At 40.9% G+C, this 72,089-nt stretch overlaps 1 protein-coding gene across 1 annotated transcript; it reads right to left on the bottom strand.

The window, feature by feature from the left end:
• Window positions 1–4,203: 4,203 nt before the first annotated feature.
• LOC143039739 (uncharacterized) lies at window positions 4,204–45,463 on the bottom strand. Its single transcript, XM_076209980.1, has 3 exons — window positions 45,366–45,463; window positions 13,373–13,635; window positions 4,204–4,291 (listed from the first exon to the last, which is right to left on the bottom strand). Exons 1-3 carry the CDS (start codon window positions 45,369–45,371, stop codon window positions 4,204–4,206), a joined length of 357 nt encoding a protein of 118 aa, XP_076066095.1. The 5' UTR covers window positions 45,372–45,463.
• Window positions 45,464–72,089: the final 26,626 nt, after the last annotated feature.

Raw genomic sequence — 72,089 nt, forward strand, 5'->3', positions numbered from 1 at the left:
GGCCGGACGTCGTCTTCGGCTACCTGCTCAGACCCCACGGTCCAGCCGTGGGTCCCCTCAAGCATCCGCAGCCCTGGGGCAAGCTCATCGGCTTCTCTTAGCACAGTCGGAAGCCATCACAGCCCTGCAACGCCAGGTAGCGGCACAGCCCAGACACCACTCATCGGCTCCTCGGTCCTCAGCACCCGAGAAATGTGACGTAGGTATGTCCACGGCAGCTTTCCGATCCTGGAGGCGCTCCATGGAGTACTGGCTGACCCTCAGCGACTTTGCACCTGCTGAGGCGGTCCTTCATATCCGTCTCCTCTGCACGCCGACCCTACAACGCTCTTTGGACTCTAGATTCACCACGCAGCAATGGGAGGCTCTCTCCATCCAAGGAGCACTGGACGCTATTGGGTGCATGGCCGTGCAGGCGTCCAACCAGGCGGCGGAGTGGCTCAAGTTCTTCTCGGCGGTGCAAGAACCCAGTGAGTCCATAAGTGATTACTTTACTCGTTCCACACAGTGTGCGGCGGATTGCGAGTTTTCGTGTCCCCAGTGTCAGTGTAGCCTTTCTGAGTACATGCTCCTCCGTAAGCTAGTGTGTGGGTTACATAGTGTGGGGTTGAAAGAGGAAGTATTTCGTCAGTGTGAATCCTTCAATGATGTGGATTCGTTACGCAGGTTCTGTGTTGCCTTCGAGGCGGCACAAAAGGACGCCCGCCATAACACATTGGGCGGGAGTTTCGGGCGGGAAAATCTGGCCGCGGTTGCTGGGGTGACGCCGCTGCCAGACGCACAAGCAGATTCCTACCCTCAGGTAGCTGGAGCCCGCCACCAACAACCCACTCGCATGCCGCAGGCAGCCCGCCAACAGCAGCAGGTTTTGAAACGCTGTGGCAACTGTGGTTTAAAACACAAGCAAGGCAGAGGGCTGTGTTACGCGGAGACACTAGCCTGCCACAGCTGCGGTAGAGTTGGGCACGTGCAGAAAATGTGCAGGAGTAAAGTGAAACCAGCAGCAGCAGCGGCAGCTGAAGATCTGGAAGCGTCTGGCATCGTGATTGCAGCTGCAGACGCAGCTCGAAGTCAACCACGCGTCTGGGTGACGGTCAGTCATGCGAAAGGGAAGAACAAATCCGCAAAAATCCAGGCAGTACCTGACACGGGAGCTCAGGTGTGTGTGGCTGGGTTGGAGTTACTGACTTCATTGGGCGTCAAGGTAGCATCGCTGACACATCGGGGAGGACTGCGAGATGTGGCGAACGTCAAGCTGCAACCTCTGGGCTCTTTTCCCTGTCGACTGCAGTATGGTGACAAGTCGACACTGCAGGAGATTTTTGTGGTGAAGACAGCCACACAGTGCTACATATCGCTACAGGCGTGCAGGGAGTTGGGACTGGTGCATGAGACCTTCCCTCATCACACTGTCGTCGCAGGAGCGGCTATTGGCGGCGTTGGCGACGCTGCCACGCAGTCAGCTGACACCATGCACCCACGCCCATCCTCCCCTCCGTTTCCCCCCCTTGAAGAAAACGTGTCCAGATTGGAGGAATGGCTCCTCTGTCATTTTTCGGGATCTACATTTAACACAGACAGAAGTCCCCTTCCAACAATGGCGGGTGAACCGCACACCATCCACCTGCTTCCAGACGCCAAGCCCTACGCATGTCACACACCGGCCTCGGTACCTAGACACTGGGAGGCAGAGGTGAAGAGGCAACTCGACGACGACGTCAGGATGGGAATTATAGAGCCAGTGCCTGTGGGGGAGGCCACGGAGTGGTGCGCGAGAATGGTAGTTGTGGCTAAGAAGTCAGGTCAACCTAGGCGCACCATTGATTACCAAAAGCTCAACGCTGCATGCAGAAGGGAGACCCATCACACCCCTACACCATTTGACATGGTATCCGGCATCCCGCGCCACACATACAAGACCATCGCGGACGCACATTGGGGCTTTCACCAGGTCGAGCTTCAGGAAGCCAGTAAGAAACTCACAACCTTCATCACACCCTGGGGCCGTTACAGATACTGCAGGACCCCCATGGGTCACTGTGCCGCCCCCGACGCTTACACTCGAAGGTTTGACGAGGCCATTGCAGGGATTCAGAGAAAAGTGAAGTGTGTTGACGACACCCTACTGTTTGACGCTAGCGTTGAGGACGCATTCTGGCATACGTATAACTTCCTTGAAACCTGCGCCACGAAAGGAGTGACCCTCAAACCCGAGAAGTTCAAGTTCGGAAGGAGAGAGGTGGACTTCGTCGGGTTACAAGCCGACAGACGAAAGACTGGCTGCCATCAGGAACTTCAGTATGCCTGCGGAGCCATCACTGACGGACGTTCGCTCCTGGCATGGGTTCGTCAATCAAATGGCACCTTTCCTCGCTACTGCACCAATTATGGAGCCGTTTCGTGAGCTGCTACGGAAACCTCAAGGCAGGAAGGTGTACTGGGATGGAAATCTGCAAGAGAAATTCCAGCAGGCAAAGGAGGTTATCTGTAGCCTTGCTAAGGAGGGCCTAACCTATTACGATAAGAACAAGCCCACAGCGGTGATTACCGATTGGAGTAAGGTGGGCATCGGGTTTGTGGTGCTGCAGCAGCATTGTCAGTGCCCGATGAGAGAGAGTCCATTCTGCTGCAAGAGTGGGTGGCGCCTCGCACTTTGTGGCAGCCGCCACCTCACACCTGCGGAGGCGGGTTACGCTCCGGTAGAGGGGGAGGCGTTGGCGGTCGCTTGGTGTCTCCGTAAGGCCCGCCTGTTCCTGCTCGGATGCCCCAACCTCCTGATCGTCACTGATCATCGCCCGCTAGTCAAGCTTCTTGGGGACAGGGCGCTGAAAGACATAGTGAACCCAAGGTTATTCTCCTTGAAGGAAAAAACCCTTCCTTACCGATTTCAGATCAAGTACCTGCCCGGGAAGCGGAACTGTGCAGCAGACTTTTTGTCCCGCTATCCTGCGCTCTGTGCACCACCAGAGGCTGGGGACGAAGAGGATTCAAATGACATGGAGGCCGCTGTGGCAGCAGCAGCAGTTGCCGCGCTCGATGTCGCTGACTCTATCGTACTCGATAATGCAGCGGTGGTGCGGGCAGCTGCAGATGATCCAGACTACCAGCTACTAGTGGCTAAGGTGACAGCAGGCGATTGGCATCCTCACCGAGCACAAGAGTTGACCAGCCTTCGGCAGTACTATGCCGTCAGGGAGAGGTTGGCAGTGTCACACGGGTTGGTGACGTACACATACGACCAAGGCGCCGTGCGATTAGTGATCCCGGAAGTTCTACGACGACGCATTGCTAGTTTTGTTATATACCATATGGTACATTTAATTGTCTTGGGAGGGGGATGTAGGATAAGTTGGGCTCCAGGCAGGCACCACTACCGTGCCTACCCACTGTACCCACGCTAGTCGCCAGTAGGCGTCACTCATCAATAGAGTACACTATTCACTCGCCTATCACTCTTCACTCGCCTATCATATAGGAAGCGTTCTGCAGATCTACAGCAATTCTTCACTTTGGAAAACAACTTGACTTATTGTAATGATATTAGAGGCCTATTCAATGCCCTTGAGCTGACCTATGAACTAAATGAGTGGAGGCTATTCATAGATGGATCCTTTACAGCACAAAAGTGGTTCTGTTGCACATTGGGAACATGTGACATATGAAATTTTTGTTATCAAATTCAAGTTTAGCATACTGAATTTAATAAACCTATGTTTTTTTCTTGAACTTGAAATTTGTTGTACAGTGTAATTGACAATCACTAGGAATTGGCACAGCATTTTGACAGATGATGGCTGGGGGAAGTTGATGATGGTGTCCACTTTTTGAGGAAGAGGAGAGAGACTCTGTTGATATACAGTGTCCGAGGAAGTCGAGTAATGGCACTCCTAGAAGGCACTTTGATGGGTGTATCCTGAGGCCATAATCCTGCAATTGGAGGAACAAGAGGCAAAGATGGTGGCAGTGCTGGTCATAATTATCAGAGGCCACCAGTATATCATCGATGTAGAGGGTGACGTAGTTGAAGTATCTGAGGGCGTGATCCATAAACTGCTGGAATGTTTGGGCGGCATTGCGGAGGCCAAATGACATCATTCTCCACTCGAAAAGGCTGAAGGGAGCGATAACGGCTGTTTTCTGAACATTCTATGGTTCTACAAGAATCTGGTGGAATGCCCTTATGAGGTCGATCTTAGAGAACACCTACTTCCCGTGGAGCTTGAAGTGGAAATTTTGGAAATGTGGAAAGGGGTACTGGTCAGCCTTGGTGATGCAATTGAGTTGGCGATACCTAGGGTAAGAATGAACCAATAGATGGAGTAGTTGGGAAGTGTGGAGTTCCAGAAAAAATCCTAATGGAGAGTTGATGGTGAAGATGTGTCTAGAGAGTTGATGATAGCAAATACAGTGTTTAGGAAGAAAGTCAAGCATAAGTACACATAGGAGAGGGTGGTGGATGGATAGGTGGTAGAGCATTAACTATATAGTGGTAACTAGGAGTATAGTAGGAAGAGTTAAGGATGTACATTTTCTAAAGGGAGAGAGTGGGGGAATATCAGATAATTTTTTGGTGGAAGGTAAGTTAAGAGTGGACGATAGATGGAGAAAGAGGAAAATGACAGAAGGTAGGGAGGTGCTTAGAGCGAACTACTAAAATGAGAAAGAAAAGGAGTACAAGAAGAAGCTGAGAGAGGAATGGGAGGGAGAGAAGGATAGAATAGAACTAGGAGTGAGGGAGGAATGGTGATGGTTCAAGTAGTCGCAAGGTCTGCAAAGATGGTGTGTGGAACAAGGAGGACAGGAGGAAATAGAAGGAAGGGTAGTGAGTAGTTGGATGAAGAAACAAAGAAGGTTGTAAAAGAGGAGCAAGCTTTCACAGATTGGTTACAAAATAGGACAAGAGAATCATATGAGAGGTACAAAGAAAAAGAGAAGAGAAGTAAAGCATAAGATAAAGGAGGCAAAGAGAAGAGATGTGAAATGGGGTAAGGATATGACAAAAATTTTAAATAAAAAATTATTTTGATAGAAATTATGACAGGAACAGGAGGCAAATCAAGTAGAGAAAAAAAGGTAAAAGGTGCAGAGAGATGATAATTGAGGAGATGGCAGTAAAAGAAAGATGGGCAGAGCATTTTAGGGAGGTGCTAAATGTGAAGGACAGGGAGGGATAAGTAGTTGCAGTGGGAAGTGCTAAGAAAATCACCACATTGAGTGAGGAAAATGGAGGAGAAATGAGGAAAGATGAGGTAAAGGCAATTGTTAAGATGAGGGCAAGTAAGGCACCCAAGTTGTTGTTGTTGTCATTCCCTAGACTGTTTGTCCGAGCAGTCCCGTCTCCCCAAGGAATGTCACAGCCGAAACTGGGTTTTCCCACAAATCCTTTATAGAGTGTATGTTGTGTTGTTTGCATGCATGATTGTGTATAATGCAGTCTTCCATTATGTGTTGTATGGTATGGGGTGAAGCGTTACATCCTGGGCAGCTGTTCACAATGTGGTCATCCAGCCTCTTCTGGTACGTCGTGGGACCACCCCCAACCCCAAGAGTTGGGGGCCAAACGGTGGCAACCAGTCCTGGCCACCAGCTCTATGCAGGTGGCACCAATCCCCAAGAGGCACCCAAGTTGGATGGGTGTCATGTAGAATGTCTAAAAAAAAAAAAAAAAAAAGGAGGTACAGTGATGATGGACTGGCTGATGAGGTTGTTTAATGTTTGTTTAAGAGAGGGGAGAGTGCTGGAGGACTGCCTGTATAGTTCCACTTTACAAGGGAAAAGGGGACAAGTGCAAGTGTAGTAGTTTCAGAAGGATCAGTTTGTTAAGGGACTGTAGGGCGCGAAAACACGAAAAATTCTGGAAAATTAACGAATTTTAGGTAAACATTTCAAAATATTCTCTATGATGGTGGTAACACTTTGGCCAAATATTACAGCTCAATTCCGTTTCTTTTCTTATATATAAAATAAAATAGATAAATTTTTGGCAACCTCTGGCAACCCCATTGCATGAATAAACATTCTGTATATTGAAATAAAGTCAAAATTTTGATACCCAGTTCTGTTTTGTTTACTATAATTAATATGTATGGAGATGCCCAACACTAATCGTCAATCACCACAAGGATCTCAGTATCTCTTCAAAGCTAAAGGAAAAAGGATGTCGCCCTGTCGCGTATCTGTTAGCCTACCAGTCATGCATGCGATCGTATTATCTTTTTTTCTACCAACAGGTATTCAAAAGATTCTCTATGATGGCTGTAACACTTCGACCAAATATTACAGCTCAATTCCGTTTCTGCTCTTATATATAAAATGAAATAGATAAATTATTGGCGACATCTGGTAACCCCATTGCATGAAAAAACATTCTGTATATTGAAATAAAGTCAAATTTTCGATAGCCAGTTCAGTTTTGTTTAAAGTTTTAAACGGAAACGTAAAAAAAATAGACAATGTCACGAGTGAGTACGCGGCCGGAGGATTTTAAATGCCGGTGCGCTCCTTTAAACTTTAAATGCCTCTCCTGAAAAGTTTATGTTTTTATATTTAAATAGCGTTTAAATCTCTGTTTCTTTTTGTCCGATTTCATTCATTCTTTCGAATTTGTAAAGAGAAAGAGTAATTCTTTAATTTGATTAGAAAAAAACAAAGGAAACAGTAACTTAATTTTTTTGTTTAATTTATCATAGCAGATTTTCACTGAAGTTTCTACTATTCAAAATAAAAAAAAATCATAAAAAAATAAAAGAGAGTAGGAAAAAATCTAACTTAATAAAGTTGTTCCCAAGACTCTAATCTTTCATTTCCTACATAGTAGGCTGATTACCTATGCCTATGGATACTTCAATGATTACAGATACTATCATAAAAAGAAAGAAAAAATTAACTACACATAATATATACATGTTACTAAAACAATTTAGTATGCAATAATACTCTTTCCGATAGAGTAAGTATACATAAGTTCACCAAAGAAATTGAACAACTTTTATGACACGTTCACCTATAAGCACTTCCCACAGTCCCTTAAGTGTAGTTGGGAAGGCTTATGGGAGGGTATTGATTGAGAGGATTAGGAGAGGAACAGAGGGAGTAATTGGTGAGGAACAGTGTGGGTTTAGGACAGGTAGGGGTTGCATGGATAAGATTTTTGTAGTAAGACAGATATGTGAGAAAGCTATAGGAAAAGGTAAGGATACTTTTTGGGCTTTTATAGATCTGGAAAAGGCTTATGACAGGAAGGCACTGTGGGAGGTACTGCAGATATATGGGATTGGAAGCTTTTAAGAGCAGTCAAGAGTTTTTATGAGAGTAGTAGAGCTTGTCCCACCTTGATGTGGTTTGAGGTCAAGGTGGGACTTTGTCAGGGATGTGTTATGTTGCCTTGACTGTTCAATTTATTTATGGATGGGGTGGTGCAAAAGGCAAATGCAAGAGTAATGGGTTGGAGATTGAAGATGGTTAAAGAAAATGGAGAAAAGTGGGAGATAAGCCAGTTGTTGTTTGTTGACAACACTGCACTTGTAGCAGGATCAGAGGAGGGATTGAGGAATTTAGTGTCAGAGTTTGGGAAGGAGTGCAAAAGAAGGAAGTTGAAGATACATGTGTGTGGTAAATTGAGATTGTCTTATTATTATTTTTATATACATGAAAATGGGGTTAAAGAATTGTATACTGGTGCTGTAGATTCCTTACATATGTGATTCTCATATGTTTTATACTTTGTAATAGGTTTAGATCCTATACAGCACTTTTAGTCATGTGTATCTAATTGAATCCTATGTAGACATCTTTTGTTTTTGTTAAGTTACTGTTACGAAGACGTTCTAGACGTCACTTGTTTGTTTACATCCGCTTGCAATAAAACTCAAGAAGCAAGACCCCGTTTTTCAACTTTCCTCACCGACACACTGCTACAGTGGCGACGAAGATTTGTGGATTTAGTGAGCCAAAGGACTGATTTCAGTTTTAGAAGACAGAAATAGCTGCCTTTCCCTCTGATGGTGGAGAAATCGAAGGATGAAGATATACTCACCCATTCACCCCATTGGAACCGTCCTGGCCACTCTGGATTCGTAAATAGCCTTTGTGTAGCAGGCTACGAATCAATTGTTTCAATAGGAAACTGGATTTAATACAAGTAGAATTACAATGGCAAATAACTCAGGTAAGATTGACTGTTTTGATCCCAATAAGATTAAGTGGGAGATATGGCTTAGTATGCTGCAAGCTCATTTTGCATACAATGGAGTCACTGATGATAACAAGAAGAAAAATTCTTTATTAGTATCATTAGGAAGTGAAACATACAGCACGCTAGCTTCGCTCACCACCTAATTTGCCACATGAGAAAGACTATAATGATTTAGTGAAGCTTTTAGAAGCACATTACAAGGTTAAACCGAGCTATCATCAGAGTTTGATTAAATTTCAAAACAGAAAGAAAAAATCTGTTGAAAGTTTAAGAGACTTGTATGCAGACTTGAAAAGTCTAGCCAAAGATTGCAACTTTGGGACCTTATACGACGCCCGAGTGAGAGACCAACTGTTTATGGCTATTGAAACTGAAGTGTATTTCCCGAACTTAGTTGCAGAGAATTTGGATTTAAAACTATGTCTTCAACGGACACCTTAGAGAAAATTTTAAATTTGGAAAAAGCTTTCGTTGGAGAAAAGCTCCCGACTACTGAAGTGAGGAAAGTGGGGGTTAGTTCTGAATATGTTAATAGTCAGAAAAAAGAAAGTTGTAAGCATTGCGGGTATCCACATAAAAGTGAGAACTGTAGGTTTAAGCACCTAACTTGTTCAGTTTGTAACACGAGAGGACACCTAAAACGAGTGTGCTGTTTTGATAAGACTGTGTCTGGTAAGCCACACAGTGCCCAGAAAGGATCTTTTGAAAAATTTACCAACAAGAAGACGTTTGGAAAAAAGAAAACTAATATGGTTTTCGAGGGAATTTCTCAGGAAGAGAGAGATACTGGTAGTGATGATAACCAATTGTTACATTTAGTGGATCGACCTAGCCTTCCAGAAGTGGTTAGTGTTGATATTTCTCATGAACCTATACACAGTGTTGTAGGTAAGGTTTTGCCAGTAAGAAACAAGGTTGATATAAATATTGAAGGTCATAATGTGCCGTATGAAATTGACTGTGGTGCCAGTGTGTCGACTCTAACCTTACATTGGGTTAAGAAATTAAATTTATCTCTAGAGCCTAGTGATAAAATTTTGAAGGCTTATGGTAATAATGATTTGCATGTTTTGGGTAAGGTTTATGCAAATATATTTTATAATGGTCACAATGTAATTCAAAGTTTGTATGTAGTTGAATCTAATAACTCTAACTTATGTGGAAGAGATTTAATGCCTAAAATTGGTATTGCACTCACAGGTATAGAGGAAGGAGTTAATGTTTTGGATTCCAAGGTACAATTAGATAATTTTTCAGCTGATTCTAGATTGCCAATTTCATGTGTTGTAGCAAAGGTACACCTAAAGAGCGGTGCTGTACCTAGTTGGAAAAAAGCAAGGCCTGTGCCCTACCACTACAGAAAATTGGTAGAAGATGCTTTAGAAGAGTTAGTTGATAACAATATCATTGAACCAGTACATTCTAGTACTTGGGCAGCTCCAATTGTACCAGCGTTAAAAGCTGACAAAAAGTCAATGCGTATCTGTGTAGATTTCAAGGAGTTAAACAAAAGTATTTCATGTGACCAGTACCCTTGGCCTAAAGTTGATGAAATCCTTGCTGTTGTTGGGAAAAGCAAGATATTCTCAAAGATTGATTTAAAAGATGCTTACTTACAGGTGCCAGTAGATGATGAGAGTCAAGAATTGCTAGTAATTAATACTCATAAAGGTCTTTTTAAATATAAAAGATTACCCTTTGGACTTGCATCATCTCCTGCCATCTTCCAAAGATTGATATCCCAATTATTGATGAATATAGATGGAGTAGTTGCCTTCTTAGATGACATATTAGTCGGAGGAGAGACTAAAGAGGAACATGATATGAGATTAGATAAAGTGTTGAAGGTATTTCAGAAACATAATGTTGCTATTAACAAAAAGAAAACTGTTCTGAATACCAATTCCTTAGAATACTTAGGATATGTCATTTCAGGTGATGGCATAAAACCTTCACCAAGGAAACTTGATGCTATTTTAGATGCACCTATACCAAAGTCTGTAGGTGAAGTTCAATCATTTTTGGGTCTAGTAACTTATTATTGTAGGTTTGTAAGAAATTTTTCAAGTGTGTTAGCACCTCTGTATGATTTACTGAAGAAAAATGCAAAATTTAAGTGGTCTTCTGTTGAAGCAAAAGCATTTATGACTGTTAAGGAAGAGTTAGTCAACTCTGATTTACTAGCCAATTTTGATGGTGAACATGATGTTATTGTTGAAGTAGATGCTTCACCAGTAGGAGTAGGATGTGTGTTAATTCAAGAAATGAATGGTAGTCCAAGACCAGTTTACTTTGCAAGTAAAAAGCTGTCTGCTGCTGAGCTAAATTATTCTCAGTTGGACAAAGAAGCTCTAGCGTTAGTGTACGCTGTAACTAAGTTTAAATATTTTTTGCTTGGACGTAAGTTTGTGCTCCGTACAGATCACAAACCTCTACTTGGTTTATTTGGTAGTGAGAAACAGATTCCTGTCAATGCAAACGCAAGAGTACAGCGTTGGGCATTATTGTTATCCCAGTATGATTACCAATTGTGTTTTAAATCAGGCAAACAAAACATTGTAGCAGATACCCTGAGCCGTTTGCCTGTATCAGATTCTGTTTTAGACTCACATACACCTGCTGAATATGTGAATTTAGTTGAAAATTTGGAAGAGCAAAATATTTCCTATGAAAGGGTTAAGGTTATGACAAAGAGTGATCCTGTTTTGAGGAAGGTTTTCCAATGTGTTAAATTTGGGTGGATTGATAATCCTGTTATTTCTGAATATGCAGCAGTTAAAGCAGATTTAAGTATATATGAAGATGTGTTGCTATTTAGGAATAGAGTAGTTATACCAGCTGAATTAAGAAGTAGTGTACTTTCACAGCTGCATGTAGGTCATAATGGTATCAGTGCTATGAAGGCTGAAACCAGGAATTGGATATGGTGGCCTAAGTTAGATCAAGATATATCTGAGGTTACTAAAGCTTGTTCAATTTGTTTTAAAAAATTTCAAGATTCTCAGGAAGTTACCTTATCATGGCCTGAGACGGGTAAGTCTTGGTGTAGACTCCATATGGACTATGCAGGTCCAATCAATGAAAGTTATTTCTTAGTGATTATGGATTCACACTCAAAATTTATGGATGTTCATGTAACAAAGTCAACAACATCTACAGTAACAATTTCTATGCTGAGAAAAACTTTTTGTAATTTTGGGTTACCTGACATTGTAGTTTCAGATAATGCCTCATCATTTGTATCTGAGGAAATGGAGACTTTCTTTGAAAAGAATGGAATAAAACATATGACACCAGCCCCATATAACCCATCATCTAATGGTTTAGCTGAGAGAGCTGTAAAAACTTTTAAGGAAGGATTAAGTAAATTTAAGGAAGGTGATATCAGAACCAGAATTTGTAGATTTTTGTATAACTACAGACGTTCAATTCATTGTTCCACAGGTAAAGCTCCAGCTGAGCTAATGTTTAACAGAAACTTCAGAGGTATAATTGAGAAAATTAAACCACAAAATAAGAAGGAAAATGTTATGGAAAAAGAGTGTAAGTTTGAGAAGTCTGAATATAAGATTGATGATGCTGTTTTTGTAAAGAATTATGGCAAAGGTCATTCATGGTTGGAAGGGAAAGTAATTGAAGTTCTAGGTGTGAGAAACTACAAAGTGATGTTAAAAGATTTTGGAAACATTGTTTGGAAAAGACATTCTGATCAACTTATGCCTAGATATACACCAACTGTTCCCAGTAATGACACTGTACGTAAAGACAACTCGGGTAGCAGTAAACCTTTTGTGACTATGTATTCTTCAGGTCAAGGACACTGTCCTACTAGTTCAGAAGTAATCGATAAGGCTGATGAAAATTCCTCTGTACATGTTGATAATGATGATAATGCTGTGAAAGTACCAAGTCCACAACCAGTTAGAAGATCTAGCAGAGTTGTGAAACCACCTGATAGATTGAATCTATAATTGTGGTGTTATAAAGATAAATGTTTCAGTTATGTTCATATGGATACTCCTTTTTCAATAAGGGAAAAGGGATGTGGTAAATTGAGATTAATTGTCTTATTATTATTTTTATATACATGAAAATGGTGTTAAAGAATTGTATACTGGTGCTGTAGATTCCTTATATATGTGATTCTCATATGTTTTATACTTTGTAATAGGTTTAGATCCTATACAGCACTTTTAGTCATGTGTATCTAATTGAATCCTATGTAGACATCTTTTGTTTTTGTTAAGTTACTGTTACGAAGACGTTCTAGACGTCGCTTGTTTGTTTACATCCGCTTGCAATAAAACTCAAGAAGCAAGACCCCGTTTTTCAACTTTCCTCACCGACACACTGCTACAATGTGGGTAAAAGATGATGAGATGTACAAGGGGAGAAAGTGGCAGCAGACTGGAAGTCAGTATTAAGGGAGAGAGACTGGAGGAAGTGGATAGTTTTAGATACTTAGCTGTAAATGTGGGATAGGGAGAAGTGGAGGTAGAATGTTGATTGAGAAGTGAGTAAATGCCTTGGTGGATTAAAAAATGTAATGAGAAATAGACATTTGGGAATGGATGCTAAGAGGAGATTGTTTGGAGTGATTGTGCCGACAGCACTGTATGGGGCAGAAACATGGAACATAAGAGAGGAAGAGGGGTTTGAATGTGTTTGAGATAAGGTGCCTGAGAAGTATGATAGGGGTTACTAGGCTGGATAATGAGAAACAAGGCGGTGAGGAGGAGAATGGGGGTAGAATGGAAGTTTGGAGATAGGGTTGATGAAAGAGTATTGGGGTGGTTTGGACACATGGAAAGAATGAGTGAAGAAAGATTAGTAAAAGAGGTGTGGAAGGCAGAGGTGGAAGGAGTGAACATGAGGGGGTGACTAAGGATTACATGGATGGATGGGGTAAAAGGGGCATTGGGAATGGGAAACAGGGGAATGTCTGTTGAGGAAGGAAAGGAGAGGACAGAAGATAGGGGTGAATAGAGAACGGTTGTGGATAGATAATGCTGTGATGCATGAGGTGGAATGGGTGAGGGAGTATGTGTGAAAAATAAATTGAAGCACTCCGAAGGGATTTCTCCCAGTCTTTTCCATTTTTGCATGAGGGGAGGAAGAGGGGGGGGTCGCTGATTTAATGAAGTGGCTTTGATGTGGATATGCTGTGTCTTGTAGCACTGCTTCTGACCCAGGGCAGAAGGCAAGATGCAGGGATGACCAGTGCTGTCGGCACAATCTCCAGTGTTATAGGGTAATGCAGTTGCTGAAACTCCACATTGAGAGACCTCTTGAGACAAAAATGATAATGAACTGGTGCCTATCCCTGCTTCTGTATTCAAAATACTTGCAAAGGGAAATATATCACTTTGATTTCCTCCTACATGGTTGTCCTGTTTGGGTCTCCAACATACCACACGACTGTTCAGGCTGGTCACATGGTGCTGAAAAATTTGTAAGAAGCCAAATTAAATGTCATCAATGTATCATGAAAAATAAAATATGAGGTTATACCAAGAATTGGATCAATTACAGAATCTCCCCCTCACACACATGTGATGATAGGAGGAGGTCTGGGGTGCTCTGCTGTTGCTCTGCACTGACACTTAGGCAGGCGCCAACACTCAGGTCATAGTAAAAAAAAAATTATTAACTAAACTAAGCTAACCTAACCATTAATGCTCCCAAACTGTTAGGGTTAGGTTATGATACATACATACCAATGGCTTTTCTCCTTTACAGGGGAGGTAGCCAAAAACATACATACCTATATCAAAGGCTTTTTTTTCCCCTTACAAGGGGGGTAGCCAAAAAACAAAGGCATAAAACCACTCCCACCCATTCCATCCCCTACATACTAAATCCAATACAAGACACCAATTGGAAAGAGTGACCATATACTCACAGAGACTGAACTAAAAGAAGAAATATACATGGAGAGAAATGAAAAGCATAGGAAAGGGAGATTAATCTACAACAAACTTTGCAAAACTAAAGAAAATCTTCCAGAATGCAAACTGGGAAAATTTTTACATGGAAGAGACATGGGATATTTTGATGGATAATTACAATGAAAGGGTGAATAGGCGGTTGTAGGTCAAATTGCCGATGGACATAATGTTGACGGGCATAATGTCGATGGACAAAGTGCCGACATTTGTTCAAGTAGGACAAAATGTCGACAACGACTTTTAATAGTTATTTATTTAGTAAGATGATTCCAGTTGTTAATGCAGGCACTGAGCCATTTTTGCCACCAATTTTATACCTCTCTCCCTATATGTTTCCTGTCATTCATTCATAATAATACAGGTTAAAATGGTAGTTCCAAAATAAACAAACTTGACAGTCTATTGATTTTAATGAATCACAAGATGGCTCAGTTGTAGAGCTACAAATTTATTAACAACTATATAATCAATTAAAAAGTGTTACAAAAGATATAATGAATGCACAATTTACCTATTAAAACAACATCATTCTAAAAAGCTTTCCAAGTTATAAGCAACTGCTTTTAAAATCTGTATCCCTTGATTAGGATCAAAGTTTGTGACCGGGTTCTTCAATCTTTCAGTGTTTCTAACATATTTTAGGTTGTGCCTTCCGATTCCTCTCCCATTGGTTAGTTGCACTGTCAACATTTCTGTATTTGCCTGTTCTTTTTTCAGTTTGTTAACCAATTTTTCTACAGATGAATGCTTAATCACCTTTCTCCCGTTAAAAGTATTATGCCACCCTTCAAGTGCATTATTCGTGTGTGGCAAGTCATCTGCGACACAACTATGAACTGACCATAGCTTCATTTCATAGCAGGGTTTACGTCGTCGTCCACGTTGGACTCCACCTATCCATGTAACTTCAAAATACACCAGAAATTCATCGAGAACACATTCTATTTCTTCAGCTAGGGAACCAAGAAGCTCTTCAAAAAAAGTATATACGTAATCAGGAGGAACAAATGCCAGTGCTTGAAATTGCTTTATGATGAATGCATTACTGGATTTTGTGCCACAGACATTGAAAAAAAAAAAAAAATCCATAAACAATAGTATCTGGAAATATATCCCTTATACTATTAATAGAGGATCTTTCGAAATCAACACTGATTGAGGTTGGATTCAAATTGCGGTCTTGCAAAAAATAAAAAATGAACGCGTAAGTTTGCTCATCCTTTTTGCTTGTAAGGCAATAAACCATTGGTAGTGTTTTGTTATTTGTAACAAGGGCATGAATAGTATACAATTGATTCCCAACAGGAGGAGAATCGAACGTCCCATCACAAAGCCATGTTGAATAGGTTTCTAACATTCTTAGATTATTAGACGTTGAGTAAATGCTTGTCCTCACTATCGTGTAACAAAAAAGGTTCTCCTCTTGTAGTTGTCATCAAATCTTCATCTTCATTTACATTGCGTTGTCGTCTAATTGTGCGCACAATTGACTCCTTTGACATTTGTCCTACTTGAACAAATATCGGCACTTTGTCCATCAACATTTTGTCCATCGACATTATGTCCGTCGACATTTTGTCCTACTTGAACAAATGCCAGCACTTTGTCCATCAACATTTTGTCCATCGACATTATGTCCGTCGACATTTTGTCCTACTTGAACAAATGTCGGCACTTTGTCCATCGACATTTTGTCCATTGACATTATGTCCATCGGCATTTTGTCTGCATACCGAATAGGCATGTACAGTACCAAGACAGAAGCTAGAGAGAGTGTACATTTAATGCTGGTTGAACAAAAGATGCAGTAAGGCAAAAGATAGAAGAGACAGAGCTTGGAAAAGATGGAGAAAAGATCAAAAACCTGGAAAATGGCAAATTTATATTAACTATAGAAATGAGTACAACCACTCCTCGTTTAACGACGACAATTGGGACAAGCGCGCCGTCGTTAACCAAATTGGTCGTTAAGCGAAAGTGTATACATATACGTACATGTACTGTATGTACAATGTCCAGCAATACATGTATCTTTATTTTCGTGTATTTTCCCTCTTTTATACAGTACATTAAAGCTTTATTTACTGTTTATTTACGGTGGTTAGGTTCCTGAAATGACCGTATATGACCAAATCCGCGTATGCTGACATTCCATATTGAATACCGGGGTATTTTTTTTAGTTTCGACCATGGGCGCAATATAGCAATAGAAAATTAATTATTAATTTTGTAAATTAAAATGTATCAACGAAATAAGCAATTTTGTGGGCGGAAATGAAAGTAAAAAATACCATGCTACAAGAAAATATGCTAATGAACGAAGTCGGTAGCATAGGATTGGGACGCCATCTTGTCGTCTGCCAACGTCTCTCACGACGACAACGAGGACGAGCCGGATGACATTTAATTTGCAGGTAATGATTTATCAAACACAGGTCAGGTTAGTTTAGTTTAGGTTAGACGAATTTATCATCCTTTTATTTCTTCGACATCGGCATCTACCATAACAAACATGGTGTACCATTCGTCCGACATGACTTCATTACTTACGAAATTTGTTTTAGCACTTTTTTTTTCCGCTCACAAAATTGCATATTACAGTACTTTGATACATTATAACTTACAAAATTAATAATTAATTTTCTATTGCTATATTGCACCCATGGTCGAAACTAAAAATTTACCACTACCGGTATATACTGTACCCCAGGTAGTTTTTTCAGCTTGCAGGATGGTAATGTAGACCTAAGCTTCAGAACACTTTACCTCACAGCTAATATCCACCGTACAAGTTCAATCATAACATCATACAAATTTGGTCTGTCATAAAGCCCGTCGTAACTCCGCGTCGTCGCTAACCGAGTAGGTCGTTAAACGAGGAGTGGTTGTATGTTAATTTGAAAAGAGAGGAAAAAAGGAACCATGAAAAGGATATTATAGATAAATGCAAAGAGCAACCCAAACTCTTCTATCGATAAGTGAATGGTAAACTTAAAAACAAACAGGAAATGGTGAAACTTTGCCAAGGGAATATAGAATACACAGAAGAATTAGAAATGGCCGAAGTCATGAATAATCACTTCAAATCTGTCTTCACTAGAAAGCACAATATTGGGATGAAGGTAATGAAAGGCGATCTCCCCCATGACCGAGATAACAATAACACAAAAAAGAAATATTGGAACATCTATAAAACCTTGACGTCAGGAAATCACATGACCCGGATGGAATTGCAAATTGGATTCTAAAAGAATGCAAAGAAGAACTAATAGACAAAATACATAACATAATAAGTTGCTCACTTAAAGAAGGAAAAATACCAAAAGACTGGAAAAATGCCAACATTGTACTAATATATAAAGGAGGAAACAAGGAAGAATCAACTAACTATAGGCTAATCTCACTAACAAGCATTATAGCCAAAATTTGTGAGAAAATCATCAAGAATAGATGGCTAAAACACCTGGAAGACAACAATATAATAAACCCAAGACAATTTGGGTTCAGACAAGGAAGATCATGCACCACAAACTTAATATGTTTTGACTCTAGATTAATAGACATAGGGCAAGAAAGGAATGGATGGGCTGATTGTGCCTTCCTGGACTTAAAAAAAGCTTTTGACAAAGTACCACACAAAAAATTATTTAAAAAACTGGAACATATAGGAGGGATACAAGGGAACCTACTAACAGACAATGCTGCAGAAATAATCCAGCCATACCTTGATACACTCAACACATGGTTCATCACAAACAGACTCAAAATAGCTCCAACCAACTGTACAGCAACACTTCTCACCAACTGGACAAAAGAACACAAATACATACCTCATCTCTACATCAACACTCTAATACCACACACAAACACACCGAAAATTCTTGGTGTAACATAGGATACATCCATATCTTTCAAACAACACATTACAAACATAAAAAACAAATGCACACCTAGACTTAACGTACTTAAGTCAATCGCTGGAACAACATTTGGACAAAACAAAGAAACTAGTACAACAATATACAAACAATGCATACGCTCAGTGATGAATTATGCGAGTCCTGCATGGGCTCCTAATCTTAGTGAGACACACCACAACACCCTTCAAATCATACAAAACAAAGCCTTAAAAACAATTACAGGCTGCACAAATACAACACCTACAGACCATTTACACCATGAAACAAAAATCCTCAAAGTCAAGGACCTCCTCGACATGAGAGGCACACAAACACTTGCCGCAGCCACCACAAACACATCACACCCGCTACACTACATAGCAGAACACCCACACACACCAAGAAACATTAAAACTACACCCAAAGACCTGTATCACACACAGATACTCTCTTCTCTTCCTCCACAACCACCAAATACCAGCCTCCGGAAACATATTCATAATCATATCACTCACTGCTCCATTAACACACTGAAAGACAACACACTGCTGCATGCCAGACCCCCTGATATCCACCCTTCTGAATCCTCTCTCCCACAAAAGAACAGCTGCCCAGGATGTAACACTTCACCCCATACCATACAACACATAATGGAAGACTGCATTATACACAATCATGCACGCAAACAACACAACATACACTCTATAAAGGATTTGTGGGAAAACCCAGTTTCGGCTGTGGCATTCCTTGGGGAGACGGGACTGCTCGGACAGTCTAGGGAATGACAACAACAACAACAACCTGTAACACTACCCCAGAGCTCACCAATGCACAGGGGAGGCAATGCAAGTAATCCAGAGATATGTGGTCCTCCTCTATGACTGCACCAACACACACATCAAAGTGAACAAAGCAAGAAAGATCTTTGCGAGGAAGACTTTCCACCCATCAATGATGCCCTGGAAAAACATGTCAAAGGGGCAGTCTTGGAGGGTGGTCAAGTCTGGGGTCACTTGTTGGCTGTACAGCCACAGCTACCTCCACTAACAAGCTGGGGTTGGACCAGGGATGAAGATGGCTCCTATGAGCCAATCTGGACCACACTCCCTGAAGTTGCAGAAACATGCAAGGAGCTGGTGTCATGTGGCTATAAGAATGGCTGCAGGCACAGATGCAAGTGTAAGGCAGCAGATTTGGACTGCACTGCTCTCTGCTTCTGTATTTACCTACCTAGTTGTATCTTACGGGAAGGGGAGTTACACTTGTGATGTCCCACCTTTGTATCTCGTAGTGTCTAGTTTGCTCTTAAATTTGTGTATGGTTTTTGCACACACTATTGTTTCATCCACTTTGTTCCAAGTATCCACCATTCTGTATGGAAAACAGTTTTTCATCAGATCTCTTCTATAATTATCCTTTTTGAGTTTCTTTCCATATCCTCTTGTCCCAATTTAACAAGTCCTCTCTATCAAGTATTTCTGTGCCTTTCATGATTCTATGGATGGTTAGTAAGTTGCCTCTCTCTTCTTTATTCCAAAGTTGGTAATTTCAACTTAGCCAGTCTCTCTTCATATGACAAGTTTGAAAGTGCTGGGGCCATTTTCGTGGTTGCTCTCTGGATTCTTTCAATTTTCTTTATATTCATTTTGGTACTGGCATTTGACACAGTAAATCATGAAATCCTAATTCGAAAGGCCGAATACTATGGGCTAAGAGGTAAAGTTAATGACTGGTTAAAAAGTTATCTAAAAAACAGGAAACAATATGTGGCCATTGAGGAAGAAAGATCACACATTCTACCAGTTACATGCGGAGTACCTCAAGGTTCAGTTCTAGGACCCAAACTATTCTTACTATACATTAATGACATTACAAATGTATCCAACCTTATGAAATTTATACTGTTCGCCGACGATACCACCATTCTATGCTCCGATACAAATTCCGACAAACTGATCAAGACAATTAATGAAGGATTATGTCAACTATCCAACTGGTTTTCAGCCAATAAGCTATCCTTAAACGTATCAAAAACTAACTACCTGCTTTTCTACAAAAATAATGAAAGTACTAAGCCGATCAAAATAAACAACGAAATTATTGAAAAAGCGTCCGTCAGTAAATTCCTAGGCGTGTATTTAGACGATCAACTTAATTGGAAACATCATATAAATCACGTGATAAATAAGATATCCAAAACTTTATGAATTATGCATAAAATGATAAATATCCTCAATGAAAATACCCTACGTACCATTTATTGTAGTCTACTACTACCATACTTAAACTATTGTTCAGAAATTTGGGGTAATACTTATCAAACTAATCTTCAACGCATAATTACCTCTCAAAAAAGGGCACTGCGTATAATCTGCAATGTAGGTCGTTTGGAACATACAAGTAATTTATTTAAAAAACTAAATCTACTCAAATTCAATGACTTAATAAAGTACAAAACTGCCATTGTTATGCACCAAATCTACAATAAACACATGAATCAAAACATATTGAAATTTTACTCAACTTACGAAACTCGCTATGCGACTAGGCAAACAAACGACTTCTTTAAAACTCAATACAGAACAACCAAAAAAAGCCAATGCTTATCTATTATAGGTGTTAACACATGGAATAAACTGGAAAAGGATATACATAAGACAAAATGTTTATCATCATTCAAACGATACTTTAAAAAGTATTTAATCTATAAGTATTAGTATATTGAACACTTCAGGTCCATTTCATGGTTGTATTCATGGAGAAACTGTCATGCACTGCCCAAGTCTGCCGCTCTTTTTTTTTTCTATTCTAGCAGGTCACGGTGACCCAGATCTGCACATTAAGCAATTATCGTCCCGTCAACAATCGACCTGACCTCTCACCTCTCACCTGACCCCCACAAGTTGCGATGCTCGCTCGTGCCCCCGATTTCTACGTGAGGTCGGAGTTAGCGGACGTCGTGACGCATGTCATTGTGTGTGTGTATATATGTATTTACCTACCTAGTTGTATTTACCTAGTTGTATTTTGCGGGAAGGGGAGCTATGCTCGTGTTGTCCCGCCTTTGTATCTTGCAGTGTCTAGTTTGTTTTTAAACTCATGAATGGTTTTTGCGCATACTATTTCATTGTCCAGTTTGTTCCAAGTGTCCAAAACTCTATGAGGAAAACTGTTTTTCTTCGTATGCATGTATGTGTGTATATATGTGTGTAGATGTGTATGTACCATACTAACATGTAACAAAAATAAATAAATAAAAATAATTTTTTTCCTTAAGGGAGAGCAACTCCCCATAAGCTTTGCTTCTCGCTCTCCCTTTTCAACTACCAATTTTGTAAAAAAAAAAAAAAAAAAAAAAATGTATATATGTATGTCTAATTGTATTTAATATTGTTGAATAAACCTATAATAATAAATAATAATAAAAAAAAAACATAATGTCACAGCATACTCCAATATAGGCCTTACTAATGTGACTAATATTTTTTTTAATAATTTCTTCATCGAAATATGTAAAGACCATACAACTAGGTAAGTACAAAACAAATGACTTGTCCCCTGATAAACAAATAAACAAAATTGTTGGAGAATCTTAAGTTGCTAAGATCAATAAAAGTGTCTTTTACCTATTTAGACAAAGAAATGGTTAAAAAAAATAGTCACACTAATAAGGCCTAGACTAGTGTATGCTGTGACACTATGGTCACCCAGTACCAAAAAGAATATAAAGATAATTGAAAGAATCCTGAGAACAGCCACAAAAAATGGTCCAAGCACTTTCAAACCTGTCATATGAGGAGAGACTAGCTAAATTGAAACTACCAACTTTGGAACAAAGAAGAGAGGCAACCTACTGACCATCTACAGAATCATGAAAGGCACGGGAGTCATGATAGAGAGGATTTACTAAACTGGGACAAGAGAAACACAAGAGGACATGAAAAAAAAACTAAAAAAGGATAGTTACAGAAGAGACCTGGAAAAAAAAAAGTTTTCCACACATAGTGATAGACATCTGGAACAAACTAAACAAACCACTAGTATGTGCAAAAACCATATATATAGATGGGACACCAGAAGCATTGCTTCTCTTCCCATAAGATACAAGTAAGTAAATATACACACGATATCAGCACTTTTGCAAGACACCTGAAGACTGGAAAAATGCTGATATCATACAAATTTATAAAGGAAGAAATAAGGAAGACCCAACAAATTACAGACCAGTTTTCCTCACAACCACAGTAGCTAAAATTTGTAAGAAAGTTATAAAAAAAATACATGAATAAAACATTTGGAATGGAACAAGATCCTAAATCTAAAATCCACGACAATTCATATTTAGACAAGGAAGATCATGTACCACAAATTTGATCTGCTTTTACTCAAGATTACTAGACATAATACAAGAAAGGAATGGATGGACTGATTGTGCATTCCTAGATCTACATAAAGCTTTTGATAAAGTCTCTCACAAAAAACTATTAAGAAAATTGTAAACCATCGGAGATACACAAGGTACACTTCTGAAAAGGATGGAGGACTTTTTACAAGGAAGAAAACTGAGAGTAGTGCTTAGAGATAAGAATTCTACTTGGGAAGAGGTAATTAGTGGAGTTCCACAAGGATCAGTACTGGTTTCAATAATGTTTGCTATGTGAATGACATGGGCTAAGGTGTGGAATGTTATTTAAGTCTCTTTGCAGGTGATGAAAAATTGTTAAAGTACTAAAACAAAATGTGAGTCACTAATGAGAGATATGAACAAGGTCTGGGAATGGAGTCAGAAGTGGGAAGTGGACTTCAACAATAATAAAAAGTAGCATAATGGAATTTGGAAAAAGTAAAAAACAAGACTATCGGGACACGAGTCCAATATGTGATACAAAGACCAAGGTGAAGGTGAATATAATGTTAGTGAAAAAGAAGTAATGAAAGTGGGATTGGAGAAAGACCTGGGGGTTAGCTCCACTGCCACTAACACTTTCAGTAATTCCTCAGTCATGTTATTCATCTATAGGCCCCATGCCACTTCCTTCTCTTGAGTATGTTTCCACCATATTTTCTGTAACTAGTTCGTAATGTTTCTGGATGGGGTAATCAAACTGGACTTAAATCTTCTTGGTTTTCTTCTTCACTAATTCTCTACATCATTATTATATTAGGTACACCAGAGGACTCCCCCTGGGATCCTTGTACACCCATAAAGCCAAGTCTGCTTTGATGTCAATCTTTAATTCATCCAATAACTTTGAACGTTACAAATAAGTGCCACCCCCCACGGGCGTGACTTTACCTCCATCCACCAACAATTTCTCTCCTCCTCCACCCTTTCCTCCAGAGAGGTTGTTATACTGTCTCAAGCAATACTGTTTACGCAAGCACTTCTCTCACAAACGGAAAGTGGCTTAGTGTTTACATTTTGTCACATCAGCACCTCTATCGATACCTTGCTTATGTTTACAAATATTGGATGGTAAGCGAGAATGTGCAACTCTGCAACTTCCTCTCGACCATTGTTTCAAAACATCCAGGTAATAAAATTGAATTCCTTTCCACCTACCCCTCTATCTACTTAAATGTCTACCTCAATCTACCGGCCTCTTACACTGGGAGTGATCATCACAAAATATATGTCTCCTGACAAATATATAAACAAAATTGTTGGTGAAACCTATACTTGCTAAGATCAATAAAAGTGGCTTTTACTTACTTGGATGAAGAAATAGTAAAGAAAATACTAGTCTCACTGATTAGGCCTAAATTGGAGTATACAGCAACACTATGGTCACCCAGTACTAGAAAGAATAAAGAAAATTGAAAGTATCCACAGAGCAATTACGAAGATGGCCCCAACATTATCAAAAATGTCACATGAAGAAAGATTGTCAAAAATTGAACTATCAACTCTGGAACAAAGAAGAGAAAGAGGTGACTTGTTGACCATCTACAGAATTATGAGAGGTGTAGAAGTCCTTGATAGAGATCACTAACTAAATTAAGATAAGAGAAACACAAGACATTGAAACTCAAAAAGGACAGTTATAGAAGAGACAAAAAAAAAAAAAAAAAAAAAAAAAATAGAGTGGTGGATGTATGGAACACACTAGACAAAACAATAGTGTGTGCAAAAACAATAGAAGAATTTAAGAGTAAATCAGTTATGGCGAGATACAGGAATAGGTCACCACATGTGTAGCTCACCTTCCTGTAAAATATTAGGTAAATACACACACACTCCAGTCAATACAAAATTGGAACAAAGGAAGTTACAAAAGTAAACTTAGAAAGGGACCTAGGAGTAATTATCTCAAACGACATGTCACCAGACAAACATATAAACAAAATAGTTGGAGAAACCTACAAGTTAACAAGATCAATGAAAGTGGCCTTTGACTACATGGACAAGGAAATGGTAAAGAGAATAATTGTTACAATGATAAGACCAAAATTAGAATATGCAGCATCACTATGGACACTATGTACCTCCTCTCCTGATATCACCTTTTGCCCCCCCTGCCTAACCCCAACAACATCATGGAGAGTGGTCGGAGCCCTTGGCTCTGACCACCTTCCAATCATCATCACCACCAAAACAAGATGCACCCCAGCTGGCCACAGACACACTTACACCAATTACAAGAGAGCTAACTGGGAAGCTTTTACTGAAGAGACAGAACAACATTTTGAAACACTTAACAGTACACCAATCACAAACATAAACAATGCTGTGCACGCTTTTAATACAATCATACAAAACGCAGACAAGAGATACATCCCTAGAGGCAACAGAAAATCACACAACCCCAACTTCACACCAGAAATCCAAGGCCTCATCAGACAACGTGACACACTTAAACACGATACCCCCACACCTATCCCTCAAAACATAGCAGACCAAATACAAACACTAAACACTGTGATTGCCAATAAAATACATGAACAAAAAACACAAAATTGGCAAAACTTTATCAATACACTTGATCACAAAACAAACACCAGCAAATTGTACAAAACACTCAACAGCATTACACTATCCAACACTAACACTACACGCTCTCACGCAGCAATAATCACAACAACAGATAATCTACCCTCAAACAGACAACAAGCAAACGCACTCATACGTCATTTTGCACAGACGAGCCATCTTACTTCTCACCCTGACGACCGACGCACCATTCGACGTAAGAAAGACTTCCCCATAGACTCAGACTATACACCCTTCATAGACAGTCAGACAAAACTCATAATGCATAATCTCAAGCACTCATCTGCCTGTGGCCCTGATAACATAAGCAACATCCACCTAAAACACATTGGACCACAATGTATACACGCACTCACAAACATTGCAAACTACAGCTATTCACACAACACTATACCCGACATCTGGAAGCATGGTAAAATAATCACCATTCCAAAACCGAACAAAGACCCAACAATCCCAACATCGCACCGCCCAATCACACTTCTCTGCACCCCCTCTAAAGTCATTGAACGCCTAATACTTAAACTTGTCACACCATATATTCCCCTTGCTGACTCACAACACGGTTTTAGGCCACTACACTCCACAAACACTCTTCTGACAAACCTCACACAAAGAATTTTAGATGGCATCAATTCAGATAGGCCCCACCACAGAACACTTCTTATAACATTGGACATTAGTAAAGCTTTTGATGCTATCCCCCGCCACAACCTAACAAATAAAATATATAACACAGACATGCACAATAACACCAAAAGATGGCTGGCCAATTATCTGGCAGGCAGGAATGCTCATGTGTCATATAATGGCCAATCATCGCACATCAGAAACATTAAGAACGGAGTACCACAGGGCTCAGTTCTATCCCCCACACTATTTAATCTATACATGCATGACTTACCCACACCAGACACCTCAGAAATACAAATCTCTTCCTACGCAGACGACATAACAATCACATGCACACATCGTAACACAGACAAAGCTGCAGAAATAATCCAGCCATACCTTGACACACTCAACACATGGTTCATCACAAACAGACTCAAAATAGCTCCAACCAAATCTACAGCAACACTTCTCACCAACTGGACAAAAGAACACAAATACATACCTCATCTCTACATCAACAACACTCTAATACCACCCACAAACACACCGAAAATTCTTGGTGTAACATACGATACATCCATGTCTTTCAAACAACACCTCACAAACATAAAAAACAAATGCACACCTAGACTTAACGCACTTAAGTCAATCACTGGAACAACATTTGGACAAAACAAAGAAACTAATATAACAATATACAAACAATGCATACGCTCAGTGATGAATTATGCAAGTCCTGCATGGGCTCCTAATCTCAGTGAGACACACCACAACACCCTTCAAATCATACAAAACAAAGCCCTAAAAACAATTACAGGCTGCACAAATACAACACCTACAGACCATTTACACCATGAAACAAAAATCCTCAAAGTCAAGGACCACCTCGACATGAGAGGCACACAAACACTTGCCGCAGCCACCACAAACACATCACACCCGCTACACTACATAGCAGAACACCCACACACACCAAGAAACATTAAAACTACACCCAAAGACCTTTATTACGCACAGATACTCTCTTCTCTTCCTCCACAACCACCAAATACCAGCCTCCGGAAACATATTCATAATCATATCACTCACCGCTCCATTAACACACTGAAAGACAACACACTGCTGCATGCCAGACCCCCTGATATCCACCCTTCTGAATCCTCTCTCCCACGAAAGGACAGAGTCCACTTGGCCAGACTGCGATGCGGTCACCACCCAGCACTTCTAAGCTACCAGAAGAGGCTGGACGACCGTGTTGTGAACAGATGCCCAGGATGTAACACTTCACCCCATACCATACAACACATAATGGAAGACTGCATTATACACAATCATGCACGCAAACAACACAACATACACTCTATAAAGGATTTGTGGGAAAACCCAGTTTCGGCTGTGGCCTTCCTTGGGGAGACGGGACTGCTCGGACAGTCTAGGGAACGTCAACAACAACAACAACCAATACAATAGAAAAGCATAAAGAAACTATTGGCTGCATGTTATTGTGGCAAAGTAGCATGCAGTTGATACTTTAGGGTCTATATGGGGTGCCCCTACCGACCAGAGCCACACATCATTTTGTCTATGATAGAGGAAAATTCTGTTCATAGAGAAATGATGATACTTTTATACTATGACTGTCCCTCCATTATGCTGTCCCCTAACCCCTTGTTGCTGTCCTGCACCATTTCTCTGAGTATTCATTTTCTGTTTTCGCCGTACCTGTGGTGGGGGAAGAGAATGGTACCACCAAGTCTTTCCACTTGAGTCGTAAAAGGCGACAAAAAACGGGACGGGGATGGGATTAGGAGTCATACTACCTGTAGCCCCGAAAGGTGACATTCCTAAAAAGAAAAGAAAAGGCATAAGAGGGTCTGGGAGTTTTCCAACCAGTACCCTAAGATTTGGGTCTTTTAATGTGTGTGGATGTGGTACAGATGAGAGTAAAAGGGAAGAGATAGGCAGTATGTTTGTGAGAAGAAAGATGGATGTGCTGGCTTTGAGTGAAACTAAAATGAAAGGAAAGGGCAACTATGAATTTGGGAGTGTAGCTGGGAGGTACTCAGGAGTGAAGAGGGGATGAGGGAGAGGAGGGGTGGCTATACTAGTAAGTGAAGAGATAAGTAAGCGGGTAGTGGAGTGGAAGGAGATTTCATCAAGGTTAATGTGGATGAAGGTGAAGCTGGGAAGAGAGATGTGGGTTTTTGTAAGTGCGTATGGACCTGGTAGTGAGAAGTGTAGAGGAAAGGGAGGCTTTTTGGGTAGATATAAATGAGTGCATAGAGGGATTAGGGAGAAATGTCAATGTAGTTGTATTGGGAGACCTTAATGCTAGGGTAGGAAATTAACCAACAGACGGAGTGATTGGGAAGTTTGGAGTTCCAGGTAAAAATCGTAGTGGAGAAATGATGGTGGAGATGTGTCTTGAAAGAGAGTTGATGATAGGAAATACAGTGTTTAGGAAGAAAGTCAAGCATAAGTACACATGGGAGAGGGTGGTGGATGGAAGGGTGGCAGATAGAGCGTTAATGGACTATATAATGGTGACCAGTAGTATGGTAGGAAGAGTTAAGGATGTACATGTTCTAAGGGGAGAGAGTGGGGGGAATATCAGATCATTTTCTGGTGGAAGGTCAAATGAGAGTGGAAAATAGGTGGAGAACGAGGAAAAGGGCAGAGGGTAGGGAGGTGCTTAAATGAGGAAAAAAAGGAGAGTGAGTTTAAGAAGAAACTGAATGAAAGATATGTACGATATGTTGGGCCGACATATCGGCAACGCGCAAGCCGTCGTCGGCGCTGCCGCGCACTGCCGGGGCAGTACACTGTAGACCATGCCACAATAAAGTATATTGTACATGGCGCAGTGAGAGATCAAACCTACGCTACCCACCATGGCTGGACGTGCACGAGAAAGACCCACCTATACCCCCAGATCCACCCACAGGAGAGTGTTGGGTGGATCACAGACGCCACAGACGCCGACAGCACTCGAGCAGGCTCACCGGCTGCTCCTGGCGCAAACCGACGCCATCGTCTCCCTACAGCAGCAGCTAGCAGCGCGCCCTGCTCAGACCACATCAGCCTCACGGTCGTCAGCCCCTGAGAAGTGCGACATGGACATGTCCACAGCAGCGTTCCGGTCGTGGAGACGTTCGATGCAGTGTTGGCTGGACCTGAATGGATGGGCACCGACGGAGGCCGTCCTGTACATCCGCCTCCATTGCACGCCTCCTCTGCAACGCTCCTTGGATGCCAGGTTCACCGCAGCCGAGTGGCAGGCACTGACCGTCAAGGAAGCCTTGGACTCTATCAGTGGCATCGCCCTCCAGGCGACCAACCAGGCAGCCGACTGGTGCAGGTTCTTCACCGCTCGCCAGGAACGCAACGAGCCCATAAGTGAGTACTTTACTCGGTCTGCTCAGTGTGCAGCGGATTGCGAATTTAAGTGCCCCCATTGTGACAGTAGCTTGTCTGAGTACATGCTGCTCCGTAAGCTAGTGAGTGGTTTGGAGAGTGTTGGTTTAAAAGAGGAGGTATTTCGCAAATGTGATTCGTTCAAGGATACAGATTCCTTGCGTAAGTTTTGTGTGGCGTTCGAGGCGGCTCACAAGGACGCCGCTCCCCCAGGTCTGGACGGTAATCTTGGGCGTGAGACGCTAACGCCAACGGCGGCGGTGACTCCGCAGCCATGCGCACCGCAAGAGGATCTCCAGCCACAGGTCGCTGGGAACCGCCCACCACCCCACAAGCCCCACTGTGGCAACTGTGGGGACAAACGCAAGCCAAGGAAAGGCATGTGTCCTGCGGAGACGCTGACATGCTACGGGTGCGGCAAGACCGGTCATCTACGTCGCCTGTGCAGGAAGAGTAAAAAAGCAGCTGCGATGGAGGGGGAAACCTCCGGTATAGTAATTGCAGCCGCAGGGAAAGCCCAGAGCCAGCCGTGTATTTGGGTGACCGTCAGCGACACACGGAAGGAGACATCGGCCAGGATCCGAGTGGTACCGGACACAGGAGCCCAGGTGTGCGTTGCGGGACCAGGCCTGCTAGCCGCCCTGGGCGTTGATACGAAATCGCTAGTGAGCCGGGGCAGCCTGCGTGACGTAGCGAATGTGAGCCTGAAACCCATGGGCGCAGTTACCTGTCGCATGCAACATGGCAGCAGGTTCACGACGCAAGAGGTCTTCGTCGTGAAGACCGCCTCCCGTTGCTACATTTCCTTACAGGCCTATAAGGATCTGGGTTTGGTACACCCTAACTTCCCGCACCAGCCCGCAGTTGCAGCATCGGCTGCCACCGAGTCAACTGACGGCGCACTGCCGCTGCCGCGGCCTACCTCAGTCCCGTTCACCTCACTAGAAGAAAATGTGCCACAGCTAGAGAACTGGCTTCTCCGCCATTTTTCCGGGTCAACGTTCAACACTGACAGGAGCCCTCTGCCAGTAATGGAAGGTGAGCCACATGTCATCCACCTGCTCCCGGACGCCAAGCCCTACGCCTGCCATACACCGGCTACGGTGCCGAAACACTGGGAGGCGGTGGTGAAGAAGCAGCTGGACGAGGACGTGAGGAAGGGAATCTTGGAGCCGGTACCAGTTGGAGAGGCAACAGAATGGTGCGCAAGGATGGTGGTGGTCGCGAAGAAGTCGGGCCAACCGAGACGCACCATCGACTACCAGAAACTCAATGCCGCCTGCAGGAGAGAGACCCACGACACTCCTACACCGTTTGACATGGTATCTAGCATCCCACGCCACACCTACGAGACAACAGCAGATGCTCACTGGGGCTTCCATCAGGTAGAGCTACAGGAAGCCAGCAGAAGGCTTACTACCTTCATCACACCTTGGGGCAGGTATAGGTACTGTAGAACCCCCATGGGCCACTGTGCTGCTCCGGATGCCTATACCAGAAGGTACGACGACGCCATCGCTGGGATCCCAAGAAAATTCAAGTGTGTGGACGATACCCTACTGTACGACGCCAGCGTGGAAGACGCCTTCTGGCACACGTATGATTTTCTGGAGACATGTGCCATGAAAGGTGTGACCCTGAAACCAGAAAAATTCAGGTTCTGTAGAAGGCAGGTGGACTTTGTGGCCTTTCATGTAGGCTGGGACGCCTACAAGCCCACGGAAGAAAGACTGGCCGCCATCAGGAACTTTGACATGCCTGTCGAACCATCTGTAACATACATACGCTCCTGGCATGGGTTCGTCAACCAGCTGGCACCTTTCCTAGCCACCGCTCCAGTCATGGAGCCATTCCGGGAGTTACTACGGAGACCACAGGGGAGGAAAGTCTACTGGGACGAAAACCTACAGGAAAAGTTTCGGCAAGCCAAAGAAGTAGTCTGCAAGCTCGCCAAAGAAGGCCTAACATATTACAAGGAAAGACCTACGGTGGTAGTGACGGACTGGAGCAAGGTGGGCATTGGCTTTGTTATTCTACAGCAATACTGCCCCTGCCCCCTGAGAGAGGCTCCCTTCTGCTGCAAGAGCGGGTGGCGCTTGGCACTGTGTGGCAGCCGTCACCTAACACCCGCGGAGGCAGGTTACGCACCGGTGGAGGGCGAAGCTCTGGCTGTCGCATGGTGCCTCCGTAAAGCTCGCCTTTTCCTGCTTGGATGCCCCAATCTCCTCATAATCACCGACCACCGTCCGCTAGTGAAGCTCCTGGGGGACAGAGAGCTGAAGGACGTAGTGAACCCGAGACTGTTTGCCCTGAAGGAGAAAACGCTGCAATATAGGTTGCAGATCAAGTACCTCCCAGGTAAGCGCAACTCTGCAGCTGATTTCTTGTCCCGTTACCCAGCGCTCTGTGCACCACCGGACGTCATAGATGAAGAGCTGGCCAACGACATGGAAGCTGCTGTAGCGGCCGCAACAGTGGCGGTGCTCGCCAGCGATGACCAAATAGCCCTGGAGAACTCGGCAGTGGTGCAGGCCGCCGCCGATGACCCAGACTATCAGCTACTCATCGCTAAAGTGACAGCAGGAGATTGGCACCCACAACGGGCTCAAGAGCTGACCTGCCTGCGACAGTTCTATGGAGTCAGGGACAGACTGGCGGTGTCGCAAGGGCTGGTGACATACACCTACGAACAAGGAGCGGTCCGTTTAGTGGTACCTGCAGCACTGAGACACCGTGTGGCAGCAAACCTCCACGCAAGCCATCAAGGTTTAGACGGGATGCTACGAAGGGCGAGACAGGCTGTGTACTGGCCTGGCATGGAAGGTGACCTACAGCACCACAGAGACACCTGTGCCAGCTGTAACACGCACTCACCCTCGCAAGCCGCCGAACCCCTCACCCTGACACCCCCACCCCAGTACCCATTCCAACACACCGTGGCAGACCTGTTCCAGCTCGACGGACGAGTATACTTAGCGTACGCAGACAGGCTCACGGGATGGCTGGAAATAGCGCACTTGACCAGCGGAGCTACATCAAGCAAGCTCTCGTCAACACTTCGACAGTACTTCCATCGGTGGGGCGCACCAGAGTCAATCTCGACAGACGGTGGAACCAACCTAACCAGCGAGGAGATGCGCAACTTCTTTGGGAAATGGGGAGTGAAGGGAAGAATCACCTCTGCTCACTTCCCACAGTCGAACGGGCGTGCAGAGGCGGCAGTCAAGTCTGCCAAGAGGCTACTTCGCGACAACACAGGCGTCGGAGGGAGCCTTGACACCGACAGAGCAGCTATGGCGTTACTGCAGTACTTAAACACGCCTCTACGCGGGGTGAACAAGTCACCAGCGCAGCTGGCTATGGGCAGGCAGCTGCGGGACGGTGTCCCCGTCCACAGGCAACACTACAAAGTGGACATCCACTGGCGACACGCCCTCCGGACAAGGGAGCGTGAGGCAGTACGGCAACAGGAAGCATGGGTTGGGAAACAAGGCACACCCAGATCGCTGCCCCCATTAACGCTTGGTACCCGTGTGTTTGTGCAAGACCAGTCCACGAAGCTGTGGGACAGACGAGGCGTGGTCAGTGAAATCCTGCCGCATCGTCAATATACAGTCAAACTCGAGGGAAGTGGACGACTGACGCTACGCAACCGCAGGCATCTGCGAGCCGTAAGAGGCTCATCTCAACTCACAACACGGACAAACCCAAGCTCTCCTCCTCCACCAACTCCTCGACTCCACACACAGCAAGAGACGGTGGATCGCCCACGGCGTCGTGTCAAACAACCGGCATGGATGGCAGATTTTATTACCACACCCTCACATTAGATATATGCGTGTATTGTATACATCTCATATACATGACGAGTAATATAACCCCAGTCATATAACCCACTTCCTCACTCACTGTCCACCACAAGCATCAAACGTCAATTCAGCATCACGAGGCCCAGTGGGATGCACAAGTCCCTGACACATCAACCCTTTGGCTTCGCGACAACACTGTCGACCACCAAACGACACACACACACACAGACGAACACACGCGATCAAGCTAGTAGCCACCCAGTACTGACATACGATATTACGTATACTGACGGTCCTCCCCTGGATATATAATTAACATGTATGATAGTAGACATCAATACGTAATTAATGCAGTTGCCCCACCCATGTGGGACAACAGACTAACAAGACAATATTATTAAGATCACGATTGAGGGCAACTCTAGAATTTGTCTACTCATCACTTCCGGGCATGAAAACTGGCTTACACACCCGAAGAGCGGTCGGTTCTAGTGACGTGCCCTAGTGATAAGACTGTGTAATAGTGTTTAAACTAAGTTGGTTAAGATGTGACAAATAAAGAACAAAAACTTAAAGGTGTTTGTGCAAGTGAACCCTTTCTGCTGATGATGTGACGACCCCGTTACATTTTGTGTCTACAAGTAACGTTGGATGGAGATGATGTAACGATACCGTTACACCCGTCCCGTTACAGTATATCTGTTTGTATTTACGTGTGCATTTTTGTACAACTACAGTTTTTTTTTTTTTCTTGGTTCATCTTATACCTTGTAAGATACTCTGATTAAATTTACATTCCTTTATGTTTATATTCGTGAATGTTACTGCAGTCAGATACTACACTGTCCATACATTGTGAATGCCATGTACATGTATTATCTTGGGGGGAGATGTAAGATATGTACGATATGTTGGGCCGACATATCAACGCGCAAGCCGTCGTCGGCGCTGCCGCGCACTGCCGGGGCAGTACACTGTAGACCATGCCACAATAAAGTATATTGTACACTGAAAGAGGAGTGGGAGGGAGTAAAGGATAGAGTAGAACTAGGAGTGGAGGAGGAATGAGGATGGTTCAAGGAGGGAGTCATAAGGTGTGCAAAGATGGTGTGTGGAACAAGGAGGGCGGGAGAAAAAAGAAGGAAGGGTAGTGAGTAATGGGATGAGGAAACAAAGAAATGTGTAGAAGAGAAGAAGCAGGCATTCATAGATTGGCTGCAAAGTAGGACGAGGGAATCGTATGAGAGGTACAATGTAAAGAGAAGGGAAGTTAAGCATAAGATAAAGGAAGCAAAGAGGAGAGCATATGTGAAATGGGGTAAGAATATGACAGAGAATTTTGAAAGCAATAAAAAGATGTTTTGGAGGGAAATTATAAGAGAAAAAGGAGGCAAATCAAGTAGAGAAGAAAAGGTAAAAGGTGCAGATGGAGAGATGATAATGGAAGAGAAGGCAGTGAGAAGGTGGGCAGAGTATTTTAGGGAGTTGCTAAATGTGAAGGAGGATAGGGAGAGAAAGGTAGTTGCAGTGGGAAGCGCTAAGAAAATGAGAGTGATGAGGGAAGAAAATGGAGGAGAAATAGGGAAGGATGAAGTGAAAGCAGCTGTTAAGATGATGAGAGCAGGTAAGGCACCTGGTCTGGATGGATGCCATGCAGAATGTTTGAAGAAAGGAGGTACAGTGATGGTGGACTGGCTGGTGAGGTTGTTTAATGTTTGTTTGAGAGAGGGTAGAGTGCCAGAGGACTGGAGGAGTGCCTGTATAGTTCCGCTTTAAAAGGGAAAGGGGGACAAGTGTGAGTGTAGTAGTTTCAGAGGGATCAGCTTGTTGAGTGTAGTTGGGAAGGCTTATGGGAAGGTCTTGATTAAGAGGATTAGGAGAGGAACAGAGGGAGTAATTGGTGAGGAACAGTGTGGGTTTAGGACAGGTAGGGGTTGTGCAGATCAGATCTTTGTGGTAAGACATATATATGAGAAAGCTATAGGAAAAGGTAAGGATGTTTTTTGGGCTTTTATGGATTTGGAAAAGGCTTATGACAGGGTAGACAGGAAGGCACTGTGGGAGGTACTGCAGATATATGGGATAGGAGGAAAGCTATTAAGAGCAGTCAAGAGTTTTTACGAGAGTAGTAGAGCTTTTGTTAGGATTAGAAATGGAGAGAGTGAATGGTTTGAGGTAAAGGTGGGACTTCGTCAGGAATGTGTTATGTCGCCCAGGCTGTTCAATCTTTACATGGATGGGGTGGTGCAAGAAGTGAATGCAAGGGTAGTGGGTCAGGGGTTGGAGATGATTAAGGAAAATGGAGAAAAGAGGTGAGCCAGTTGTTGTTTGCTGATGACACTGCGCTTGTAGCAGGATCAGAGGAGGGATTGAGGAAGTTAGTGACAGAGTTTGAGAAGGTGTGTGAAAGAAGGAAGCTGAAGATAAATGTGAGTAAAAGTAAGGTGATGAGATGTACAAGGGGAGAGAGTGACAGCAGGCTGGGGGTGAGCATTAAGGGTGAAAGACTGGAGGAAGTGGATAGTTTTAGATACTTCGGTGCAAATGTGGCAAGAAAGGGAGGACTGGAGGTGGAGGTAGAATGTAGATTGAGAGAAGCGAGTAAATGCCTTGGTGGATTAAAAAGTGTAATGAGAAATAGACATCTAGGAATGGATGCTAAGAGGAGGTTATATGAAGGAGTGATTGTGCCAATAGCATTGTACGGGGCAGAAAGATGGAACATAAGAGAGGAAGAGAGGAGTTTAAATGTGTTTGAGATGAAATGTCTGAGAAGTATGATAGGGGTTACTAGGATAGATAGAATGAGGAGGTGAGGAGGAGAACAGGGGTGGAAAGGGAACTGGGAGATAGGGTTGATGAAAGGGTATTAGGATAGTTTGGACACATGGAAAGAATGAGTAAAGAAAGATTAGTAAAAGAAGTGTGGAAGGCAGAGGTGGAAGGAGTGAATATTAGGGGGCATCCTAGGATGAGATGGATGGATGGGGTGAAAGGGGCATTACAAAAGAGAGGAATGTCTGTGGAGGAAGGACGGGAGAGGACAGATGGGGGTGAATGGAGAGGGGTTGTGTATAGATGATGCTGTGATGTGTGAGAGGGAGTGGGTGGGGGATGGGGGGTGAGGAAGTATGTATGAGAAAAAAAAATTGACGCAGCCCAAAGGGATTTCCCCCCATCTTCTCCTTTTCTGTGTGAGGGGACGGAGAGGAGGGGTCGCCGAATTTATGAATCGGCCTTGCTGTGGATGTGCTGTGTCTTGCAACACTGCTTCTGACCCAGGGCAGTGGACAGGATGCAGGGATGACCCATCATCCAGAAGGTGCCAAGATAAGAGGGAGGGAGGAGGGTGGAGGGGAGTGGAATATATAGGAAATGGAATGGGTGGGAGTGGTTTCTATGCCTTTTTCTTTTTGGCTACCCCCCCCATGTAGGGGGAAAGAGCCTTTGGTATATGTATATAGAAAGAATTCAAAGAGCATTGAAAAAGATGGCACCAACACTTAGCAAGTTGACATACGAACAAAGATTGGACAATCTAAACTTACTAACTCTGGAGCAAAGAAGAGAAAGTGGCGATTTGATAACCATCTACAAAATTATGATAGGGATGGAAATCCTTGATAGGGATGATCTACTTAAATGGGACAGAAGAAACATAAGAGGACACGAGAAGAAAATTAAGAAGGGCATTTACAGAAGAGATTTGAAAAAGAACAGCTTTACACATAGAGTAATACTTGTAGATACATGGAATAAATTGAAAGAGAAAACACTGAGTGCTAAAACTATACATGATTTTAAGAAAGAACTGGATGCGGAAAGATACAACTGCGGGTCACTATGAGCATAGCTCTTCTTCCGCAAAATACAACTGGGTAAATACAGATGCTCCTCTACTTACGTTCATTCGTTTTACGTTTTTTCGATTTTACGTTTCAACTGACTGTAAAAAAAAAAAAAAAAAAAAAAAAAAAAAAAAAAAAAAAAAAAAAAAAAAAAAAAAAAAAAAAAAAATTGAGTAAATTTTTTAGTTTAGCGCGCTCTCCGTAGTTCAAACGATACTTACGCATGACGCTGCGTCCATTGTTTACATGGCACAAACGACAGACTGAACGTGCCTTGCCTCCTCCTCCTCCTCCACCATCTCAATTTATGTTGCTTGAATTTAATATATTTGAAATTAATGTTATTATTTTACAATGTTGTATGTATAATTAATGATTTAGCGGTGTTTTATAAGATACGGTAATAGAATTTATGGATGTATAGTTGAGTAACAACTTACGTTCATTTTCAACTTACGTTCGGCTGATCGGAACGTAACTAAAACGTAAGTTGAGGAGCGTCTGTACACACAAGAAAGGAAAAAAAAATAAAGTTAGCCTATACCAATATAGATGGAATGATTTCAGGACTGAATGAATTAAATGACTATCTGACATTAGAAAAAACACCCATAATGGGAATAGTAGAAACTAAATTAAAAAGTACTCTACCACCAAATAATGTGGGACAAGGTCCATATGACTTTTGGATGAAGAATCATACATACATATACCAAGGCTTTTTCCCCTTTACAAGGGAGGCAACAAAAAAGAAAAAGGCATAAAAACCATTCCCATCCATTCCATCCCTAAATACACTCCACTCCCCTCCACCCTCCCTCTTATCTTGGCACCTCCTGGATGACGGGTCATCCCTGCACCTCGTCCACTGCCCTGGGTCAGAGGCAGTGTCACAAGACATAGCACATCCACAGCAAGACCACTTCATTAAGTCGGCGACCCCCCCTCTCTGTCCCCCCATTCAGAAAAGAAGATGGGGAGAAATCCCTTTGGACTGCATCAAATTTTCCTCACACATACTAACTCACCCCACATCCCCCCACCCATTCCACCTCATGCATCACAACATTTTCCATATACAACCATTCTCCATTTACCCATCTTCTCTCCTCTCCTGTCCTTCCTCAACAGACATTCCCCTCTTCACCCCATCCATCCACCTCATCCTAGGATACCCCCTCATGTTCACTCCCTCCACATCTGCCTTCCATACCTCTTTTACCAGTCTTTCTTCACTCATTCTTTCCATGTGTCCAAACCATCCCACTACTCTTTCATCAACCCTATCTCCCAACTCCCTTTCCACCCATGTTCTCCTCATTTCTCACTCTATCTAGCCTAGTAACCCCCATCATACTTTTCAGACACCTCATCTCAAACACATTCATACTCCTTCTCTCTTCCTCTCTTATATTCCATGTTTCTGCCCCATACAGTGCTGTTGGCACAATCACTCCTTCATACAGTCTCCTCTTAGCCTCCATTCCCAAATGTCTATTCCTTATTACACTTTTTAATCCACCAAAGCATTTACTCATTTCTCTCAATCCACATTCTACCTCCACCTTCACTCTACCTTTTCCTGCCACATTTGCACCCAAGTATCTAAAACTATCCACTTCCTCCAGTCGCTCTCCCTTTATGCTCACTTCCAGTCTGCTGCCACTTTCACCCTTGTATATCTCATCACCTTACTTTCACCCACATTTATCTTCAACTTTCTTCTTTCACACACTCTCCCAAACTCTGTCACCAACTTCCTCAATCCCTCCTCCAATCCTGCTACAAGTGCAGTGTCATCCGCAAACAACAGCTGGCTCACCTCCAACTTTTCTCCATTTTCTTTAACCATCTCCAATCCCTGACCCATCACCCCATCCATGTGTAAGTTGAACAGCCAGGGCGACATAGCACATCCCTGACAAAGTCCCACCTTTACCTCAAACCACTCACTCTCACCATTTGTAATCCTGACACATGCTCTACTACTCTCATAAAAACTCATGACAGCTCCTAGAAGCTCTCCTCCTATCTCATATATCTGCAAAAAACAAAAACAAAAAAAACAGTGCCTTCCTGTCTACCCTGTCATAAGCCTTTTCCAGATCCATAAAAGCCCAAAAAACATCTTTAACTTTTCCTATAGCTTTCTCACATGTCTTACCACAACAATCTGATCTACACAACTTCTACCTGTCCTAAATCCACACTGTTCCTTGCCAATTATTCCCTCTATTCCTCTCCTAATCCTCTCAATCAAGATTCTCCCATAAACCTTCTCAACTACACTTAACAAGCTAATCCCTCTGAAACTACACTCACACTTGTCCCTTTTCCCTTGTAAAGTGAAACTATACAGGCACTCCTCCAGTCCTCCGGCACTCTACCCTCTCTCCAGCAAACATTAAATAACCTCACCAGCCAGTACACCATCACTGTATCTCCTTTTTTTTTTTTTTTTTTTTAATTCTGCATGACATCCATCCAGACCAGGTGCTTAACCTGCTCTCATCATCTTAACAACTGCCTTCACTTCATCCTTCCTTATTTCTCCTCCATTTTCCTCACTCATCATGGTCATTTTCTTAGCACTACCCACTGCAACTATCTTTCCCTCGCTATCCTCGTTCACGTTTAGCAACTCCCTAAAATACTTTGCCCATCTTCCCCTTACTGCCTTCTCTTCCATTATCATCTCTCCATCTGCACCTTTTACCTTTTCTTCTCTACTTGATTCGCCTCCTCTTCCTCTTAATTTCTTTCCAAAACATCTTTTTATTACTTTCAAAATTTTGTCATACTCTTACCCCATTTCACATCTGCTCTCCTCTTTGCCTCCTTTACCTTTTGCTTTACTTCTCTTTTCTTTTCTTTGTACCTCTCATATGACTCCCTCATCCTATTTTGTTACCAAACTGTGAAAGCTTGCTTCTTCTCTTCTACAACCTTCTTTGCTTCCTCATCCCACCATTCACTACCCTTCCTTCTATTTCCTCCCATCCTTCTTGTTCCACACACCATCTTTACACACTTTGTGACTCCATCCTTCAACCATCCCCATTCCTCCTCCACTCCTAGCTCTACTCTATCCTTCACTCCCTCCCACTCCTCTCTCAGCTTCTTCTTGTACTCCTTCTCCTTTTCATTTAAAGAGTTCACTCTAAGCACCTCCCTACCTTTTGTCCTTTTCCTCTTTCTCCATCTATCCTCCACTCTCAACTTACCTTCCACCAAAAAAGGATCTGATATTCCCCCACCCTCTCCCCTTAGCACATGTACATCCTTAACTCTTCCTATTATACTCCTATCTACCACTACATAGTCCATTAATGCTCTATCTACCACCCTTACATCCACCACCCTCTCCCATGTGTACTTATGCTTGACTTTCTTCTGAAACACTGTATTTGCTATCATCAACTCTCTAGACACATCTCCACCATCAACTCTCCACTATGATTCTTTCCTGGAACTCCACATTTCCCAACCACTCCGTCAATTGGTTCATTTCCTATCCTAGCATTAAGGTCTCCCAGTACTATTACATTGACATTTCTCCCTAATCCCTCTATGCACTCATTTAAATCTATCCAAAAATCCTTCCTTTCTTCAACACTCTTCTTGCTACCAGGTCCATATGCACTTACAAAAACCCACATCTCCTTTCCCAGTTTCACCTTCATCCACATTATCCTTGAGGAAACCTCATTCCACACCACTACATGTTTACCTATCTCTTCACTTACTAGTATAGCCACCCCTTCTCTCCCTCACCCTCTCTTCACTCCTGATACCCTTCCACTTACACTCGCCCTTCCCTCTCAACTTAGTTTCACTCAAAGCCAACACATCAATCTTTCTTCTCACAAACATACTACCTATCTCTTCCCTTTTACTCTAATCTGTACCACATCCACACACATTAAAAGACCCAAACCTTAAGGTGCTGGTTGAAAAACTATGCCTTTACTTTTTTTAGGAATGTCCCCCGTGGGGCTACAGGGAGAAGGATACCTGGTCCCAATCACCATCCCTTTTTTCTCGCCTCTTATGATCAAAGTGGAAATACTTGGTGGCAGTATTCTTTTGCCCCCACCACAGGAAAAAAAAAAAAAAAAAAAAAAAAATTGAAAAGCAAATGAAAGGAAAAAGTTCTCGGAGTGCAGATAAAAGACTACCAGTCAACTGACATATCAGTAATATCGTTGGAGACATGGATTGCTGCAGAACATAAAAGTGGTTTCTCTCTATGTGAATGAAATCATGAAAAAAGTTACACAAACCCTAATGTATCCAAGACTGGAATATGTCAGTGGTATGGTCCTCACACAGAGTGAAAGATAGGAGCAAGATTGAGAGGATACTACGAGCACAACCAAACTGATTCAAAGCCTGACAGATAATAAATACAAAGAGATACAAAACATTGAATCTACTAACACTGGAAGATCACAAAGAAAGAGATGCCTCAATTACTGTATTTATGCTGCTAAAAGGGGTAGATTATAATGGCAAAAGAGATCTTTTGATTGCGGGCCTTTAAGAGGCCATGAAAATAAGTTGAATACTGTGGTTGTGGGGCAACGTATCACTTACTTTATCTGCATTATTTCCTGCTTCTTCTTTGATGATGAAGACTTTTCTAGCTAATTTCTCTTTCAATCGAATCACTAGCTAATCTTTCTCTATATTTTTTTTTTCAGTGCAATTTTCTCACTCACTCTCTTCCCCTCATTTGTTCCACATACACACTGCCCATATGCAGCAGCCAATGCCCATTCACCCCCTTCTAGAGTGACCTTTGACCCCGCGCTGGGGGTGCCAACTGCGCACCCATATCCGCAATACATTCATACCACAAAGACTAAATGCATAAAATATATAAGAAATAAAATGTCTTGCACAGATGTATAAATACTTTGAATAGCTTAGAAGGTGCATCAAAATCAAAGTATGATAACTTGAAAATAAGGAGATATGGTCCAAACTGGAACCATACATGAACTTGAAACTAGGTATTATAATTGGTGAGTAAGGGTCAGAACTATACAAGTGTTGTTCCTTTCCTTTACACTATAATTACATAAATACATCAATACAAAAATACAAACACACTCAATTACAACATTGCCAGACCAACTCCAATACTACACTCAATCCCACCTCCACCAAGACATCAGCCCTACTGAGAAATCACCCCCACAACATGGAAGAACTACACTGCAATGACAGTGTTCTATCCACCATAGAAAGAGTACTAACAGAATATGATCAATCAATCTGTTGGCCCACATCTCTTTTGCAAGCGACAAACAGCTCCCAGGTAAGCAGCAACAGTCATAGGATTGCCCCATAAATTACTCAAGGAGGAGCTATTGTGCTGTTGTCTGGGGAAGGCAAGTATAGACCAAAGCAGAACAAGGATATCTAAAGAAATTGGACCAAATGCCTCAAAGGTAGCTCATGAAACTTAACTCAATTATGAGCATCTCATTCTGCAATCCCCTACACTCACAACCCTTAGGCAGCAACACAAAATTTCTTCCCCAAGTGATTTATGGGCCTGCCCTGGGGCCATAGGGCCATACTGGTTACCTGGAAGATGTGGGTCTCCTAAAAGAGAGACCTGGGGGAACAGACTGACTGAATAACCCAAGGAAATGTAAAGTCAATCAATCCATCCCTCAGGTCTCTCTTTTTAGAGAACCATGGCTCAAAAGTAACTGGCAATGGCCATCAGGTAGGCCCATATAGTTCCTAAGAAGAAATATTGTACTGTTTTCTAGAGATAATGCAGGGCAGTGTACAATGATGTATTCAGTGCAATATGTGTGGTTGCATCTGATGCATTTAGTGTCTGTGGCCAGGCCAATTCTATGTTAGTAATGTCTTTCTGCTGGATAGTGACCTGACCACAGTCATGCTAGTGTGGTACTTACCTGGATGACCTTTCCCTGGAAAGGTCAATACTACCAATCCGACGGCCTATGAAACAATGAACTAGATAGACAGTCAATAAACATAGCTGGAAAGTGCACTGTAAGTAGCTTAACCTTGATCTTAATCTAATACTTATATAGTATAATAAAAGGCCTTCAGCAGTCCTCAGTGCTGTCTTGAAAGTGCCAATGTCATCTATCTCTGTAATCATTGTGGGGAAAAATTTCCAGATTCCGATGACTCTTACAAAGAAGAAACATCTGACATTCTTTGGAGCAGTGAGATTGAGTTATCTTATGTTGATGTACTTGGGTTCTAACATCACTTGGGGATGGAAACAGTCTTTCTGGCTCATCAGACAAAAGGTTATGCATTATTTTTGGTCAATCTCTAGTTTCACCCAACCAACGAATTTGATATGTGGTTTATGTGTTTCTGGTGAGAAATGTTGTGATATGAACGATGGTGTACATCATTTCCGTCGCAAATGCGTACTTTCCAAGTAATTAATTATTGAAATTATGCACTTATGCCTACATCTCCCCAACAATCTGGGGGGACCTGTGGGAAATCGGGGTTTTTGGGTGGGGAGCACTAATAAATCGAGTAATGCGCGTTGCAAAACAGGTATAAAATGAACAAGAACACCTAAAAAAGATATAAAAAAAAACATAAATTTCACCTTTGAGGTCCGGAGTGTGGTCGGCTAATGCGATCGGTAGCCATGTTTGTTTACCAAGTTACCAACGATTCGAAATATTTGTCGCTACATTTAGCGAAGGCCATTCCACCTGCGTAGGAGTTGCTAACCATAAAATAACGTAACCTAGCCTATCCTAACATAACCTAACCCAACATACCTAACCTAGCATAACTTAACCTAACCTAGCATAACCTAACGTAACCTTACCTAACTTAACCTAGCGTAACCTAACGTAACTTAACATAATCTAAGGTAACATAACCTAACCTAGCATAACCTAACATAACGTGACCTAATCTAGCGTAACGTAACCTTGCGTAGCGAAAAATATTTCAAATTGTTGGTAACTTGGTAAACAAACATGGCTACTGATCGCGTTAGCCGACCACACTCCAGACCTCAAAGGTGAAATTTATGTTTTTATATCTTTTTTAGGTGTTCTTGTTAATTCTATACCCGTTTTACAACACGCATCACTCGATTTATTAGTGCTACCCACAAAAAAAAAAAAAAAAAAAAAAAAAAAAAAAAAAAAAAAAAAAAAAAAAAAAAAAAAAAAAAAAACGATTTCCCACAGGTCCCCCCCAGGGGCCGTATACACAAAACTATTTGTTAGCCTTAACAATCTCTGCTAGCTAACAGAAAACCACTAAAAGTTATACACCAATGCTTAACTAACAACTGTTAGCTAGCAAACAGTTGTTTGTCAAGTACCGCTAAACAGCGCTGAAGTTAGCAGCTTATGAACATGTAAATGGACGTATTATCAAAAATTGCACACATAAAACAGTGTTATTAATGCAGTTGTTCAGAATTTATTAATAAAGTATCATGATAGCACATAGATATCGTATGTATGGGTTTTTAGAAGTACTTATTAACCAACGACAGATATTTTTGGACGAAGGCGCATTGTACAGGCGGCCGTGCCACAGACAAATCTTCCGACAGAAATGTGGAATTAAGATAGAGCACCCTACAAACATAACTACTTTCCTGTACAATTAGGAAATTACAATTTTGCCAATACAATAAGTAACAGTTACCTACACGAGTGCATTCAATAGTAGGATGAAACAAGTAAAAATAAGTTTAAGGAATACATGATTTTAAAGCAATTTGATAATTGGAGACAGACAGTACTCCATAACCAGTCTATATTCAATCATATTCTTTGCAACTGGATTACTACAGGTACTTCATCTGAAATTTCGTCTATGTAAAACATGAACCAATTCCTGTGTGTGAACCAGGAGGCAACACTAATTTCCCAATTGCATTGGCATTCTTCTGATTTATCTTGCTGTAAAATGTAGTTTACCCCAGAGAATATTGCTAATTTAATAAAAAAGGTGATGCCCTTGGATAAGTTCGGCTATAATAACAAAGGAAATTCAATATTGATACGATACAAATTTAAATATTCAAATGTTCAACGAATGAATACATTTCTGTTTGGGGATGTTCACCTTACCACTACCTACTGGGTAAGCAATGAACCTTAGCTGCCGCACACAACACTTTGGCGTTAGACTTCATTCCAAATACAGAGGGAAATTTGTAGAATGTGTACATACATGTCGTAATTAAAGGCCGTAACTAGTTCACATTATTTAGGCAAGAAGTTTCCCACTAATATTATGTAACATTACATATGTAGCGTGGTCGAGTAAAAACCAACACTCATACCATTACTTGGTGAGTACTATTGAATTGTACTTACCAAGTAATGGATTGATTGTTGATAATTCAATTACAAAATGTACTAATCATTCGACTGGTATTTCCAAATAAGTCAGTAATTTATCATTATTTCGAAAAAAGACGTCAAAGTGATTTTTTAAAATAACTAACTTGCCGACCATGTGTTCCTGCAAACTCATTCGGATGTCGCGTTCTCTGATATTAAATTATATTATTTCAGCTATGTAATGCAGTATGATAGTATATTCACTACTTACAATCATATCTTAGATGTGGCAAACACGTAGACAAGATACTTACATGCATTATCCCACAAGATGATAACAGTTGAATATATATTCATGAATTACTTTACATGTTTCACATTCGCCTGCAGTCACCAAAATGTCGCCTCTGAATTTCGCTTGTATTTACCTAGTTGTATTTTGCGGGAAGAGGAGCTATGGTCCCTTTTCCGCAAAATGCAACTGTGAAAAATATAATATGTGGATTTTTAATTCACTTGTCGACTTTGTGTTCTGTCGGACTTATTCGGATCTCACGGTATGTGAAGGAGAATCCGAAGGTGTTCTGGAAGTACTCCTTTATATAGTCATTAATAATTGGAATGAGCTGCCAGAATGGGTGGTAAATGCAAACACAGTCAAAAATTTTGAGGCAAGGCTAGACAAATTCTGGGAGGGACAAGAGCAAATATATAACTATAGAGCACAAATTAACACTGCACGCGGCCAGCACCATCATACTAGAAATCAGGCTGCCACACTGGAGTCACAGGCCACATAAGGCCTCTTCCAGTAAACTTCAACTGTAATAAAAAAAAAAAGAAAAAAAAATAGATAGGATACATTTTCCTACACACACACACACACACACTTCAACGAACGGACGGCTTAGAGAACGTTCTGAAGAAAAGTGAAGTTTCGTGGATCCCAAAGCAAAGGAAGTGCCTATTGTATTTACAGGGTGGGGGGAAATTGCTCGTGGGGTAGTGGGAAAGTAGGGAAAGAAGAGAAGGGGAGGGATTGCTGAGGGAAATGGAAGGAAATGAGGAAGGAGAAGACTTGGCCCAGGCAGACAAACGAAATGTAAACACCAAAAAACGGCCCCCCGACCAGCTGAGCGACGACGAAATGTCTAATAAAAATGTAAAGATTAGAAGTATAGATAAGAGCAATACAGTAGAAAGTGATGAGAATATTTTCCAGGGATTTAAAGAGGGTGGGGGGGACACAACCCCCCCCCCCCGACTGACAAGACTAGAAGAGAAGTTCGATAAGATGATCGAGGACTGGGAGCGTAGGTTCGGTCATGTTAACAACATTGTACAGAGGGTTGAAAAATTGGAAGAACTAGAGAAGGCGAACAAAAACTTAACTAAGGAAATAGAAGACCTAAAAAGACAGTTAAAAGAAGTAAAAAAGGAGAATGAAGAGTTAAAGATGAATAATAAAGAAAACAGAGAGGGATGGAAGACAATTCAAGAAAACAGTAAAGTTGCATTTACTGACATAATTAAACAGCAAATGAGAGAACAAACTGAAGACTCAGTTATTAAAGTGATGAGACAGAAGGAGAATATAGTAAGAGACTTAGCTGATAAAAAGAAATGTATAATTACATTAGGAATGTAAGAGAAACATAACCCAGATAGAACCTCAAGAACCAATGAGGAAAATGAAAAAGTAAGCAGTTTACTACAATTAGTTCAGGAAGATGAACCAGAAATTATGAAGGAAATTTAGGAAAAATTCAGGCTCGGAAAGTATAGTACAGATAAGACCAGACCAATGAAGATTAAATTCAGGTCACAAACGACGGCAGAGAATATCTTATCCAAAACAGGGAAACTAGCAACAAGTGAACAATATAAAAGGTATGGATAAAAAGAGAAATGAATAAAGAGAAAAGAGAGGAAGAAAAGCAGAAAAGACTTGAAGCTAAGAAAAAAACGAGAGCAGAACGGAGTCAGAAAAAGAGAGATTCTATTGGAGAGTAGTGAACATGAAACTAAGGCGGTTCGACATACAAGAGAAAAACAAAAGGGAAACAGAGAACACAATGGAAGTGACAGAAAACTGAGAGTGTCTTACACAAATATAGATGGATTAAATACAGGATTGAATGAGCTGAATGATTATTTGAAGAAAAAAGAACCGGACATAATGGGAATTGTAGAAACAAAATTAAAAGGCCCACTACCACCCAACAGTGTAGGACATGATGCATATAATTATTGGATTAGAAACAGAGAGACAAAGCAAGGGGGTGGAGTTATGTTCCTGACTAAGAAGGATATAAACGTGAGGGGTGTCATATATGGAAAGAATACAGTAGAGATGATTATGATAGAAGTGGAAGACAGAGATAAGAAGAGCAGAAAATTTGTGATAAATTATGTGCCACCGAAAACAGCCTCATGGGAGGAGAGTGAACATAAAAGTATGTTAGAGGACACAAAGATAACATTAAATAAAATAATGGAAAATGGAGGAAGAATAGTTATGATGGGCGACTTTAATTGCAAAGAAATCTGCTGGGAAGAGATGACAGTAAAGGGTGGTGACGGCTCATGGGGAAACGCTCTACTTGAGATGATTACTGACCATACAATGACACAATGGTTACATATATGAAATGAAGAAGAACCATCGAAACTAGACTTAATAATTACATCTGAACCTAGAATAGTGGACAAGATTGAATATAAAACACCAATAAGTAAAAGTGACCACATATTGATTGAACTGGAACTTAATGAAGAAAAATATATGAAAAGAAATGAACAATATAGAAAAGGAAGAATGATGTATGAAAAAACAAACTTTGATAAAATAAGAGAATTCTTTCAACAAGAAAACTGGGAAGAAATATACAAAGAAGAAACAACAGTGGAAGAGAAATGGAATATTTTGAAAAAAAATTTACAAAAAAGGAGTGGAAAGGTATGTCCCAAGACAAAAACAAGAAAAAGAATATGTAAAATGCTGGTACAACAAAAGTTGTAGGGAGCTAAAAGACAAAAGAGACAAAGCCTGGACCAGATGGAAATAAGCAGACCTGAAAAATGGAAAATATATACCGGTTATAGAAATGAATATGTACAAGCATGCAGAGAGGAAAAGAGAAAATATGAAAAAGATGTCATAGAAAAGTGTAAAGATCAACCAAAACTATTCTACAGATTTGTAAACAATAAACTGAAAAACAAACAAGACTTGGAGAAATTAAGACAAGGAGGAGTTGAATACACTGAGGAAATGGAAATGGCGGAAATTATGAACAAACATTTTAAATCAGTGTTTACAAGGGAGAACATACAACCTGAAGAGATTGAATGGAAAGAGAAAGTCCCCCCTATGGAAGAAATAGAAGTAACAAAGAATGAAATATTGACACACTTGAGTAATCTTGATGTCAGAAAATCGCATGGACCAGATGAAATAGCAAACTGGATTTTGAAAGAATGCAGGAATGAACTGGCAGACAAAATACATAGCATAATAAACAGTTCCTTGAAAGAAGGAAAAGTTCCAGAAGATTGGAAAAAAGCAAATATAGTACCTATATATAAAGGAGGAAATAAAGAAGACCCTACCAACTATAGACCAGTCTCTCTAACAAGTACAATAGCAAAAATTTGTGAAAGAATTGTCAAAAGTAGATGGGTAAAATATTTAGAAAAAAACAAAGTGTTAAATCCAAGACAATTTGGATTCAGACAAGGACGACCATGCGTCACCAATTTAATATGTTTCTATTCAAGGCTAATAGATATAATACAAGAAAGAGATGGATGGGCGGACTGTGCATTTTTAGACCTAAAGAAAGCTTTTGACAAAGTACCACATAAGAAGTTGCTTAAGAAATTAGAAACTGAAGGAGGAATACAGGGCAAACTGCTAAATTGGATGGAAGACTTTTTGCAAGAAAGGAAAATGAGAGTAGTGATAAGAGACCAACACTCAAAATGGGATAAAGTAATAAGCGGTGTTCCGCAGGGAACAGTTCTGGCCCCAATAATGTTTGCTATATATATTAATGATATGGATGAAGGAATTGAAAGCTATATGAGCTTCTTTGCAGATGATGCAAAACTACTGAAAAGAGTGAAAACTGAAGAAGATTGTGAATCACTACAGAGAGATCTAAATATAGTACAGGAATGGAGTAGGAAGTGGGAGATGGAGTTCAATACAAAAAATTGTAGTATAATGGAATTTGGAAAAAGCAAAAACAGAATAACAGGAGCATATAAATTGGGAGAAGAAGGAATAAAAAAGTAGAAAATGAGAAGGACCTGGGAGTCATTGTTATGAATAATATGTCACCTGAGAAACATATAAATAAGATTTTTGGAGAAACTTATAATTTAATAAGAACAATCAAAGTTGCATTTACATACATGGATGAAGAAATGGTGAAGAAAATTCTAATCACCCTGATAAGACCAAGATTGGAATATGCAGCAACGATATGGTCACCAAGTACAAAAAAATGTATAAAAAAACTTGAAAGAATACAAAGAGCAATTACAAAATTGGCACCAACACTCTCAAAACTATCATATGAAGAGAGACTAGAAAAACTTGAACTACAGACACTAGAGAAAAGAAGAGAGAGAGGAGATTTGATAGCTATTTACAGAATCATGAAAGGCATAGAAATTACTGACAGAGAGAATCTGATAAAATGGGATGACAGAAATACAAGAGGACACGGAAAGAAAAGAAAAAAAGACAGCTATAGAAGAGACTTGAAAAAGAATAGCTTTCCTCACAGAGCAATAAACAGTTGGAACAAGTTAGATGAGAAAGTGGTGTGTGCAAAAACAGTACATGAATTTAAAAATAGTTGAGATAAAATGAGATATGAAGACGGGACCCCACGAGCATAGCTCCCCTTCCCGTAAAATACAACTAGGTAAATACAACTAGGTAAATACACGGAAAGAAAATCAAAAAGGATAGCTATAGAAGAGACCTGAAAAAGAACAGCTTTCCTCACAGAGTAATAGACAGTTGGAACAAGTTAGATGAGAAAGTGGTGTGTGCAAAAACAATACATGAATTTAAAAATAGCTTAGATAAAATGAGATATGAAAACGGGACACCACGAGCATAGCTCCCCTTCCCGTAAAATACAACTAGGTAAATACAACTAGGTAAATACATATGAAGACGGGACACCACGAGCATAGCTCCCCTTCCCGTAAAATACAACTAGGTAAATACAACTAGGTAGATACACACACACTTCATCGAACGGACGGCGTAGAGGACGTTCTGAAGAAAAGTGAATTTTTCGCGGATCCCTAAGCAAAGGAAGTACCTATTGTATTTACAGGGGGGGATTGCTCGTGGTGTAGTGGGAAAGTGAGGAAAAAGGAGAATGGGAGGGATTACTGAGGGAAATGGAAGGAAATGAGGAAGGAGAGGACTTGGCCCAGGCAGGCAGACGCCATGTAAACAAAAGAGGTCCCGACCAATTTAGTGACGACGAAATGTCTAACAAAAATGTAAATATTAGAAACATAGATAAGAACAATTCAATGGAAGGTGAGGATAATAATTTCCAAGGATTTAAAGAGGGGGAGGCGGATACCAACCTCCCCCGACTAGCAAAACTGGAGGAAAGGCTTGAACAAATGACCGAACATTGGGAGATTAGGTTCGGTAAAATGTCAAAACTTGCAGAAAAGGTTGAAAGATTGGAAGACCTAGAGAAGGCGAACAAAAACTGAACTAAGGAAATAGAAGAACTAAAAAGACAGTTAAAAGAAGTAAAAGAGGAGAATGAAGAATTAAAAAGGAACAATAAAGACAATAAAGAAACAATCGCAAAAGAGGCACAGGGGTGGAGGAAGATACAGGAAAATAGTAAAGTTGCATTCCCTGAAATAATTAAACAGCAAATGAAAGAGCAAACTGAAGACTCAGTTATCAAAGTGATGAGACAGAAGGAGAATATTATAAGAGACTTAGCAGACAAAAAGAAATGTATAATTATATTAGGAATGGAACAGAAATATAACCCAGATAGAACCTCAAGAATCAAGGAGGAAAATGAAATAGTAAGCAGTTTACTACAATTAGTTCAGGAAGATGAACCAGAAATAATGAAACAAATCGAAGAGAAGTTTAGACTCCGAAAGTATAGTACAGATAAGACCAGACTAATTAATATTAAATTCAGGTCACAAACGACGGCAGAGAATATCTTATCCAAAACAGGGAAACTAGCAACAAGTGAACAATATAAAAAGGTATGGATAAAAAGGGAAATGAATAAAGAGGAAAGAGAGGAAGAAAAAAAGAAAAGACTTGAAGCTAAGAAAAAAAAAAAAAAACGAGACCAGAACAGAGTCAGAAAAAGAGATTCTATTGGAGAGTAGTGAATATGAAACTAAGGAAATTCGACATACAAGAGAAAAACAAAAGGGAAACAGAGAACACAATGGAAGTGGCAGAAAACTGAGAGTGTCTTACACATATATAGATGGATTAATAACAGGATTGAATGAGCTGAATGATTATTTGAAGAAAAAAGAACCGGACATAATGGGAATTGTAGAAACAAAATTAAAAGGTCCACTACCACCCAACAGTGTAGGACATGATGCATACAATTATTGGATTAGAAACAGAGAGACAAAGCAAGGGGGTGGAGTTATGTTCCTGACTAAGAAGGATATAAACGTGAGGTGTGTCACATATGGAAAGAATACAGTAGAGATGATTATGATAGAAGTGGAAGACAGAGATAAGAAGAGCAGAAAGTTTGTGATAAATTATGTGCCTCCGAAAACAGCCTCGTGGGAAGAGAGTGAACATAAAAGTATGTTAGAGGACACAAAGATAACATTAAATAAGATAATGGAAAATGGAGGAAGAATAGTTATGATGGGCGACTTTAATTGCAAAGAAATCTGCTGGGAAGAGATGACAGTAAAGGGTGGCGAAGGCTCATGGGGAAACGCTCAATTTGAGATGATTACTGACAATACAATGACACAGTGGATACAGGAGAACACTAGGTATAGAAATGAGGAAGAACCATCGAGACTAGACCTAATAATCACATCTGAACCTAGAATAGTGGACAAGATTGAATATAAAACACCAATAAGTAAAAGTGACCACATATTGATTGAACTGGAACTAAATGAAGAAAAATACATGGGAAAAAATGAACAATATAGAAAAGGAAGAATGATGTATGAAAAAACAAACTTTGATAAAATAAAATAATTCTTTCAAAAAGAAAACTGGAAAGAAATATACAAAGAAGAAACAACAGTGGAAGAGAAATGGAATATTTTGACAAAAATTTATAAAAAAGGAGTGGAAAGGTATGTCCCAAGACAAAAACAAGAAAAAGAATATGTAAAATGCTGGTACAATAAAAGTTGTAGGGAGTTAAAAGACAGAAGAGACAAAGCTTGGACCAGATGGAAAAAAGACAGAAGCCCTGAAAAATGGAAAATATATACTTGTTATAGAAATAAATACTCGTATATACAAACGTGCTGAGAGGAAAAGAGAAAATATGAAAAAGATGTCATAGAAAAATGGAAAGATCAACCAAAACTATTTTACAGATTTGTAAACAACAAACTGAAAAACAAACAAGACTTGGAGAAATTAAGACAAGGAGGAGTTGAATACACAGAGGAAATTGAAATGGCGGAAATTATGAACAAACATTTTAAATCAGTGTTTACAAGGGAGAACATACAACCTGAAGAGATCGAATGGAAAGAGAAAGTCCCTCCCATGAAAGAAATAGAAGTAACAAAGAACGAAATATTGAAATACTTGAGTAATCTTGATGTCAGAAAATCGCATGGACCAGATGAAATAGCAAACTGGATTTTGAAAGAATGCAGGAATGAACTGGCAGACAAAATACATAGCATAATAAACAGTTCCTTGAAAGAAGGAAAAGTTCCAGAAGATTGGAAAAAAGCAAATATAGTACCCATATATAAAGGGGGAAATAAAGAAGACCCTACCAACTATAGACCGGTCTCTCTAACAAGTACAATAGCAAAAATTTGTGAAAGAATTGTCAAAAGTAGATGGGTAAAATATTTAGAAAAAAAACGTGCTAAATCCAAGGCAATTTGGATTCAGACAAGGACGATCATGCGTCACCAATTTAATATGTTTCTATTCAAGGCTAATAGATATAATACAAGAAAGAGATTGTGCATTTCTAGACCTAAAAAAAGCTTTTGACAAAGTACCACATAAGAAGTTGCTTAAGAAATTAGAAACTGAAGGAGGAATACAGGGCAAAGTACTTAATTGGATGGAAGACTTTTTGCAAGAAAGGAAAATGAGAGTAGTGATAAGAGACAAACACTCAAAATGGGATGAAGTAATAAGCGGTGTTCCACAAGGAACAGTTCTGGCCCCAATAATGTTTGCTATATATATTAATGATATGGATGAAGGAATTGAAAGCTATATGAGCTTCTTTGCAGATGATGCAAAACTATTGAAAAAGTGACCACGGAAGAAGATTGTGAATCACTACAGAGTGATCTAAATAAAGTACAGGAATGGAGTAGGAAGTGGGAGATGGAGTTCAATACAAAAAAGTGTAGTATAATGGAATTTGGAAAAAGCAAAAACAGAATAACAGGATCATATAAATTGGGAGAAGAAGGAATAAAAAAAGTAGAAAATGAGAAGGACCTGGGAGTCATTGTTATGAATAATATGTCACCTGAGAAACATATAAATAAGATTTTTGGAGAAACTTATAATTTAATAAGAACAATCAAAGTTGCATTTACATACCTGGATGAAGAAATGGTGAAGAAAATTCTAATCACCCTGATAAGACCAAGATTGGAATATGCAGCAACGATATGGTCACCAAGTACAAAAAAATGTATAAAAAATTGAAAGAATACAAAGACCAATTACAAAACTGGCACCAACACTCTCAAAACTATCATATGAAGAGAGACTAGCAAAACTTGAACTACAGACACTAGAGCAAAGAAGAGAGAGAGGAGATTTGATAGCTCTTTACAGAATTATGAAAGGCATAGAAATTACTGATAGAGAGAATCTGATAAAATGGATGATAGAAATACAAGAGGACACGGAAATAAAATAAAAAAGACAGCTGTAGAAGAGATCTGAAAAAGAACAGCTTTACTCACAGAGTAATAGACAGTTGGAACAAGTTAGATGAGAAAGTGGTGTGTGCAAAAACAATACATGAATTTAAAAATAGTTTAGATAAAATGAGATATGAAGACGGGACCCCACGAGCATAGCTCCCCTTCCCGTAAAATACAACTAGGTACAACTAGGTAAATACACACACACACACACACACACACACACACACACACACACACACACACACACACACACACACACACACACACACACACACACACACACACACACACACACACACACACACACACACACGTACGTTAGATGGACGGCGAGGATTGACGTTCTGAAGAAAGAGTGAAATTCTCGTGGATCTCAACGGAAAGGAAGTACCTATTGTATCTACAGGGGGGGATTGCTCGTGGTGTAGTGGGAAAGTGAGGAAAAAGGAGAAGGGGAGGGATTATTGAGGGAAATGGAAGGAAATGAGGAAGGGGAGGACTTGGTCCAAGAGGCCAGACGGCTTGTAAACAAACGCCGAACCGATGATTTTGATTTTGACGATGGGACTAACAAAAATGTAAAGATTAGAAACATAGATAAGAACAATTCAATGGAAGGTGAGGATAATAATTTCCAAGGATTTAATGAGGGGGCGGCGAATGCCAACCTCCCCCGACTGGCAAAACTGGAGGAAAAACTTGAACAAATGACCAAACATTGGGAGGTTAGATTCGGTAAAATGTAAAAAATTGCTGAACGGGTTGAAAGATTGGAAGACCTAGAGAAGGCGAACAAAAACTTAACTGATGAAATAGAAGAACTAAAAAGACAGTTAAAAGAAGTAAAAGGGGAGAATGAAGAATTAAAAAGGAACAATAAAGACAATAAAGAAACAATTGCAAAAGAGGCACAGGGGTGGAGGAAGATACAGGAAAATAGTAAAGTTGCATTTACTGATATAATTAAACAGCAAATGAAAGAACAAACTGAAGACTCAGTTATCAAAGTGATGAGACAGAAGGAGAATATTGTAAGAGACTTAGCAGATAAAAAGAAATGTATAATTATATTAGGAATGGAAGAGAAACATAACCCAGATAGAACCACAAGAATCAAGGAGGAAAATGAAAAAGTAAGTAGATTACTAGAATTAGTTCAAGAAGATGAACCTAGAATAATGAAACAAATTGAAGAGAAGTTTAGACTCGGAAAGTATAGTACAGATAAGACCAGACCAATTAAGATTAAATTCAAATCACAAACAACAGCAGATAATATCTTAGCTAAAACAGGGAAGTTAGCAACAAGTGAACAATATAAAAAGGTATGGATAAAAAGGTAAATGAATCAAGAGGAAAGAGAGGAAGAAAAAATGAAAAGGAAAGAAGCTAAAGAAAAAAACGAGACCAGAACGGAGTCAGAAAAACAAGAATTTTACTGGAGAGTAGTGAATATGAAATTGAAGAAATGGACCATAACAGAGAGAAACAAAAAAACAAACAGAGAATACAATGGAAATAACAGAAAGTTAAGAGTATCCTACACAAATATAGATGGATTAATAACAGGACTAAATGAACTGAACGAGTATCCGAAGGAAAAAGGTCCGGACATAATGGGAATTGTTGAGACAAAATTAAAAGGTCCACTACCACCCAACAGCATAGGACACAATGCATATAATTATTGGATTAGAAACAGAGAGATAAAACAAGGGGGTGGAGTTATGTTCCTGACTAAGAAGGATATAAACGTGAGGTGTGTCACATATGGAAAGAACAGAGTTGAGATGATTATGATAGAAATAGAAGACAGAGATAAGAAGAGCAGAAAGTTTGTAATAAACTACGTGCCCCCAAAAACAGCCTCATGGGAAGAGAGTGAACATAAAAGTATGTTAGAAGACACAAGAATAACACTAAAAAAGATAATGGAAGATGGAGGAAGAATAGTTATGATGGGCGACTTTAATTGCAAAGAAATCTGCTGGGAAGAGATGACCGTAAAGGGTGGGGAAGACTCATGGGGAAATGTTCTACTTGAGATGATTATTGACCACACAATGACACAATGGATCCAAGAGAACACTAGGTATAGAAATGAGGAAGAACCATCGAGACTAGACCTAATAATCACATCAGAACCTGAAATAGTGGAAAAGATAGAATACCAGGCACCAATAAGTAAAAGTGATAGAACTAGAACTAAATGAGAAAAAATACATGAAAAGAAATGAACAATATAGAAAAGGAAGAATGATGTATGAAAAAACAAACTTTGATAAAATAAAATAATTCTTTCAAAAAGAAAAATGGGAAGGAATATACAAAGAAGAAACAACAGTGGAAGAGAAACGGAATATTTTGACAAAAATTTATAAAAAAAGGAGTGGAAAAGTATGTCCCAAGACAAAAACAAGAAAAAGAATATGTAAAATGCTGGTACAACAAAAGTTGTAGGGAGCTAAAAGACAAAAGAGACAAAGCTTGGACCAGATGGAAAAAAGACAGAAGGTCTGAAAAATGGAAAATATATACTTGTTATAGAAATGAATATGTACAAACGTGCAGAGAGGAAAAGAGAAAATATGAAAAAGATGTCATAGAAAAATGGAAAGATCAACCAAAACTATTTTACAGATTTGTAAACAACAAACTAAAAAACAAACAAGACTTGGAGAAATTAAGACAAGGAGGAGTTGAATACACAGAGGAAATTGAAATGGCGGAAATTATGAACAAACATTTTAAATCAGTGTTTACAAGGGAGAACATACAACCTGAAGAGATTGAATGGAAAGAGAAAATCCCTCCCATGAAAGAAATAGAAGTAACAAAGAACGAAATATTGATACACTTGAGTAATCTTGATGTCAGAAAATCGCATGGACCAGATGAAATAGCAAACTGGATTTTGAAAGAATGCAGGAATGAACTGGCAGACAAAATACATAGCATAATAAACAGTTCCTTGAAAGAAGGAAAAGTTCCAGAAGATTGGAAAAAAGCAAATATAGTACCCATATATAAAGGGGGAAATAAAGAAGACCCTACCAACTATAGACCAGTCTCTCTAACAAGTACAATAGCAAAAAATTGTGAAAGAATTGTCAAAAGTAGATGGGTAAAATATTTAGAAAAAACAAAGTGTTAAATCCAAGGCAATTTGGATTCAGACAAGGACGATCATGCGTCACCAATTTAATATGTTTCTATTCAAGGCTAATAGATATAATACAAGAAAGAGATGGATGGGCTGATTGTGCATTTCTAGACCTAAAAAAAGCTTTTGACAAAGTACCACATAAGAAGTTGCTTAAGAAATTAGAAACTGAAGGAGGAATACAGGGCAAAGTACTTAATTGGATGGAAGACTTTTTGCAAGAAAGAAAAATGAGAGTAGCGATAAGAGACCAACACTCAAAATGGGATGAAGTAATAAGCGGTGTTCCACAAGGAACAGTTCTGGCCCCAATAATGTTTGCTATATATATTAATGATATGGATGAAGGAATTGAAAGCTATATGAGCTTCTTTGCAGATGATGCAAAACTATTGAAAAAAGTGAACACGGAAGAAGATTGTGAATCACTACAGAGTGATCTAAATAAAGTACAGGAATGGAGTAGGAAGTGGGAGATGGAGTTCAATACAAAAAAGTGTAATATAATGGAATTTGGAAAAAGCAAAAACAGAATAACAGGATCATATAAATTGGGAGAAGAAGGAATAAAAAAGTAGAAAATGAGAAGGACCTGGGAGTCATTGTTATGAATAATATGTCACCTGAGAAACATATAAATAAGATTTTTGGAGAAACTTATAATTTAATAAGAACAATCAAAGTTGCATTTACATACCTGGATGAAGAAATGGTGAAGAAAATTCTAATCACCCTGATAAGACCAAGATTGGAATATGCAGCAACGATATGGTCACCAAGTACAAAAAAATGTATAAAAAAAACTTGAAAGAATACAAAGAGCAATTACAAAATTGGCACCAACACTCTCAAAACTATCATATGAAGAGAGACTAGCAAAACTTGAATTACAGACACAAGAGCAAAGAAGAGAGGAGATTTGATAGCTATTTACAGAATCATGAAAGGCATAGAAATTACTGATAGAGAGAATCTGATAAAATGGATGATAGAAATACAAGAGGACACGGAAATAAAATAAAAAAAGACAGCTATAGAAGAGATCTGAAAAAGAACAGCTTTCCTCACAGAGTAATAGACATTTGGAACAAGTTAGATGAGAAAGTGGTGTGTGCAAAAACAATACATGAATTTAAAAACAGTTTAGATAAAATGAGATATGAAGACGGGACACCACGAGCATAGCTCCCCTTCCCGTAAAATACAACTAGGTAAATACAACTAGGTAAATACACACACACGTCGGTCGGGGTGGCAGCGAAGTCTGGACTCCGGTGAAATCTTCAAAATTACGAGGATCACAACGACAAGGAAGTACCTGTGTTGTATTAATAGGGAAGGGGAAAGCTCGTGGTGTAGTGGGAAGGTGAAGAAAAAGGAGAAGGGGAGGGATTACTGAGGAAAATGGAAGGAAATGAGGAAGGGGACGAACGGGCCCCGGATCTTAGGAGAAGCGTAAACAAACGGGGGACAGAATACACAGACGAACAACAAGGAAGCAGAGGTGTCAAGAGCAGAAATATAGATAATAGCAGCTCAATGGAAAGAGAAGATAACTGCTTTTATGGATTTAATGAGGGAGGAGGTGACAACCTCCCCCGACTAGTAAATCTAAAGGAGAGAGGAAAAAAAAAAAAAAAAAAAAATGAACGAAGAATGGGAGGTTAGGTTTGACCAATTAACTCTAGTTGCCGAGAAAGTTGATAAACTGGAAGAACTAAGGAAAGATAATAAAAATATAACTAAAAAAACAGAAGAATTAAAAAGACAGTTAAGAGAAGTAAAGGAAGAGAATGAGGAATTAAAGAGGAATAATAAAGAAAATAAAGAATCCATAGCAAAAGAGGTAAGTGGTTGGAAAAAAGTACAAGAGAACAATAAATGGAATTTAAAGGTATAATGGAACAGCAGATGAAAAAACAAACTACGGACACAGTTATTAAAGTGATGAGGGAGAAGGAGAATATAATAAGAGACTTAGCGGATAAAAAGAAATGTATAATTATATTAGGGATGGAAAAGAAGTATAATCAAAATAGGACTACAAGAATGAAGGAGGAAAAGGAAAAGAGTAAATAATATATTAGAAGTAGTTCAAGATGAACCAGAAATAGGGAAACAAATAGAAGAAATGTATAGGTCGGGAAATACAATACAGATAAGACCAGACCAATTAATGTTTAATTCAGGTCACAAACGACAGCAGAGAATATCTTAGCAAAAACAGGGAAACTAGCAGACAGTGAGCAATATCGAAAGGTATGGATAAAAAGAAAGATGAATAAAGAGGAAAGAGAGGATGAGAAAACAAAAAGACTAGAAGCTAAGAAAAAAAAAACGAGAAAAGAACAGAGTCAGAGAAGGAGAAATTCTATTGGAGAGTAGTGGATATGAAAGTAAGGAAATTGTTCATAGCAGATGAAAACAAAAGGGAAACGGAGAACACAATGGAAGTAGCAGAAAATTAAGTGTCTTATACAAATATACAGTAGATGGCTTAATAACAGGCTTGAACGAACTGAATGATTAGCTGAAGGAAAAAGAACTGGACATAATGGGAATTATAGAGACAAAATTGAAAGGTCCACTACCACCCAACAGTGTAGGACATGGTGCATATAATTATTGGATTAGAAACAGAGAGGTAAAACAAGGGGGTGGAGTTATGTTCTTGACTAAGAAGGATATAGATTTGAGGAATGTCACATATGGAATGAATAGAGTAGAGATTATTATGATGGAAGTGGAGGACATAGATGGGAAGAGCAGGAAGTTTGTAGTAAATTATGTACCTCCTAAAACGGCCTCGTGGGAAGAGAGAGAACACAAAAATATGTTAGAAGACACAAGGATAACACTAAATAAGATAATGGAAGATGGAGGAAGAATATTTATAATGGGTGACTTTAATTGTAAAGAAATCTGCCGGGAAGAGATGACAGTGAAGGGTGGAGATGACCTATGGGGAAATGTACTACTTGATATGATTATAGAACATACAATGACGCAATGGATTCAAGAGAATACTGGATATAGAAATGAGGAAGAACCATCGAGACTGGACCTAATAATCACATCAGGACCCGAAATAGTGGACAAGATTGAATATAAGACACTAATAAGTAAAAGTGACCACATATTGGTTGAACTGGAACTAAACGAGAAAAAAAAATACATGAAAAAACGAGCAATATAGAAAGGGAAGATTGATGTATGGAATATGGAATGAATTGAGTAGAGATTATTATGATGGAAGTGGAGGACATGGATGGGAAGAGCAGGAAGTTTGTAGTAAATTATGTACCTCCTAAAACGGCCTCGTGGGAAGAGAGAGAACACAAAAATATGTTAGAAGACACAAGGATAACACTAAATAAGATAATGGAAGATGGAGGAAGAATAGTTATAATGGGTGACTTTAATTGTAAAGAAATCTGCCGGGAAGAGATGACAGTGAAGGGTGGATATGACCTATGGGGAAATGTACTACTTGATATGATTATAGAACATACAATGACGCAATGGATTCAAGAGAATACTGGGTATAGAAATGAGGAAGAACCATCGAGACTAGACCTAATAATCACATCAGGACCCGAAATAGTGGACAAGATTGAATATAAGACACTAATAAGTAAAAGTGACCACATATTGGTTGAACTGGAACTAAACGAGAAAAAAAAAATACATGAAAAAACGAGCAATATAGAAAGGAAAGATTGATGTATGGAATATGGAATGAATAGAGTAGAGATTATTATGATGGAAGTGGAGGACATGGATGGGAAGAGCAGGAAGTTTGTAGTAAATTATGTACCTCCTAAAACGGCCTCGTGGGAAGAGAGAGAACACAAAAATATGTTAGAAGACACAAGGATAAAGGATAACACTAGATAAGATAATGGAAGATGGAGGAAGAATAGTTATAATGGGTGACTTTAATTGTAAAGAAATCTGCCGGGAAGAGATGACAGTGAAGGGTGGATATGACCTATGGGGAAATGTACTACTTGATATGATTATAGAACATACAATGACGCAATGGATTCAAGAGAATACTGGGTATAGAAATGAGGAAGAACCATCGAGACTGGACCTAATAATCACATCAGGACCCGAAATAGTGGACAAGATTGAATATAAGACACTAATAAGTAAAAGTGACCACATATTGGTTGAACTGGAACTAAACGAGAAAAAAAATACATGAAAAAACGAGCAATATAGAAAGGGAAGATTGATGTATGATTTTTTTTTTTTTTTTATAAGATAAGAGAATTCTTTCAAAAAGCTGACTGGGAAAGAATACACAAGGAGGAAACAACAGTTGAAGAGAAATGGAATATTTTGACAAAAAATTATAAAGGAGTGGAAAAGTTTGTTCTAAAACAAAAGCAAGAAAAAGAATATGTAAAGTGCTGATACAACAAAATATGTAGGGAGTTAAAAGGCAAAAGGGATAAAGCTTGGATAAAATGGAAAAAAGACAAATGACCTGAAAATTGGAAAATATATACTAGTCTTAGAAATGAATATGTACAAGTGTGCAGAGAAGAAAAGAGAAAATACGAAAAACATGTCATAGAAAAATGTAAAGATCAACCAAAACTATTTTATAGATTTGTAACAACAAACTGAAAAACAAACAAGAATTAGAGAAACTACGACAAGGAGGAATAGAATACACAGAGGAAATAGAAATGGCAGAAATTATGAACAATCATTTTAAATCGGTGTTTACGAGGGAGAACCTACAACCTAGAGATATCGAATGGGAGGAGAAAGTCCCCCCTATGAAAGAGATAGAAGTATCAAGGAATGAAATAATAAAACACTTGAGTAATCTCGATGTCAGAAAATCGCATGGACCGGATGAAATGGCAAACTGGATTTTGAGAGAATGCAGGAATGAACTAACGGACAAAATGCATAGTCTAATAAACAGTTCATTAGAAAGTGCTAGATCTGAGACTGAGAAAATGGTACATCAGAAAAATGGAAAAAAAAAAGAGAGAAGAGAAGAAAAAATTAAAAGTGGCATATACAAATATGGACGGTATGATATCAGGATTAAACGAATTGAATGAGTACCTATCAATAGAGAAACCTGATATAATGGTAATTGCAGAGACAAAACTGAAAGGTCCTATACAATCAAGTGTGGTGGGACAAGGATTATACAACATTTGGTCGAAAACTAGGACAGACAAACAGGGGGGTGGAGTCATGATAGTGACTAGAAAGAACCTAAATGTAATAAAGGCAACAGAAGGAAAAGATGATGTGCAATTAATCACAGTTAAGGTCGAAAACAGCAATATGAAAAGTAGAAGGTTTATAGTTGTTTATGTGCCACCAAAAATTAAGACCTGGACTGACAGCGAACATTCAAAATTACTAGAAGATACAAAGAATGAATTAATCGAGATACTGAAATACAGAGAAAATTGAGTAATTATGGGTGACTTTAACGTAAAGGAAATAAATTGGGAAGAATTGAGTATGGGAGGTGGCGACGAACTCTGGGGAAATGTTCTACTAGATATAACCATAGATTACAAATTAACGCAATGGGTTAATGAAAATACTAGATTTAGACAAAACGAAGAACCATCGAGATTAGATTTGTTATTCACCTCTGAACCAGAAATAGTAGAGGAAATAAATGATAAAGCACCAATTGGGAAGAGTGACCTCATATTAATAGAGATCAAATCTAAGGAATAAAATGTGGTAAGAAGGAACGAGAAACATAGAGAAGGAAGACTAATGTACAACAAAACTGATTTTGTAAAACTTAAGAATTTTTGCAAATGAAGAAACAAAGACGGAAGAGAAATGGAACATTTCCAAAGAAATTTATAAGGAGGGAACAGACAAATATGTGTCTTAGCGGAAACAGAAAAGGGAGTACATAAAGTGCTGTTATAATAAAAAGTGTAGCGATGCTAAAGACAAAAGAGACAAAGCTTGGAAATTATGAAAAAGGGTGTTGTGATACAGTTCGGACAAGCCAGGAAAATGAAACTCACGGTAACACTACGCACTCGGTTTTTTATTTAACTCTAAACTCGTAAAGGGATGAGCTTGAGAGCAGAGGAGAACTTGAAGCTTGGAGATGACTGTTGCTTGGAGAGGAGTACTGCTTGTGGAGGAGAGCTGCTTGTGGAGGAGAGCTGCTTGTGGAGGAGAGGTGCTTGTGGAGGAGAGGTGCTTGTGGAGGAGAGCTGCTTGATGGGGAGAGCTGCTTGTAGAGAAGAGCTGCTTGATGGGGAGAGCTGCTTGTAGAGAAGAGCTGCTTGAAGGTGTCGTGTCCTGGAGTGAACTTGCGACTTGCCACTTGCAAGGTAAGACCACCCGCTTGCGCGGGATCGGTTTTTGTGGGAGGGGAAGAATGTCTGTATGAAAATGAAAAGATAGTAGTGTATTAAAGAGGGTTATTGCCACCGGGCGATTAAGCGAGCGATCAGTGGCTGTTGGTGGTGGTGGCTCGGGAGAAATGGACAGAGAACTCGGACGGCGGCGCCGACGCCGGGATTAAAATCACCAAAAGTTCAGAAAATGGTAGGAGGCGTAGTAGAAGAAAAAGGTGGAAAAACGGAAAAATCTTTAGTGGTAGGTAAACTGAAAAGAGAAAGTTAGAAAGGAAGCGAATTTTAGTCAAAGAAAAAGTAAGTGTAGATGTTTGTGCGTGGGTCGTGGCTATGTTCGTGAGAGGTGTGTGTATGTATCTTACGGGAAGTGAGTAGAGTTCACTTCCCGCGTGTCGAGCGCGTTCCTGTTTCGTCCCAGGTAAGGCCTGAGCTTTTCCTGCTTTTCCCCAGGTTAGGTTTGAGATCCTGTAGAGTTGATACAGTGGCGGTGCGAGAGGGGGCAGGCGGGCGGACGTTGTATTATTTTTCTCCTTCCAATCACAACTCTGAAAGCAGAGAATTACGTGATTGGGTATTGTGTGTAAATGTCAGAAATGTAAACCCGCTCACCAGCGTCAGCGAAGAGGCCAGCGCGTGGATGCGGGCCGGTTGGACAGAGAGGCTCCCCAATTCCTCTCTGTCGACCAGCCGGCGATCAGATAAGGGTTTTGAATAAGAGTTGGGTTGGGCCTCTGCTAAGCCAGCGAGCAAGTGTGCGTGTGCCTCTTTTCTTCTAAGCACTACTCTGAAAACAGGGAATTACGTGACTTGAGAAACGTGTGTATTTGTCTTGGTGTAAACCCGCCTGCCGACGTCAACGAAGAGGTCGGCCTGTGCCAGACCGGCAGCAGCAAAGGAGATATATCTCCTCGCTACCACCGGCCGACGAAGATTGCTGGGCGCTTGTTGAGTGAGCTGGAGTGGAGAGACGTCCGACCTCTAGGAGCGCTGTGATGATTCTCAGTGAACTGATCTCTCGGCTTGGTCCCCCTCCTTATAAAGGAGGCTGGTGCGGACCCAGGCAACTTGTGCTGGTTCCTGTTTGGCCCATTTAATTTTCTTGTGGACGCTCTTGCTCACTACGCTTGCCCACTATGAGAAGCGGGGTATGTAGGCCTAAGTCGAGTGTCTGCCGACCGGAATGCGTCACGGCCAGTCTGGTTCAGACTGGCCGTGACGCATTCCGACCCAAGCTTATATATGCCCCATAGTGGGCAAGCATAGTCAGCAAGGACGTCCGAACGCAAAGCAGCTGACCAATCAGAAGCCCGGAAAACTCGCCGGAGACCGGTCGGCAGACACTCGACTTAGGCCTACGTACCCCGCTTCTCATAGTGGGCAAGCGTAGTGAGCAAGAGCGTCCACAAGAAAATTAAATGGGCCAATCAAGAACCAGCACAAGTTGCCTGGGTCCGCACCAGCCTCCTTTATAAGGAGGGGGACCAAGCCGAGAAATCAGTTCACTGGGAGCAACAGTGGCGCATTAAGACCAACGCGTCGAAATGCAATGCTGTATACTTCTGCTGCAAGCGAACCAACAGAACAATCACAAACACTCCTCTTAAAATAAACAACACAAACATCCCAGTGAAGGACCATACATGTGTGCTGGGTAGCACACTTGATAGTGGCCTTACCTGGACCCCACACTTCCGCAAGCAGGGAGCGAAGGCTAGGGCTCTGCTGGGAAAGCTAAGACGCTTCAAAACTGCAACAGTGACCACCAAACGTCGATTGTACCTAGCCCTCGTCAGACCGATTCTGTGCCAGTCTCCGGGACTAAGCCAGCTGACATGTCCCACTAATAACTACGGGCATCAGAAGGTTCAGAATGCCGCTGTCAAGTTCATCACGGGTTCGCGATGGAGCGACTTCAGAACCACTGAGTCTCTACACCGAATTTCCAACATCCGTCCACTCAACCAACACAAACACAAACTTCACTCAAGACACCTAGAAAAACTGAACGACAGACACAAACACCTGATACAACACATTACATCTAGACCACACCGTACAGACTGTCAGCTGCGCCCGTCCCACGTGCGGTGTACACGATAAGACATGTATAACCGTACCTATTAATAATACACCCCTTCACCAGCTTTGACTGGTGATAGCAATAATGATGAAATAATAATAGTAATAATAATATTGCATGTAGCCCAATAATTGACAGGCTACAAGCATACACAACTCAAACCCAACCTGGGGAAAAGCAGGAGAGCTCATGCCTTACCTGGGGCTAATCAGGAACGCGCTCTACACGCGGGAAGTGAACTCTACTCACTTCCCGTAAGATGCACACACACACCTCTCACGAACATAGCCACGACCAACGCACAAACATCTACACTTACTTTTTCTTCGACTAAAATTCGCTTCCTTTCTTTCTCTTATACTACATCTTCTCATTTCAGTTTACCTCCCACTAAAGATTTTTCCGTTTTTCCACTTTTCCTACTACGCCTCCTACTATTTTCTGAACTTTTGGTGATTGAAATATGTTTTTAAACCCGGCGTCGGCGCCGCCGTCCAAGCTCCCAGTCCATTTCTCCCGAGCCACGACCACCAGCAGCCCCTAATCGCTCGCTAATTCGCCCAGTGGCAAAAGCCCTCTTTTATACACTACTGTCTTTTCATTTTCTTACAGACATTCTTCCCCTCCCACAAAAACCGATCCCGCGCAAGCGGGTGGTCTTTCCTAGGAATTCAGAATTCAGTTCACTCTCCGAGCCACGACCACCAACTGCCCCAAATCGCTCGCTAATTCGCCCGGTGGCAATAGCCCTCTTTTATACACTACTATCTTTTCATTTTCTTACAGACATTCTTCCCCTCCTACAAAAACCGATCCCGCGCAAGCGGGTGGTCTTTCCTAGGAATTCAGAATTCAGAGCTCACTCTCAGCGCTCCTAGAGGTCGGACGTCTTTCCCCTCCAGCTCTCTCAACAAACGCCCAGCAATCTTCGCCGGCCGGTGGTGGCGAGGAGATATATCTCCTTTGCCACTGCCGGTCTGGCACAGGCCGACCTCTTCGTTGACGTCGGCAGGAGGGTTTACACCAAGACAAATACACACATTTCCCAAGTCACGTAATTCCCTGTTTTCAGAGTAGTGCTTGGAAGAAAAGAGGCACACGCACATTAACTCGCTGGCTTAGCAGAGGCCCAACCCAACTCTTATTCAGAACCCTCATCTGCTCGCAGGCTGGTCGACGGAGAGGAATTGGGACGCCTCTCTGTCCAACCGGCCCGAAACCTAACGCTGGCCTCTTCGCTGACGCTGGCGAGCGAGTTTACACTTCTGACATTTACACACATTCCCCAGTCACGTAATTCTCTGCTTTCAGAGTTGTGATTGGAGGAGAGAGATAATACAACACCCGCCCACCTGCCCCCCCTCCCCTCGCACCGCCACTGAATCAACTCTACAGGATCTCAAACACAACCTGGGGAAAAACAGGCTACTCAGGCCCCACCTGTGTTTATCAGGAACGCGCTCTACACGATCGCCGGTGGTGGCGAGGAGATATATATCCTTTGCTGCTGCCGGTCTGGCACAGGCCGATCTCTTCGTTGACGTCAGCAGGCGGGTTTATACCGCACGCCTGGCCCCCCCCCTCGCACCGCCACTGAATCAACTCTATAGGATCTCAAACCCAACCTGGGAAAAAGCAGGCTACTCAGGCCCCACCTGTGGCTTATCAGGAACGCACTCTGCACACGGGAAGTGAACTCTACTCACTTCCCGTATCACACACACCTCTCACGAACATAGCCACGACCAACGCACAAACATCTACACTTACTTTTTCTTCGACTAAAATTCGCTTCCTTTCTAACTTTCTCTTATACTACATCTTCTTATTTCAGTTTACCTATCATTTAAGATTTTTCCGTTTTTCCACCTTTCTCTACTACTACGCCTCCTACCATTTTCTAAACTTTTGTTGGTGATCCTAATCCCTAATCCCGGCGTCGGCGCTGCCGTCCAAGTTCCCAGTCCATTTCTCCCGAGTCACGACCACCAGCAGCCCCTAATCGCTCGCTAATTCGCCCGGTGGCAATAGCCCTCTTTTATACACTACTATCTTTTCATTTTCTTACAGACATTCTTCCCCTCCAACAGAAACCGATCCCGCGCAAGCGGGTGGTCTTTCCTAGGAATTCAGAATTCAGTTCACTCCAGGGTCACCACTTTGTTGTGATATGGTTCGGACAAGCCAGGGAAATGAAACTCACGGTAACACTATGCACTCGTTTTATTTATTTATAAAAAAAATTATTATTTAACTTTAAACTAGTAAAGGGATGAGCTTGAGAGCAGAGGAGAACTTGATGCTTGGAGATGACTGTTGCTTGGAGAGGAGTACTGCTTGTGGAGGTGAGCTGCTTGTGGAGGAGAGCTTCTTGTGGAGGAGAGGTGCTTGTGGAGGAGACATGGTTAAGGCTTGGTCCCCCTCCTTATAAAGGAGGCTGGTGCGTACCCAGGCAACTTGTGCTGGTTCTTGATTGGCCCATTTAATTTTCTTGTGGACGCTCTTGCTCACTACGCTTCCCCACTATGAGAAGCGGGGTACATTGGCCTAAGTCGAGTGTCTGCCGACCGGTCTCCGGCGAGTTTTCCGGGCTTCTGATTGGTTAGCTGCTTTGCGTTCGGACGTCCTTGCTGACTATGCTTGCCCACTATGGGGCATATATAAGCTTGGGTTGGAATGCGTCACGGCCGCGAGAGATAGAGAGATAAGACACCTCCTCAGCGCATACCGTCGACGATTTCTCCAGCGCCGTTACCCAAGCTAAGGGCATTCTCTTCGCCTTCTCGCTCTGACGGTTTATGCCCTTGATAACCCCCCTGTCGACTGAACATAGCCCCTGTGGTCTATAAAACTTGTTCAGTCGACTGGCGGGGAAGGGAACCCCCCTCCCGGTTTCCCGCATTCTAGCGGACCCGGCATAGGCCTCGATTCCCCGGCGACCGAGCCAATTCCAACGCTGCCAATAGACACACGGGTACCAGCCCACGCTGCCGCTTTCCCCTAACCATCGCCAGCCATTCGATTACGCGAGAATTAGACCGAACCTCTGCGACCCCCCTCCCTCCGTTATACCATTTTCCTTTTTTCTTTCTTTCTAACTTCTCAACTCTGTCACACACACACTACAGAACACACACACACCCAAAGCCCAACGCGCTTCGGCGCAATGGGCAGGATTAAAATTAGGGAAATCCGGCCCTCGGCCGGCACCAACAAAAGGCATGTAATCTGGAAAACTCTATCGACTCTCAATATACACATACACAAGCTATTCTCCAGCGGACCCCTTCACACCATCATCGCCGACGACACAACTATCGAGGACTTGACCAAGAAAAACTCTAAAGCTGCCTTCACGAAAGAGGGATTAGAAATCACTGACCCACCGGAACTCAACGCCAAAAAGACACTGGTAATCAATTAAGTTGACGACCATATACAAGAGAAAGACACCGAAGAAATCAAGGCTGAACTAGAACGTCTGAACAACATCAAAGTAAATGAAGTCATCAAGATCCCAAATGCCAAGACCACCATTAAAGTTAAACTGGAAACTTCAGCCATGGTCAGAGGAAGCCTTGAAACCGGTATACTGATCTTTAGCCAGTCATTCCCCCCACCCCACGCCCTTAACCAAGAAGTCTACGTACAGTTACCACAATACACTAGATGCTACTCCTACGACCACACACTTAGAAACTGCACACAGCCAAACACCTACACTATCTGCTCCGGATGCTGCTCCACCGACCACAGAATTAACAATTGCCACAACACCATTAAGAAACGTATCGCCTGCAAAAACAGAACCACCCAACCTACGCATCAAGATGCCCAGTCAGAAAGGAACTGATCAAGAAGAAGACGCAGGAACTTAAGGAACAACACTCATCCACACACACAAACACATCATATGCCAACATAACCTCAGGAAAAACTGCTCAGTCTACACCGACACCGACACCTACACCCAACCCTATAACATTCAAACACCTAACGGTCATTAACACTGCCATCATGCACGCCAACATCACAGAAGCAGCTACACCCGGTACATATCAACACACAATAAATGAATTTTACAAGGCAAACGGACTTCCCACAGTAATTATACCACCATCAGTCATAAACCCCATACCAATAGTCAACATGATAAACAACGCCACACACTCCCACTCAGAACAAGAAGACATGGAAACAGAGGAACAACGTAACAAAAGACCACACACCACAGAACACACAACGGAAACAGAACAACCATCCAAGGCAAAGAAAACAGAATAAGAAAATGTATCCATACAAATAATCAAACCAGACACCAATGACATGACAGACGACACTATTCACCAGAACACACACACACACTCCTGCAAGCAGGCAAAATCAAATACATATACTCCAAAGACATACCAGAAGACACAGTAGAAACACTAATACAACAAAGACTTATAGACCTGTCCAAAGCACCCATAAAGACTGACCGAAAGTTGATGAAATCCTTGCTGTTGTGGGTAAAAGCAAGATATTTTCAAAGATTGATTTAAAGGATGCTTACTTACAGGTGCCAGTAGATGATGAGAGTCAAGAATTGCTAGTTATTAATACTCATAAAGGTCTATTTAAATATAAAAGATTACCCTTTGGACTTGCATCATCTCCTGCCATCTTCCAAAGATTGATATCCCAATTATTGATGAATATAGATGGAGTAGTTGCCTTCTTAGATGACATATTAGTCGGAGGAGAGACTAAAGAGGAACATGATATGAGATTAGATAAAGTGTTGAAGGTATTTCAGAAACATAATGTTGCTATTAACAAAAAGAAAACTGTTCTGAATACCAATTCCTTAGAATACTTAGGATATGTCATTTCAGGTGATGGCATAAAACCTTCACCAAGGAAACTTGATGCTATTTTAGATGCACCTATACCAAAGTCTGTAGGTGAAGTTCAATCATTTTTGGGTCTAGTAACTTATTATTGTAGGTTTGTAAGAAATTTTTCAAGTGTGTTAGCACCTCTGTATGATTTACTGAAGAAAAATGCAAAATTTAAGTGGTCTTCTGTTGAAGCAAAAGCATTTATGACTGTTAAGGAAGAGTTAGTCAACTCTGATTTACTAGCCAATTTTGATGGTGAACATGATGTTATTGTTGAAGTAGATGCTTCACCAGTAGGAGTAGGATGTGTGTTAATTCAAGAAATGAATGGTAGTCCAAGACCAGTTTACTTTGCAAGTAAAAAGCTGTCTGCTGCTGAGCTAAATTATTCTCAGTTGGACAAAGAAGCTCTAGCGTTAGTGTACGCTGTAACTAAGTTTAAATATTTTTTGCTTGGACGTAAGTTTGTGCTCCGTACAGATCACAAACCTCTACTTGGTTTATTTGGAAGTGAGAAACAGATTCCTGTCAATGCAAACGCAAGAGTACAGCGTTGGGCATTATTGTTATCCCAGTATGATTACCAATTGTGTTTTAAATCAGGCAAACAAAACATTGTAGCAGATACCCTGAGCCGTTTGCCTGTATCAGATTCTGTTTTAGACTCACATACACCTGCTGAATATGTGAATTTAGTTGAAAATTTGGAAGAGCAAAATATTTCCTATGAAAGGGTTAAGGTTATGACAAAGAGTGATCCTGTTTTGAGGAAGGTTTTCCAATGTGTTAAATTTGGGTGGATTGATAATCCTGTTATTTCTGAATATGCAGCAGTTAAAGCAGATTTAAGTATATATGAAGATGTGTTGCTATTTAGGAATAGAGTAGTTATACCAGCTGAATTAAGAAGTAGTGTACTTTCACAGCTGCATGTAGGTCATAATGGTATCAGTGCTATGAAGGCTGAAGCCAGGAATTGGATATGGTGGCCTAAGTTAGATCAAGATATATCTGAGGTTACTAAAGCTTGTTCAATTTGTTTTAAAAATTTTCAAGGTTCTCAGGAAGTTACCTTATCATGGCCTGAGACGGGTAAGTCTTGGTGTAGACTCCATATGGACTATGCAGGTCCAATCAATGAAAATTATTTCTTAGTGATTGTGGATTCACACTCAAAATTTATGGATGTTCATGTAACAAAGTCAACAACATCTACAGTAACAATTTCTATGCTGAGAAAAACTTTTTGTAATTTTGGGTTACCTGACATTGTAGTTTCAGATAATGCCTCATCATTTGTATCTGAGGAAATGGAGACTTTCTTTGAAAAGAATGGAATAAAACATATGACACCAGCCCCATATAACCCATCATCTAATGGT

Source organism: Oratosquilla oratoria, chromosome 27, assembly GCF_046742065.1.
Source record: "Oratosquilla oratoria isolate Oo_2021 chromosome 27, ASM4674206v1, whole genome shotgun sequence".
Taxonomy (NCBI): Eukaryota; Metazoa; Arthropoda; class Malacostraca; order Stomatopoda; family Squillidae; genus Oratosquilla; species Oratosquilla oratoria.

Coding starts and splice junctions, on each gene's coding strand:
- LOC143039739 (XM_076209980.1), bottom strand. Junction 4,292..13,372: donor TCTGCCCTGGGTCAGAAGCA/GTGCTACAAGAC, acceptor TTCTTACCCTAG/GTATCGCCAACTCAATTGCA.